The 72,089-nt window shown below is 32.3% G+C and overlaps 7 protein-coding genes across 7 annotated transcripts in view; 6 read left to right on the top strand and 1 right to left on the bottom strand.

Annotated features, from left to right (window-relative positions):
- The first annotated feature begins 2,577 nt into the window (after nucleotides 1-2,577).
- LOC134281853 (heat shock 70 kDa protein 12A-like) lies at nucleotides 2,578-16,824 on the top strand. The gene is made up of 5 exons (XM_062764291.1): nucleotides 2,578-3,458; nucleotides 3,638-3,961; nucleotides 4,862-5,083; nucleotides 13,273-13,432; nucleotides 16,135-16,824. The coding sequence occupies exons 1-5, from the start codon at nucleotides 2,595-2,597 to the stop codon at nucleotides 16,785-16,787; spliced, it is 2,223 nt and encodes a 740-aa protein (XP_062620275.1). The 5' UTR covers nucleotides 2,578-2,594; the 3' UTR covers nucleotides 16,788-16,824.
- Nucleotides 16,825-28,141: 11,317 nt separating this feature from the next.
- On the top strand, nucleotides 28,142-34,494 carry LOC134281842 (heat shock 70 kDa protein 12B-like). Its single transcript, XM_062764281.1, has 6 exons — nucleotides 28,142-28,208; nucleotides 28,431-29,301; nucleotides 29,465-29,788; nucleotides 30,834-31,055; nucleotides 32,042-32,198; nucleotides 33,848-34,494. The coding sequence occupies exons 2-6, from the start codon at nucleotides 28,438-28,440 to the stop codon at nucleotides 34,492-34,494; spliced, it is 2,214 nt and encodes a 737-aa protein (XP_062620265.1). The 5' UTR covers nucleotides 28,142-28,208; nucleotides 28,431-28,437.
- Nucleotides 34,495-44,003: 9,509 nt separating this feature from the next.
- Nucleotides 44,004-45,294, top strand: LOC134281843 (heat shock 70 kDa protein 12B-like). The gene is made up of 2 exons (XM_062764282.1): nucleotides 44,004-44,775; nucleotides 44,947-45,294. The coding sequence occupies exons 1-2, from the start codon at nucleotides 44,569-44,571 to the stop codon at nucleotides 45,292-45,294; spliced, it is 555 nt and encodes a 184-aa protein (XP_062620266.1). The 5' UTR covers nucleotides 44,004-44,568.
- Nucleotides 45,295-45,686: 392 nt separating this feature from the next.
- On the top strand, nucleotides 45,687-47,104 carry LOC134281852 (heat shock 70 kDa protein 12B-like). The gene is made up of 2 exons (XM_062764290.1): nucleotides 45,687-45,913; nucleotides 46,904-47,104. Exons 1-2 carry the CDS (start codon nucleotides 45,740-45,742, stop codon nucleotides 47,087-47,089), a joined length of 360 nt encoding a protein of 119 aa, XP_062620274.1. The 5' UTR covers nucleotides 45,687-45,739; the 3' UTR covers nucleotides 47,090-47,104.
- Nucleotides 47,105-54,701: 7,597 nt separating this feature from the next.
- LOC134281844 (uncharacterized) lies at nucleotides 54,702-55,897 on the top strand. The gene is made up of 3 exons (XM_062764283.1): nucleotides 54,702-54,726; nucleotides 55,188-55,416; nucleotides 55,609-55,897. The coding sequence occupies exons 1-3, from the start codon at nucleotides 54,702-54,704 to the stop codon at nucleotides 55,895-55,897; spliced, it is 543 nt and encodes a 180-aa protein (XP_062620267.1).
- A 2,928-nt stretch (nucleotides 55,898-58,825) lies between these two features.
- LOC134281837 (metalloproteinase inhibitor 3-like) overlaps nucleotides 58,826-72,089 on the top strand; it is a 15,124-nt gene continuing 1,860 nt past the window's right edge. The window contains exons 1-5 of the mRNA XM_062764275.1: nucleotides 58,826-59,309; nucleotides 61,073-61,198; nucleotides 62,877-62,980; nucleotides 63,497-63,593; nucleotides 72,088-72,089. The exon at nucleotides 72,088-72,089 is cut by the window's right edge and continues 120 nt beyond it. Coding sequence (XP_062620259.1) covers nucleotides 61,075-61,198; nucleotides 62,877-62,980; nucleotides 63,497-63,593; nucleotides 72,088-72,089 — 327 coding nt within the window. The 5' untranslated portion in view covers nucleotides 58,826-59,309; nucleotides 61,073-61,074. The remainder of the gene's footprint in view (nucleotides 59,310-61,072; nucleotides 61,199-62,876; nucleotides 62,981-63,496; nucleotides 63,594-72,087) is intronic.
- LOC134281854 (uncharacterized) lies at nucleotides 64,633-69,136 on the bottom strand. Its single transcript, XM_062764292.1, has 2 exons — nucleotides 68,627-69,136; nucleotides 64,633-68,092 (listed from the first exon to the last, which is right to left on the bottom strand). The coding sequence occupies exon 2, from the start codon at nucleotides 68,077-68,079 to the stop codon at nucleotides 66,856-66,858; it is 1,224 nt and encodes a 407-aa protein (XP_062620276.1). The 5' UTR covers nucleotides 68,080-68,092; nucleotides 68,627-69,136; the 3' UTR covers nucleotides 64,633-66,855.

Genomic DNA, 72,089 nt, shown 5'->3' on the forward strand with positions numbered 1-72,089 from the left:
TCAACAACATCAACTATCTCATTCTTGTTCTCTGGATACTTTGAGGTTGATGAACTGTGCAAAACACTTGCAACCAATGTCATCCAGAGAATGAAGTATCACTTTGCTCGATACGGACTACCTGAGATTGTCGTCTCGGACAACGGTCCCCAATTCTCATGTCTCGAGTTTCTGAACTTTGCAGAAAAATATGACTTCAGACATCAGCCCAGTAGTCCTGGAAACTCTCAAGCCAATGGAAAAGCTGAGGCTGCAGTAAAACAGCAAAGACTATCATCAAAAAAGCTCTGGCGTCAGGAAGGGTTGTGTATCTGGCACTGCTTGATCTCAGGAACACACCGATGCAAGGATAGAGCACAAGCCCTGTACAGCGCTCTCTTTGCCGTACACGTACGCTCTTACCAATGACAACCACCCTACTCCTACCAAAAGACATACAGACTGACGATATTCACCGTAAGATCCTGCAGCGACAGGAGACACAGAAAAGCTTTTTCGATAGAAAATCGAAGGCCCTCAAGCCTCTTTAGGAAGGTGATGTGGTTCGTCTTCAACCATTCGTCAACCGTAAAGCCCCTTGGGCTAAAGGTGACTGCATCTCTCTGGGTCCATCGCTCACCAAAGACTCCTAATCTAACAGTATTGTCTATGCATGATAAATACAAAAGTTTCAAAAAACACAGTATGCTGTCAACTCGAACATAGCATAAATATGTAATTAACCTTATGTAAGGCCTAAGGGGTCTTCAGAAGCATGCAGACGACAGCAATCGTTTTATCTTTTTTATTGCAACTTTAGCTCGTAGTATATGATAAATTTCCTTTAATATTGTAAATGCAGAATATCTATCCCAAATTTATAGACATATCATACGAAAATAATAATCTAGCATCTATAATTTTTAGCTGTTTACATTCGATAAGAAACTAGGTCGCTCCATTCTATGGCGGCCTATACGGGATAAAAAATGGAATATTTCTGAAATATTTTAGAACATGAAGAAATCATTTAAGGAATGAATCTAATAGCTACCCATTTTATACGGTATAAACTGGGTTGGGGCAGTTTACGCTTTATAAACCGCGAAGCGGCTTATAAAAAGGGGTAAACTGTAAAGCGTTACGACCAGAATTAAATAAAAACTACAGGCTTAGGTTCATAAAAACAAAGTCAGATAGGAAAAATAATGATTTACATTTTTGAACAATGATATGACCAGTAATTATAATCTATTTTTTTTTAAATATTCATTTTTTTTCAGGTAAGTCATGTTTTCACAAGAATCACAAATGAAGAACTTTAGAAGAGAGCAGGGTTTTATAACCACTAAAATCAGATGGAAAATACCATGCAAATCTGATTGAGAAAGTGGGACTGGATTTGACTAATCCCAGGAAATCCATCATCCAAAACCACACACCAGTACCCAATCCGTGACGCGCAGGGCAAGAGAAGGAGAGAACATCCAACACTATTATGAAGTTTTATGTGTTGATTGATTACGTTTTGTTCATAGAAAGCTTTTCTTAACAAAATTGCAATAATTACCTGAAATTATCACACTTATTTTAAATATTTGATGAATAAAAACACATACTTTGAAGCCTAATTGTCTTGATTTGTTTTCATTAAATGCTGAAAACGAAATAGAGGGTGGGGATATAAAAAAATTCTTATACGTACACTAACCCCTACTTTTCATTCTATGAAAAGGAGCCATAATACCTGAAGAAACTGTACAACAATTTTCTTAAAAAGTTTTATTCTGAAAATATGTTTTTCTTTGGTATTCCTTGGATATTGCACTTTCAGAAAAATATAAGCATGTGGAAAGTTAAACGTTTTTTTTCCGGGGTATCAGCAGAATACATAATTAGATCCTGATTTATTTGAACTATTCACAATATAACGATTGTTCATAAAAATGAAATTAGTTTTAGTGACGCATGCATGCCTACAACGTTTTCAATCTAAAAACGAAAGTAAATCTTTTACTCAATTTTACGATAAAAAAATCTAGTTATCTTTAAAGAACATCAAGTTATATACAACAATGAATGATTCTTGGATGCCAAACATTTTTGCCTCATTCTGTAAGACAAATCTTTGGTGAGTTTTTTACAATAATAATCATACAACATAAGAAAGATAACTCTCTTGATAACAGCTATACTGGAAGATTGCTTTGTGATACGAAGGGGGCGTTCATTGATGGACGGATATAATTTACTCTATAGGAAGGTATTGCTTTACACGCATATTTTCTTAACTAGATGTTTATAATCTACATAGCTTATATTACCATATATATATATATATATATATGGATATTTTTGATTTTTAAAAAGTTTATAGCAGAAAAAAGGGGATTCACATTAACATTACAATGAAATAAAAGCTTTTGACGACAGTCTGTATATCTCCAATAAAATTTTTCTACAATTTTGTGTTTATGCTTTAATGAATCAGTATAAAGGAATTATGAGGTAAATAAATATATGAAGGAATTTTTAATAATTTTTACTTTTCGTTTTAATCATTAAGATAAACAAAGTATTAAGCACATATGTACTTCTAACTTTTTAGATTTAATATGGATCCCATCAGGAGTGCGCAAGATGTCATCCGATGTGACGTTTGTGAGACAGCTATAGTACAGAAGTACTGTGATTTCTGTCATGTCAATCTGTGCATTCCTTGCATAGGAAAACATATTTCTGATGACTATGACAAACATAAAGTAGTCCCATACCGAGAAAAAAAGTCAACTTTAATCTATCCTAAGTGCTCGGTACATCAAACAAGAAACAGCGAGTTTCACTGTGAAACGTGCACAACCTCAGTGTGTTCTTTGTGTGCTATATCTGATACACATAGGGGACATATAGTTTCATCTCTTTCTGATCTCTTTTATTCCAAGAGGAAAGTTATTGGAAAAGATGCTTTAGAATTAGAAAACTCAATTTCTCCAACGTATGCAGAAATTGCAAATGAAATAGAAACCCAGATAGCTAACTTAGATGGGAAATATGGAAATCTTACAACAACGTTGATTAAATGTGGAGAAGAATGGCACAGAGAAGTCGATGTAATTGTCGAGAAATTAAGAATTGAAATAGAAAATGGAAAAACAAAACATGAGAGTATTTTAAAGGAGCATTTGAATAAAATCAAACAGATACAAAGTCTTATTGAACAAACACTTCTAAATCTTCGACAAATTGAAGATTCCAATGATGTATCTTTGACCATGGAATACATCTCACGAACCAAAAAGTTAAGCAAGTTACCTGCAAAGATTCAAATATCGCTACCAACTTTCAGTTTAAAGACAATAGACAAAGAACAGTTTTACAAGCTATTCGGATATTTAACCCCAGTATCCGTCACAACGGCGGAAAATGGCTACGAAGTGAAGAAACCAAAGATATCAACAAAAGGGATGCTGGAGTCACCAGTAAGTGATATTATTTTAACACAAAGATCAAATTATTTGTACCCACACTCATAAATAATTAGTTAGATTGGGGCATCTTTCTTCTCTTTATTCTTATTTACTGTATTCTCTGGACATACTAGTATATGTGCTTGCATGGTTAAAAAATACACATCAATAGATATATTTTATGCTTTCAGACTTGGGACACAGAGAACATGCCCTCTACCGATAAACTGGTGGTGGCAGCCATTGACGTAGGTTCCATCTACAGCGGCATTGCATTTTCCTATAAACATGACTACGAGAACGACCCTTTGAAGATAAGGTCCAACAACTGGGCATCGGATTTCGGGGGTCTAGTCACCCTAAAGACCCCCACCTGTGTTCTGTTTAACAAAGACAAAGGGTTCCACTCGTTCGGTTACGAAGCGGAGGATAAATATTCAGAACTCAGAGTGGATGGGGAACAATATGAGTGGTATTACTTCAGGAGGTTCTCTGTGCCACTCATTAACAGATGGGCAAGTTCATTTTTTAACCCGTAAAAAAGAAAAATTATTTAAAGTCAGAATGGATCTGAAGGGACCGGAAATTACTCAGTTTCTAATGAATAAATCGCCCGGGGATTGTTTTCTTTTCTATCAACACTCTGTTAGGGGAGGAACCCTTAAATCACTTTTACTTGATAATGTCCCCTATTATTTCAATTCTGAGGTACAATCCTGTTTTAAGTAGAGGCAGAAAGTTAATTAAGGTCAAGATCTAGTAAATAACTTGAGACTACATTTTTGGTGGTAGATCCATTATGACGTCATAATCAATTTCAACTTTCTTTTTCCCGTACTTTACGGCTTGAGTAGAATTATGTAGAAAATAGGGTAATTTCACGACATTCAATTTGAAATCATATGAAAAGTAAACCGGATACCTATATTAAATTTGATATTGATTTAAAGAAGAGGCCATGAACATACTAATTACCGTTTTCTGAGAGACTGTAGGCAATCTTGATACATTTCCTTTGTCGAATATGAGAAAAACTCCCATATTCATGACTGGTTTTCTTAATTTTCATTGAAAATGAAAGTTTAAAAAACAGTTTTTCATCTTGTTTACCTACAAATTATGCCCCGAAACACCTTATTTGACCAAGCTAAAGTTGTAAAGCATCAATAAAGGAATTTATTTCTCAAGTTTGATAAATCTGTAGGCACCTTTCATTTACTAGATCTTGACCTTAAAATAAATATATTTGAGGAAAAATTGTATAATTTTATTGGTTGAAAATTAAAAGGTAGAATTGATAAAAATATTTATCAACTCTTTTGTGTATAGAAGCTCCAATTCAGTATTGAAGCTTTTTTAATTAGCAGACTTTATATATTTAAAATGCATAAGATGTTGTACAATTTTTCTCACAGGCACCATTTTTAAACACCTTGATAATGAAATCTATGGACGGGAAGGAGATGATGGCTTTGGATGTGTTTTCAGCGGTCATTAAATTCTTCAGGGGTCACCTACTACATTCTCTGGAACAAGAAGGCACAAGGATCCATGAAACTGACATAGGCTGGGTCTTAACAGTATCTGCTATCTGTGATAATTCTGCCAGACAGTTTATGAGAGAGGCGGCAGTTAGGGTACAAGCTTTTAATTAGGCTAGAGAAATGTCATCAACCTCAGTTAGAGTTAAGAGTTTTTATGTACGTAAGCCCATTTAGGACCTATCAAAAATTTGTCCTAATGAATGAAATGATTATAAATTTCTTTGAATTTGTAATGACACATTAAAGCTGTTTAAATGAATTTGAAGAATTCGTTACATGTATAACAATTTCGAAAGTTTGTTATAACGAACTCAATTCGTTTAAACAAATTCTATTTTTTTTATAACAAATTAAATTCGCTAAAAAGCTCTAAAATGTGTTTGCTTAAACAAATTCAGCAACCATGACCTTTGTTATAATATTGTAAGCTTTCCCAGGGGTGTTTGATATTTCTGAATCCTCAGCATCTATAGGTCATAGTTTATCGTAATTCACCTTTTGTCAGGATGTACCAGTAATTAAATTTGTTCCTATATAAATTAAACAAGACTCTATTCTGTGTGGATACTTTACTGAATGATAGTCAAGATGATTGATCAGACATACTCATCATTTATTGTACGTGCAACATCTCATTATCATAACAATATAGGCAATATACAAATAACAACATAGGAAAACATGGCTGATTCTTCAGAAACACAAGTTTAGGTCGTCCAGTGTGGTATGAGATTTCTGACTAGGCTAAATATATGTAAATTACATTATAAGTATCTCATCGTCTTTGTTTTATTTCTTTTAGTATTCGAATGTTGCCGCCATACAACTAGCTGAAATCTGCTGTAGCGTAGTAGCCCTACCACATGACTAATATAAACCAATGTAATTATGCCGTACGAACTATTAACCAATCAACAGCTTGTAAGGAAGCTGAGTTCCTACATAAGTTCCCACACAGAAATACTTTTGCTGCAAAAGCTACCGTACAACGTCGTAACAAGTTAAACAATGTAAAATTAACAAATAGAAATAGAATTCAAAAAAAGCTTGACTAGACGAAGTAATAAATACCTTCAATGTTATCAAAACATCCCTAGACTATACAATATATGCTGAACCGACACTAGCATTAACAAATGTAGTTCCGATTTAGCTGACTGATTTAAGGAATCACTGTCTAGTTAGTATAGTATGCGAGCGCATCAACAATAGTGGAAAACATGGGATAATTTGCATAACGGGCGAAGCCCGTTATGCATAAATTATTCCATGTTTCCCACTATTGTTGATGTCCCTGGCATACTATACTAACTAGACAGTGATTCCTTAGATTTCCATTTCATTGTGAAATAAAATTGTAGATTTAGACTTTAAAAGTGCAGACGTAGATTTACATTACACGAGGACTCCCATCCCAATTTCAATAGTCCTCGCCCACTGACGTCAAACATAACGGTAGCCGCACGAGATTTTCGTGCATATTTGGCCTCCTTAGCGTCAGACTCGGAGACAGATGCGCACGAGATTTGCATGCATATTAGGCCTTCTTAGCTCCTGACCTATTGACCTGCCTAATTTACATTCCGGCAGAATTATCAAGATTTCTGAAATTAACTCCGCTTACTTTCAAAGGGTTATCACAGAGAAAAAAAAATTAGAAATGGAAATATAATAAAGTTAATGCTTGCAATAAATAACAACTTACAGCCTTAAATTACAAAACAACTCAAACCAAAAATGCAGAATACGATCCAATATTCTAAACTTGAACAGTTTGGAGAGAATACTCGAAATCAGGAATTATCCTTGAAATCGGATATAATACTCGAAATAGGGGTAACGTTGAATCCGCGAAATCGGATATTTCGTGCAAATTTCACTGAGAAGATGAAAATACAGAAACGGCATATGATGTCAGTTAGCGTGGTATGTACCTCAGTCTATCGAAAGTTTATTTTTATAAACTTTACTTACAGGAATGTCAAGATAATTTAAAAAACACGACTTATATGGTTGGGGTGCATAAGTGACACAAAAGCTTCATTATTTTTCGGTGCAGCTACTACAAACAAATTTCTTCACTTTATTTTTGGTAGTTTCCCACTAGTCTAGCCACTCAGCTAAATTTCTAAACGTGTTCATTGATCAAACAATGTGAAACGTTTAAGAAAACAAACAACTAATAATATGTTATTTATTTCGTGTCAAAAATGTTTGGCGTCTCTTTAATGTTAAAAATCAATGAAAGACCCACAGTTGGTTAGTATATATGATATACTCTCAAAACAAAATTGTAAGATCTTAGGTAGTAAAAAAGATATGCATCCGTTTTTTCAATAAGCACACACACATGTATATATTTTGTATCATGCCTTTGATATCATCTTTAATATTTCAAATCATGCATGTCAAATATTATTTTCTAATTGATTATTTAAATCGTTCCATTTATGCAACAATAAAATTTACTGTGAACTTTTCTTTTTTTTAACAATTTTTTTTAAAATTGATTGCAGACAAAAAAAAACACTAAAAAGGCGCAAAAATATCATCGATCTAGGTGGAAATGAACTAAAGAATGAAGCCACAGGCGCAGGTTCCCAGCATGGCTCTGAACAAAGCCTTTTATCAAAGAAAGAACACCCTTTTAAAAAAAGGTAAATATTAACATCTTCCCTTCCGTTATAAATCCATGAGATTTGAAAAACAAATTGATTATTTTATCAGTACAACGGATTATTTACTTCACACGGATGTGCAATTCATTAATCTTTTTTAAATAATTACCACAGATGTCTTCACTCTTGTCAAAAATGTCCAACAGCTCTTTGTAGAACTCTGTAATGTCAGATTTTTTTCTTGATTTTATAGGTTTCAATTTCTTTATTTGTATAAAAAAATCGTCTGTCTGTTGTACAATTCCTTGACCATTGATTTTAGTTCCTTTTTGGTTGATTTTCCAAGGAGAAGAAATTTGCCCTGTCATTGGGTTTAACAAATATAAAGGGTGTTAAGAAAGTTCGTTCCACATTTTTCTTTCATTTTCGAAAATAAATACGATGAGAAGATATTTGCAATTTGTAATATTTCATGTCTACATAGTCCATTCTTGCTATTGATAAGGTTTTAACTGTCCTTTGTTGCATCAATAAGGGGAGGGCAGTAGGCACGCATTGAAACAGATAGATGTCTGCTAAGAAAAAAATTTGGAATGACGCATATTTGTGACATATATTAAGCAATCAGGTCAAAACATCCTTTCAAATACTATGAAATAATTATCAAATCTGTGGAAAATTTTAAAATGAGAAACCTTTTCTTTCGGAAAATGATCTATCGTTCTTAATCCTACGCTCATTAGCTTGTCTGATGCAAGATAAGCTACGAAGAAACAAAAGTAAATTATCCTTTATTTTCACTCAAAATTAATGACCAGCATCTCTTTTATTCGGGTGCTTTAAAGATGTTACATATATATATGTATTTCATATGGAAGAAAAAGTCCTATAATTTCCTACTAGAAATGAATTGCTATAAATCCAGCACACTCTAGCGATTTTGTCATTCTTGAAAATTAATTCTCTAGTTACGCACTACTTTGAAAAATTTGAAAATATTTCATCCTGGGACGAACTTTCTTAACACCCCTTAGGTTTCAGTTTAATTTTGTCTTTAAAGTCATTTTCAACCCAAAACTCTAGATTCTTGCAAAAGTTAAATTGTGATAACTTGAGGAAATGTATAAGTTCATTGTTAAGTGGCTTTCCAGACATTGATACGTGTGGTTTAGGGTTGTCTATGTCACTTAATATATAGAAGGAAGAGCGTATTTGTTTACGCAATTCGACTATTTCTGTAGATTTATCATAGGCAAATTGATAGTCGACATCATTTTCAGTTATGCCAAGTTTACAAACCAAATTATCTCTCACCTGAAATGGAAGTGATGTTTCAATGTAAGTATTTTATTATCATTTTATTAAAACAGGCTGTAGATCTGCATCTTGTTACCAAATGTGAAGTACATTTGAGACTGAAACACACATCTGGATATATCTATGAATACGATTTAAGTTCACAAGAAGGATCTGTGGAGGTAGTAAAAAATCTTTTAAATAACTTTCAAAATTATATTTAATGCAGGACGTATATCATATTTTGTTGCTTTATTTCTATTGAAAGAAACATCATGAAGCCAAAGAGGCCAGAGAAATACATGTAAACAATGAAGACCGTCCAGGACCAAGTACAGGTCCTTTATCACCAACACCATCAAAATGTGAAAACCAGATGACTCAGACTCAAGAAAGCTATCTTCTCAGGTTAACAACAAGGGATCCAGAAATGTGTAGAGTTTGCGGGGAAGGATAGAAAGACAAAAAAGATTATGGATTTGACGTGGTCACATTGACAAAAGAAATCTCTGTAATTATTGGATCCATGCAGTATGCTTTGGTATTGTGCCAAAACTGGATGCAAAAAAAGAATCTCTAATGAAAGTCTCGATATAAAAAGGAATGGAGAATCCAAAAACATTTGGGCGAATTCAAAAAGTGCTGTTCTAATAGCAGAGGAGTTGTTCCTCCTCACACCATCCCTGAACACATGAAGTGAAAGACATAAAGTGAACACGGCATCAACATAAATTTATTATTGGTATTCTTTACATGTTTTGCTATTTATAAAATCCTTCTGCCGGTTGTCTTTCATTTCTTTTCAACATCTACCTGGCAAACAGCAGGAGGAGCTCTTCAGTCATGGCATAAAAAATATTTGAAAATTTTACCAACTTTTGTGGTGGTCTGATAAAAAACATGAATATAAAATCTTTGCAAAAAAATATGAAATGAAATGGATGTTCAAACAAAAATGTCTAAGGGAAGAAACCACTATTTGAATTTGACAATAAGGAAATACATGTACATGTACCGGTTGCAGCCATAAGGAAGCTAATCCTTCGGGCTTTGAAAGCCCAATATCATTGCCAATTCAATTAAAATGACGTCCCAAATAAATCTAAAAACTGCTTACAGCATATTCATCTCAAAATGTCTTAATCCTAAAAATGAATACATGTACATAGTAATCATTTTTGTAATGTAAAAAAAAATACCTATATTTTCCTAATTTGAAATTTACAGATCTTGTTGAGATACGTTAACAAATGTGTATGCTCACTGAGTACCATATTTATATCCAGATACTTCAGGCAATCGTTGATCTGAGAGCTCTTTTCATGATCATATAAAATTTTGTGTTTATCAAATTCTTCCACCCTTGTAAACTCCATTCTCTACAACGGCACACACTGTCAATTGTTCTACTTCCAAGAGTGTAGGTAAGACTATCGCATCCTACTGTTACCAAGACCTTTCTTCACCCACTTCTTTTTTAATTAGAATATGATAAAACACCTGAAAAAAATGGCCTTACTGTTTTTTAATTGAGACAAACTAATTTTTCCAAGATAAAGACTTTCAGCGACAATTAAATTCTATACCAATGCCTTCTTAAGAGCTTAATAAGAACACGGGGTTTCGAACAGGGATCACTTAAAATAATTTCTGGTTTGTAAGCATGCTCAGATGGTATGAACGTGTATCTTGAAAGAAAGAAAAATGAAACAATAAAATAACTGTACGAGCAATAAATCAAAGCAACTAAGATGCCAATCGGAAAAAGGACAAACCTTTCAGTGGAAGTGTTAGTAGTCAAAATAGTTTTCTTCTGGTCGATATAGTCTTCAAATGTGTTATTCGCAATTGTTTTCCGCATTTGACTCTCCACAATATGATTTTCAACTTTTTTCCCCTATAAAATCATTCCTGAATGATCATTAGAGTTAGCATACAGATGTTCCCATTAAAAGTTATTGGAAATTTCTATAAAATACAGTGTTAATCAAAACATTTATAAATACATGTATTCACATAAATATATTTATAAAAATGGAGTAGGCCTATCTATATTTCCTGAAATTTTGATTTGCATCATCGACTTGTTATTTTAATTTAGGTACAAGTCCCTGTTTTGCCTCTGTAGACAGATCATACCATTTTGGTTATAAATCTGGATTTGTTTGAAGAATCTCTACTGAATTTTTATTTGGGATTATATGTATAAAATTCGTTACTACGCTGCTTATAGACTTAAAATCAAACTCAACCCTCCATCTCTTTTGTAAAACCAATGCAAGTACAGAATGATGAGACTAAAATATCTATGACATAATTATATCTGTAATGGGATGGTAAATTATATTGATCGAGAATAGTAACAATATCTGGTTGTTGTCAAAAAAATGTGAAAACATCGGCATCACCAGGACATGTAAGTGAGTGTTTGCTATAATCTACAATCCATTCTTAAAGTTCATAGTTGCACAACAACCTGAAGGTGATCCCTTACTACTCAAATCTTTTGCAAACCGACTTACTGTGATATAATAAGTCAACAAATTTTGAAGAAAAAGCTAGAGAGGACATATATGTAGGATTGTTTAAGTTGTAAATGTGATCCACAGTTTTCACCAACAGTGGCAGATCCGAATATTCCTTGCCAGCAATAGCTTGAAGGAAAGAAATTACAACCTTGTCTTTTTTGACAACAAATCTGAAACCAAAGACATATATATAACCTTGTCTTTCTTTGATACATGTAACCAATCTGAAACCATATACATAATTCAGGGACAGTTCATACAGCTAACCCAGCAAATTTAGGTTCTGGAGATCAGTATCATTTTTATAAACATTCTGGATTGTGAACGAATCCTTCTCTATATCCTTTGCCCGTTTTTTTCTTCCAAAATGAAAGACCAATTCGCAGCTTTTTCCATACGGTTACTCCCATTCCTTCTATACTCGAGGAATGTTTCAAATACTAAAGATTCACACTCTTCATTACTGATTGTGCGCTTTTTATTAGTTAAATGTTCTTGCATGAACGTGGTTTCTGCAAATTGTACACACAAGGAACAAACATATTTGAAATGCTCTGTCAAGGACCCATTTTTTTTTTTAAAAAGCTGCCACAATGTATTTTTTTTACTTTTTTCCCCAGCATATAAAATACGTCATTTTTACCAAAATGACATCATGACGACAAGTTTGCTGCGATCAGTGATTTGTTTATATACTGTTATCTGGTATTTAACCAGCAACTATTTTAATGCATTGATAACTTTAGATGTTCTTGATATTAATACAGATTAAAATTGCTGAGTATTTGATTTTCTGGTATAATGAGGAATACAAAATGTATCTACTTTTGTATGACGTCACAGTGAACATTTCCTGTAAAAATGAGGCCCTGCCCCCTTTTTCAAGCCTTAACAATGCTGCAGAGGGGTTCCGTTTAATAATGCAGCTGGGTTTGAAAAATAATATGAAACAATAATAGATACTCGGCAGGAAAAAGGAAATGGAAAGACAAAAAAAAACTGTGAACAAATCTTCGGAGAAACCAAGCAAATGCGAAATAAATACGACCAATATATTGAACGTAACACACAATTCTAAAAATCCCACACTCAAATCTTTCTTTGATAGGGATAAGAGGGTGAGTAAAAGTTTCAGCACAAACTGATGACGAATAAGTGCCGTGACGTCAGAATTCCTTCGCTAGACCAGAACACAAATATTTATTTCACTTTAGTTAATAGATTTAACCTTTAGTGGTTAAATCCCAATTTTGAATTGAACAATGTTTAGAATCAGTTTGAATAAGATTAATTCGTTCTTGAAATTTTTTGAATGCTTTATAACGAATTTAAGATACATGTATCTGTTTTAACAGATTTACTTCGTTATAAAGAGTTCCTAAAAATTCTTTTGATGAAGTAAATTTGTAGTAATAATTTCGACAATTTGTTATATAAAATTCAAAATTATCTTTTGATAAATGGATCTCCCTACTTCTAGCACTAAGCTAACATCCTGAAATTTGTATTCATCTGTAGATTTTCACTGAGTGTGATTTGTCAATCTTTGTAATTTTATTGAAGTATTATGAGTAATATTTCATTTGCAAACTCTTAAGGCAAAAACAAAATTAAAGAAGTATCCACTTTTTAAACTTGTCACATGATATCGTGTCTTCTCCAAAGAAACAAATTATTTGTATCATTTTTCCTTAAATAGGGCTTACAGTTTTTAAAGCTTTATCGATCTGTGTATTTAAAGTTTTAATTGAGACTGCTGTTTGAAAAAAAAGTCTTTTAGAATATATTTGTTTTGTTAAGGCTTGCTTACAACAATGATGAGATTTTGATTTTTCTTTAGGCTGGAATAGCCGGGGACCAGTTACTGATAGCACTGGAGCCTGAGGTGGCCTCATTATATTGTAAACATCTCCCCGTAGATAAACTGCAGCATGAAGTAGGCGTCCAGGGATTCGAGGCATTCTCCAAGGGAAGCAAATACCTAGTTTTAGATTGTGGGGGTATGCTTCAGTTTTAAATGCCCTTATGTATAGCACATCTGTTATATTGTTATAACTATTACCTATCATCATCAGTAAACATCTCTCTGATAAGTCAAGTGTTTCAAAAAACAACTTTACTCATTGTATCCCATTAGACTATGATACTATCAAAGTTAAATACCTTTTTCTTCAATTAGCTATTTTTGACATAATTGCTGAAAAGCTTAATTCTATCGAGTATCTTGATATGCTCTCTGAAATAAAGAAGTATTAAAAAGTTCTTTATTTCAAATACGCAGTACAGTTAATGTTACAATTGAAAATATCGGCGATTTTTCAAGATAAAAATTACATAATTTATTAGGATGGGCGATATTTTTTTACGACTTAACTGATATAAAAGAAATGTAATGTGGTTCAAATCTACATGTTGAGGACATTTAGATTTTTTTAGGCTTGTCACGTGTTGCCGGAGTTGCATGGTTTTAGCAAATATTCTTGCAGTTAAGAGATCATCAATAAATTTCAATATTACAAGGGCATAACAAAGTTAAAACTCATAGTTTAAATTATAGTTCTTTTCAACACTATATGTAGTTTGAGAAAAGTGCTTCGAACCTATAGAGAATCCACTATTTGATTGCTAAAATTATTTTTTTTAGAAAGCAGGTTGAATATTTTGCTAGTCAACTATATTGAATATAGCTATAATTATTTTATTTGCAAGATTTCGTGAGGTTCGCAGCACTTTTCAAATATCTAAATGCTTCTTGATTTTATGTGTAAAAACATGGCAAGATACATTGTGGGTATGTCCTTGAAATAATTTATCATGGCCCTTGTATTACTTTTTAATAAATCTGCATAGAAACACACGACAATATCACTTGTCTGGAGCATATATAGACAGACTATAAATAAAATAGTAAAATAGACATTCATACAAATTAACAACCTTTACACACCACAAATTATATTCTATTTGAGAATAAAAGATATTTTTTCATTGTATAAAATATGACTCCATCAGTCTCTCACTGTGTACAAACTGCGTCATATTTGCGAGATGATGTCATGTTGACAAGTTCATTGCGATCAATGAATCGTTTATATTCTGTTGTGTGGGATTTAAAAAACGAAAATTCTGTATGCAATAACAAGTTTTTATTTAGTTTAGAGCTATCCAGCAGTTTAAAACAGCAAATAATTTAATTTTGCGGAATTTTGAAGACCTTATAGTTATGTGACGTCATAGTAAACATTTCCCGTATAAATTAGGCCCGCCTCCTTACTGTAACCTATACTGTGCTGCGTATATCTGTTTACCTACATAATTAAACAATAATTTGATAAGGATAAGCATACATGTACAGTTTAACCTTTTATCCAAAACTCGATAGGACCAAAATTAATGAACTTGGATTACCACAGATTTAAGATATCATAGGTAGAATATTTCAATAAAAGTGATCTGAACATCAGCTTTCTTCAATCTACCTGAGGGGGGGGGTATCCATGTTCGAGATACTTAAGTTTTAATCAATTGTTTATTGAATGATAAAAAATAATTAAACATTTTCAGTTTTTCATCTGTTCGTAAAACAAAGTTGCAGTGGGACTATTCTATTGAATTATGAATATGTAATTGAGCAGCAAAACATATTATTTTTCATCATTATGTATCTATTTTAAGAGAAAATAAGGCACCAACCCACAATAACAAAGTATATAATGTCAAAATGACAGAATACTGATACATTGTATAAAATATATGAAAATGCGAGTAAACATTTAAGGAAAAAATAATAATTCTGTGAAAAAAATGTGTACAAGTAGTGTAAAGAATTCAAATTGAAAACTTAAAAAACAATTATTATTTAAGTAACATCTTTGACTGCAGAAATACATGTACAATAAGGGAAAACGTTCTCATTTAAAGTAATAAAGTAAATCAAATATTTCATTGGCAGTAACACATAATCAAATATTAAGTTAAAAATGTATTATTTGATTAATAAATCAGAAAAATCCAATTAAATTAAGGACCTAATGAAATGATAGAATAAAACTTTATTTGGACAAGTAATTCCGAACCAACTTTAAACAAAAATAATTTTAAGATTAAAATATATTTTAAAAAACGACAAAACAAATTAAATCAAAACGAATAAATACATATCAAATTAAATTTTATAATATCAAAAACAGGCAAGCGTAAATCTTAGATTGCATGATATAAATAAGCCAAACTTCTGTATAGCTCGTAAGACCAAGGGTTCAGCTAGACAGTGTGCTCACAAAAAAAATCATTACCGTGTTTATTAGTAAAACTTTAGATTATATAAAGTAGTAACCACAATTCGTGATTTTTGCAAGTTAATAAAGAGTTAATGTCTACCTCGCGAATAAAAGGTGTCCTGAAAATTAATAACCAGTAATCTATTGTATTCACCCTTTTTATGCATGACCACATAATGTATTTACTTTTATATTGATTTTATGTACGAGTATTAGATAAAAAATAATTCATTAATGATTTCATAATTCAAATGAATTTTAACTTTATTTTCAATATAAATTATTTTTAAAACCCTTCTCATTTTGAAATACATTCGTAAAAAATTATTTAAAGTGAAAATGGTCAATCATTAGACGCCTCTTCTTATTCAAATATAAATGAGATATGTTTGGCAGTTTTAAAACACTTCTGTATTTTAAAGGATTAAACGTAGATATCACCGTCTATAAAGTACAACCTGATCTCAGCCTAAAGGAGCTTTACAGAGCTAGTAGAGGAGCGTTGGGAGGGAAACAGGTAGATGAGGCCTTCAAACAGATGCTGATCAAAATATTAGGAGCCCCTGTCATCGATCTGTTTGCCGACTCATTTACAACTGATTATGTGGACATTTTTAGAGAATTCGAAACCAAGAAGCGTGTCATTACTAGTGAAACAAAGGTCGAGGTCACCTTAAAAATTCCTATTTCTCTGGTTTTCACTTTTCAAGAGAACACAGGGGAAAATATTACAAAGACAATAGAGAATTCCACGTATTCAGGAAAAATTAAATGGGTGGGGAACAGATGCAGTATAACAGCAGATGTGATGAAGAGTTTTTTTAAAGTGGCAGTGGATCCGATCGTGAATCATGTTAGAGACATATTAAAAAAGCCAGATATCTCAGATACCAACAATATCATAATGGTCGGCGGATTTTCTGAGTCACCAATTCTACAGGACATGATCAAGCAATCTTTTCCAGATGTGAGAGTTATTATTCCACCCGAACCAGGGCTTGCAGTCCTCAAGGGGGCAGTGCTGTTTGGACATAATCCTGTCACCATTTCTTCTCGCATTACCAAATATAGCTAATATAATCCACTTTAATCCAAGCATTGGAACAAAGAAATAGAAATTCTTTGAAATTTCAAAGAAGACATTTTTCATAAAAATAAACGAGTATAACAGACATAGGTTTTCGCATTTTTAGCCGGCTAAGCAAAGTCCTGGCTGTAGGCTTTATGATCGCCTTTCTTACTTTAAATAGTTCCACAATTATTTTAGCACTCCAGTCTTTGTAAATGTTAATCAATATTTTTTTTTAATATTTTATGAGAATTAAATTGAAAGACAAATAAGATACATATCTTATTAAGGTATAATCGCGATAGAGGAATTTATGAATATAAGCTAATTAATGCATTTCATCGAGAACTATTTTCAAAAGCGCGGGCTTTTCGAAGGATACTATTGGCCTTATGAATTGTTAAAGAATTTCATTATTTTTTCCGTCACTGCTATGTAAGTGGTTGTATTCTCTGCTGTATTTTAGAAAAAAGCAAAAAATAAGCAAATAAACTGGAGTTTGAAATTAATATGAGGTATGCATGAAGTCTTCTAACAATGTACATATATATAGTGTTCATATGTACCGGTAGTTTTGCACTTTTGACAAGTTTTTGTATTGTATTTATATTTTGATGTACCCCATGTTTTGATTTGGGCGAATAAATTGAACTGAACATCTAGTTTGCAATAAAAGTACAGCACTGTTAAGCAGCGAAAATAAATTTACTTGTATTTAACCAGTTCGTAATATATTTGAAGCAATCTTAAAACTGTTTATCTTTGCATTTAAATCTTTGTGGAGAGACCTGAACACCGAATTTCCTTCAGAATTTGATCGTTTTTCAATATTGAAATTTAAAACTATTTTCCTATTCAGAATTATTATGATGTACATGTATGTATATGTAAATATTCCTAAGAATTGTTAGAATCATAATGATTACTATGTACATGTATGTAAACATTCTTAAGGTTATTCTTTCGATTGTTAAACAAGTAATGTTGAAAAGTTTTCAATATATTAATTACTCTAAAAAATAGTTAAATTTGAATGCGTTCAAAGAAAAGGGTTTGAAAATACAGTTTACATGTACTTCGATAAACCTTAATGTTATTGAAATAACTTTCTCTTTTCAAATACATTGTAGATAGTTTCAAACAAAATTTTTTATGGTTATATCTTTTTGTGCATATAAAGTTCAAAACTTATTGTTGTCTCTGATAATATGAAATAAACATTTTCATTCCATTTGCTTAATATTTTTATTAGAACCTTTTAATAAAGATGACTGGCCTAAATAACCACAGGGGTGAAAGAAATAAAATATTAAGATAGAATTTTTATGTGAATATGTATATGTTTAATAATGTGAGTTATTTTGACGAATTCATTGAAAATCTTTATGCTTACAAATTCCGGTCAAATTGCTAACGAAAGGTCAATGGTACATTGTATATTTTGTGAAGATATCTCGTATGTGCTCCCACACAGCTTTTCAGTGTACACACATTCCCCTCGGAGAAAGTCTGCTTATATACTGAGGTTTGTTCCGCCTGACTGACAACTGCACATTGCATTGTTACGATTTGATCTCTCTTTAGTGTTTCTTATATCAAGAATGGACATGCATAAAGGATAGTAAATTGAAGGAAAATGCACAAGTCTATATAAAAAGTCCTTAGAAAAGGCGAAATTTAAAACTTTAAAAGTGTGGTGTACCAGGTGGATTCAAATCCCCACTTTCAAAAATAATTTTCAACGGTGTAAAATTATATTCAGCTCAATATATCAACCGAGCTAGTCTGACTATAAGAATGAAAGGTATAGATTTAAAACAGATAATCAAAATCAGGTTTCCTTATTTTTTGTAGGTTTTTGTGAATTTCGATCCTAGGATAAGGGTGCCCCTAAAAAAATCTTATCTTAAATTATTCCTAACATCATAACCTATCAAAATATCAATTTTATTAAGAGACGGGCCTGTCCTCAAGGACTTCTATGCCAAATGTCATGCGATTATCAACTCTTCAAAGGACAAACTGATGTTTCGACCAACTTTGGAGATTCATTGTAAAGTTGTTAATAGTAAATTTTAGGTATAAATTATAAATTTAAAAAAAATTCAAGATCTATACGGTAGAACACAACAAATAAAGATTAATTTTTAAATGTCACTTTTTCCAGGAAATTTTTCTTTTCTATGGGTTATTTCTGTCGTCATATTGAATACATCATTTTCAATGAAAAATAACTTTACAGAATCCAGCTGGTTTCCACTGGAAGTATTAAGAAAATTCTATATATGAAGTAATAGAAAAAAAGCCGGAGTTATTTTATGCATACTTTGGCCTAGAGGAGCTGATTTACTGGACACATATACATGAAGCCATGAACAGCAGATAGAATTTAAAAAATCCGGTTGACGGCACTTGTACCGTTTCATTCACTGCTAAGAGGGGAATCATTACTTTTTTTTTTTTAACAAGTATGATGTCCAATGACGTGATTACACCATTGTTTTTAAAACGTTTTGGTCAGAATATATTATTGTAGTTGTTCGCCTGACCAATGATGAGGATGGGTTTGACTCTTCAAAGCAATATGAGCTGGAATCTGATGTCTGATTATTTTTTTTTTTTTGCAAAATTGTAATTAACTATTTCATTGACAGAAAAAAACAAACATTTATAAGTTCTGTTGTTCATATTTGCGATGGAAGAACCATTCATAAAAGTTTGATTATCTCTTCTTCTCCTTTGTAAATTGAATAATATTCTTTAACCACAGTTGAAAGTTGTTTATAATAGTTTTACCAAACCTAAAAGTATATATATCAGATAAACCATGTTTTGCATTCGTTGATTATAGATTTCGGTCGTTAACTATAGTTAAATGTCATTATTATACATCGTAAACTTTAGATTTTAGTAGGGATGGCAACTTGTAACCGGTTAAGCGATTAATTTGTCGAAACGATGGCAATCAAAAATCTGAAAATGGTTAGTTAGAAAAATTAAAACTAAACATGATTTTCTTAAAATTTATTTAAAAAAAAAAGGAAATCGTTGCTCATGTGGTTGAAAATGTTTAGCAAAGCTATAGATAATTATTGCACTCCCGATTAAGAGCCTGGGGGTAATATTGGTCAGTTTAGTCTGCGTAGCATTAATTATTGTGAAAACACCACGCCACTATTTCTTTACTGATGATAATTAAGATATTGAGAGCACTGTGAAATGGTATAGTTGTCATAATGAGTTTTCTACCGATTTATCTCATTAGACAAACACTGTAAATTAAGAGCTTTAGTTCAGACTCACTGGAGATGAAAAGTCTAGTTTCCGCAAAACTGAAACTATGCGGAAACCTTGCTGAAACTTGGCGTTGAAGTTTCCTGTATGGTTTCCGCAATGCGGAAACTATATAATAGTTTTAGCAAGTTTCAGTAGGGTTTCCGTATACTGAAACCATTAGGTTTGTTTCCTAATAGTTTCCGCAAAACGGAAACCAATGTAAAATTTAATGAAACGCCAATTTAACGATACGTTTTAGTTTCAGTAGGTTTCCGTTTCCGGAAACTATTAATTTCGATTCCATATGGTTTTCGCATGCTGAAACTGTACTGAAACTTTTTCTATTTCTTTTTTTCAAAAGGGTAGAAAAATCAACTGGTATGCATATGATCTTTTTACTATTGATTTCGATTCCATATGGTTTCCGCATGCTGAAACCGAACTGAAACTTTTTCTCTTTAATTTTTTTTCAAAAGGGTAGAAAAATCAACTCATATCATCCTTATATTTATTTATACATTAAAAAAATGGTTTTATTTTTAAATATCTAATAGTTCATATTTAGATTTTGAGATGTGCCTGCTCTGTGTAAACTTACACATACCGATATTTATATCAATGATAAGCATATTATACAAGATCCTTGCTTCATATTAAATGTATAAAAATTGTTTATTTCATATTGTGTCGGAATTCAAAAATATTATTTTTAAACAAAATCGATTCCTCTCACAAGGATTTTCTACATTACCCAACTCAATACTCCCCCTCGGGAATTGATTATTTTGAAAACATACATCATTTTCACAAAACTACGATTACGTTTCATGTAACGTTGTTTAAAAAGAAAATTAGTGTGTCTTCATGGTGCATGAAATACAGATAATTACGAGAGTGAACATAATCTGAGATAGAAAGGTTTGCATTTATATTCTTTATACATGTTTCTATATATATTTTCCTTTATGAATATCATTTCAATAATTTCAATTTGTTAACAATACATATTGACTAGGAAGCCCTTTTTACTATCCATATATATATATATATATATATATATATATATATATATATATATATATATATATATATATATATATATATATATATATATATATATATATATATATATATATATATATATATATATATATATATATATAGTTCAATAGTTACATGTACTAGTTATTTTTATAATAACATTGATTTAATATCTACATATGTGTATTTTTATTTCCGTCTTCGTAAAAACATTTTATTCGTAAGCCGCGGTTTTACAGCATTAAAGCGGCACAGTGACGCACAAAGGGGAAAATTGACAAATGTAGAATTTTCGCATGACCTCTGTAAATTTTGTTCAATTCCTAAAAGTATTCAGTTTCAGAAAATTACAGATTTCAGAACCTAAAAATTATATTTTTATGGGGAAAAATAAAAGTAAAAATAATTTTTGTCTGCCCCAGAACGAAAATATTGCAAAATACCCTGGTACTTCTTCCTCCCTATTTTACGCGTGCGCAGAAAAGTGTTGAATAAGTTTCCATAGTTACCATGGTCTCAGGTATCCTAGAATGAATGTAAGAAGACCAAAAAATTTGATTTAATCTTTTAAAAAAGTTGTTAGAACATATTTCTCACCTTTGCATGCTCCAGTTGAATTTTGTTTACAAGTTTAAGCTAAAAATAAGAGTTGCGTGACCTTGACATATACGAAACAACGAAACGGTAGATACAACCTTTGTTTTTCCGGCACTTATATTGTGCAGTCAATTCTTGCAGTTGAATTGTCATATCTTCGCTATATACTCATAATTTTCCTAAGTCTTTCTTTGTATGCTACAGATATCTTAAAATTAAGATATGATTTTGACTCACTGTGCCGCTTTAAAAATATTACAAGAAAACATGTCCTGAAAATTTGATGTCATGGTTCCCAGGATTTGCAGCATTTTATGTCAATCTAATTAAAATTAAATCTTCCATTTGTTTCCCAAATGTTTATTTACACGAGGAACTCTTATATGTTAAAAGTAAAAAAAAAAGTTAAAAGCGGGCCTGAGGGGTGGGGTCAAAACCACTAAAATTCATGCAATCTTTGAAAATCCCTTCTTTTCCCCTCCTGAACATCAAGCAGTCAAACTGTTGGTATGATTGTAATCAGCATTGAGTCCCCTACCATAATTATGAAATTCATGACCCCAGGGTCAGGGATTCTAGTATTAGGGTGGGTCTTATAGCTCTTTGGAATTAATCAAACCATTTAAGATGAAATAAAACCTATGAAAACATTTAGTAAATTTTGAAATGTGTGGCCCCAGGGTTAGTGGTCTGTGCAGGGTGGGGTACACAACTTGTGGTTATAAAATGGAATTGCATTGTATCTTTATTACTCTGATCTACCTTTGGGTATTTAGTAACCAAAGTAAGCATGTTAACTAAGTGTATAATTATGATAAACAAAGGTGCGTCTTTCAAAATTGTGAATTTCATGGCTTTTTGTTTAAATTATGAACCAAATTCAATTGAGTGGAAGTTAGGCCTAGAAAAAAATATATTTGTTTCCCCTTTCAGGCTGAAAAAATATAGGTAGATAGGTAGGTAATTATTTTTTTTTAAAACATTTTTTTTTTGCTTCTTGAATCAAAAAGTGTATAGAAGTAACATTAATGACGAAAGAAATGGTGTTTTCAAGCATTTCTGTGACTTAAAAGAAAGGTAACTCAAACTTCTTTCTGTCTTGAACATGTTGAAAAGCTTGCAAAGTTGGAAACTATAATTCCCTGGGTGAAATCTTGCACTCCATGGGACAAAAGCAGAAAAAAAATTTAGGGTCGGCACTATATATTAGGGTCGGTCGGGAAGAAACATATTTTTTTTTCTATGCTTTACATGATACTCAGGTGCCCTTTAAGGTCTGTGGGCCTCTAGTTGTTATTCAAATATCATGAATCATGGTCTAAGGGTCTAGGTTAGGGGTACAAAAAATATTTTGATGAACAAGTAAAATGAAGAAAAAAATCCTTAATTTACTCTGAAAATCTTATCAGAAACAAATCCATACATACATATTCAGTACATTTAAATACATTCAAGTTTGTTTATTTCATTATCCCTTGTCAAGTGTTTAAAAGAGGCAACTTTAATAAACTAATGAGATTTTACACTTGATAAATTTTTAGATTTTATTTTAAATCATTCTGATCAAAAATGCTGAAAATCTGAAATTAATCAAACAAAGGCTTGTGCTAGAACAGTTTTAGGAACTTTCAGTTTGTCAATCTTATTAAAATTAAATGTTAGATCTGCGCACATATTGGCTAAAATCTAATGGCATCCTGTAGAGTGTCACGTCAGACATTAAATTCTATTAACCAATCAAATACTCGAATGCAAAAATTATTGTATTTAATTTATTGGAATGAATAAGTCTAGAGTCTGAGTTGTTCCGTATTTGACATTTGACTTGACCTTCTATGAATGCTGTTAGATGTTGTGTAGCGAGTATGCAAGAGGATCTAACATGTTGTTTTATTTAGATTGGGATTTTGTTAAACTATATTTTTATATATTTTCAATAGGTTGAAGTAACTGACGAGCAGGTCAATCCATCTTGAACTTGAAGTGCAAGTGGGTCTTCAAAAATGTGGATCACTCAAGGACTTTTCTGTTGGTTGATGATAGACTACAAACTGAATATTTAACAAAGAAATCCACTTTGGTGCTTATTGGCTACTAATGATGTGAACTTGTGCATTTATTATACCAAGTACTTTTACATTTCCTTGATGATACTAGACTTGCATATACTGAATTCAGGTTTAGTTGATTGATTGCAGTTCTAAGTTCCTCTCGCAAGATTATATCTCTCATGTATGAGACATCATTAAATGCAGACATTTTCTCTGTCCTCCTGTTGTGACATGAGAGCTCGGATTTAGTTGTAAAAATATTTATGATGCAAGAGAAAATAAATGGCCAAGCCAATGTATGTAAATGTTGATAGCAACATTAAATATTCTTTGATAACTAGTGTGAGTGTGTTTTGTTTTTTCCAATATGAAAATTCAGGGGGAAAATGAGTTTTGGTTGAAGAGCTGGGCTAAATTGTATAATTTAATTTATAGTACAGTTTCTGTTGCGAAAACCTATGGTACACCATATGTATTTCAACCGTATACCCATACTGAAACCTTGCGTAAACCTCAAGTTTCAGTTGCGGAAACCTATGGTACACCATATGTATTCCAACCGTATACGCATACTGAAACCTTGCGTAAACCTCAAGTTTCAGCAAGTTTCAGTTGTGGAAACCTATGGTACACCATATGTATTTCAACCATATATGCATACTGAAACCTTGTGTATACCTCAAGTTTCAGTTGCGGAAACTATTTGGATTCGTGGACACCTTTGGTTTCCGCACTGCGGAAACTTGATGAAACTTGAAGTTTCCGCACTGAAACTTTGCGGAAACTATTAGTAACCTTAAGTTTCCGCAGAGTTTCAGTAGAGTTTCAGCCATGCGGAAACTGTATTTTTCATCCAGTGACTCAGTTTTGATTATTATTACAATTTTACCTTGCATTACATCTGCTCTAAAAATTAGCTTGAGGTTTTTCTAAGTTGTATTTTTTCTAAATTATTTTTTAAACTAAAATAAAAAATGTAATGTAGTTTTCTAAAACTAATTAAAGATTAATGAAACATTACGTTTTTAACTTCTATCATCGTTTAAAGTTTTTTTTCTGTGTACATACGGAGATTTCTGAAAATGTGTATTTTAATACGATTTACCGCTTAATCGGTCAGAACATATTGCGGTTCACCGATAAGCAATACTGCATTCGATTGCCATCCCTAGTTTTTAAATATCAACTCTGATTCACACTTGCCAATTATAGTTCAGCTTCATAAACAATGATTCACACTAATAAACTATAGTTAATTAAGAATTGTTAAATATAGTTTATGAATCTAAACACCTAATAACTGTTGTTTTCAAATATAATTTTTGCGACACAAATCGCCTAATTGCAGTAATTTTTATATGAAAAGGAATACATTTCTCTCTATTTTTTTTCATTAATTGTTCTGTAATTTTCTTTTTAATTCCCACTATTTTGGCTAAAACTTAATCTTAATAAAACACATTTACTTTTCATGTCAGCAACAATACACATGTATATATTAACAACTTAAAATAATCATTGCTTTGAATAGCAAAATATGTTATAGTGCTATGTCCAGGATAAACTGCTCTAATTTGTCATCACAGCCGTCGTGCTCTGTTCAGTCAGATATAACAAGATTTTTTTTTCTCTATTTACAATTATTTATCTGTAAATGAAATCAATATAAACAATATTTACAACATATTTTTACAACTATTATTTACAATATATAGAACTTAAAGTCTCTTTTAATCCTCAATATCATCCTAGTGTTGGCTCAGAATCACGTCCACACAGACACGCCCCGTTTCACGACGGACTCCCACCAAGTGGCTCCCAGTGGGTATCCCTGTCTGGTCGCCAACAAACACATGGCTAGATTATAATTGGATTACATCAGAAACCTTTAAATTAAATAAAATTTTTGAGTCACAGGTTACGTATACAAAAAGAAAAAAAACTCAAGTCAACATTGACTACAACTGCACTAACGGCACACCACATATTCAGTATCGGTATTTCTAACCAAACACTGTCAAATTTAAAAGCAACATTAAGAATAGAAAATTTTTTGACAAAATTGGTTTTAACAATTAAACCCACAACACCGTTCTTTATATGTACATTGCACAAAAATAGAACAATAAACGCATGAGTAACTCTACCCAGCAAACCCTGTATACGTAAATGGTTACAAAAACATTATACTTAACTCAAATTCTGAAATAGTAAGTTCTACGTTTTAAATGTAATACTCAAAAACTTACATATATAAAAAATAACAAACTTACCCCTTATGGAGGAATGGTTACCGTTGAAATAGTATTTATCAACTCATCTTGGACTGTACGTCAAGCATGTAAAATCTATGAAAACGTGGTCCCCGGCTACTTGGTCAGCTATGCAGCGATTTAAATACCTTCTATACAATAGGCCGTAACTGACCAATGCCAACAATTCTAAATTTGAGGTTCAATAAGGTAACAATATAAAGAGGTCCAGTAAAGGGTAAATAAAATAAAACATAAACATAATCATAATGTCAAAACAATTAAGATAAATTATTGATTGTGACAATGTATAATTTGAAAAATTTTGTTAACCATAGGTTCCATCGTAAACTATGGTTTCTATGGTTTCAAAGAAAATTGTGCATCTCAAATACAAGATAATTGAATTTGTGTTCCTAAGCTGATTTTCTGAAACGTAAAATTATGTTTATCGCATTTTTGTGCATTTGGCGCTTTGAATGCCCATAAACTATACTTTACAAACCCTGAAATATAGCTAGGAGTTGTAAACAATAGCAGGAGTGATCAAAAGTTAGCGAACTAAATAAATTACTTCCATAAAAGAAAAGGAAATAGGTTTCATTGTTTATTATTTTATAAGTATTCCTATCCAATGTAAATGTACATCTGTCACAATTCTGTCCATGGACGATTAAGGTGTCCGGCCAGGCGGTTACTTGACATGCTGTAAAGCGTTCTGTTAACAGAAACTAAAATAATTTTCTGAACTTATACTTCATACCATGCTAGATACATGTACTTTTTATAACAAAAACGGTCCATATGTTAGAAAAGGCCATATCTTGGCAAGAGTATGGGAAGATAAGGATATATTTTTCAAAAGATGAGCATGGTGACCATTACAGCACTAGTCCTCAGTCTTGGGAGCTTCGGTTATCCTAGGTGGATAAAGTTTGAGCGCTTTTTTTTGGTCATTTCTTATATGTTTTAAGTCTGAGGTAAACAATATTTTGGAGATTTAATAATTATATCATTGTTAAAATATCCAGCTGTTTTTTCCAACTACGATTGGGCGATTTTTCATGTTATATTGCTCAATTAAGGACATTTATCTCTGCTCCCTAGTTTGCTTTCACTGGGCTACGGAACAAATAGCATTTTCAAGCATTTCCCATCTTTCACTAAAACAAATAATCCAATGAATGACTAAATTTCTGGTAATTCTTTTATCTTAATAAATCTTGATCAAATTATCATATTCCACTGCAAATGAACTTCCAAAAGAAACGTTGAACTTTACAGCCACCGACCGTTGCATGAGTACGACAGAGGCAAACATGTTTTGTAATAAGTAACCTACATATTGAGTCATTGGGACGCTTTAAACATGGAGCAAAACGTTACATACCATTTTTTATTTACAGAACATATGTTTGACTATATGTGTCAAATTTCGGTCTGATCTGAACAGTAGTTTTTCAAATACAGAGATAGTTCGTGAACCTTTTCATCATCCCTCGTAATTTACAAATCGTGAAACTATATTGATCATTAAACCAATATTTTGCAGTAGCAAATGATTATTTTCAATATTACTTATAGTTTACGCTTGTGAAACATAGATTTTGGCGTAAACTATAGTTTACAGATGTGAAATAAAGATTATAATTGTTAACTGTAAACTATAAACAGTCGATAAACCTGATTTAAATATAACTAAGATTAGCTCCTTTCTGTAAATATCCTTATCTTTTATACACTGTATGACATTGTACATTTGAATTTTTAAGAGATTAAGATCAGTGACCGTTTAAACGCTTAAGCAGATTATGATTTTACTCAAAAAATAAAATTTATTTCCTCTTCATGCCTTAAATTCTGGTTTATTTGAACAATTCACCAATAGAAACTGTTCAAATATATGTGATATTAATTAGTGACCCATGATAACAACCTCATAATCTAAAACGAAGGTGTAACGTTTAATAAATTTTACAATAAAAATCTAGCTATCTATTAAAAGCAACTCTTTATTTGAACACAACATTTAATGATTCTTTAATGCCCCACATTTTCGCCTCATTCTATAAGACCAAACTTCGGTGAATGCAAGAGTTTAACACAAGAATAATAATACAACAAAAGAAAGATAACTCTCTTAAGATTGCTTTGTAACAAGATATAAGGACGGCCATTGGTGGACAGAAAAGAAAGTACTCTATTGCAAGGTATTCTTTTACAGTCTCATTTTCTTTACTAGATGTATATAATTTATATAGCCTATTAGATGCTTAAATAAATCAATATGAAATTATTTATGAGATTGGTAAATATATATTAACCTCTTTTAAATTACTTTCGTTTTCGCAGACATTAAAAAAATCGATAAACAATATAAATCGACAAACAAAGTAAGGAATAAATGTTCATGTGTACTTCTAACTTTTTAGGTTTATTATGGATTCTCGCACGAGTGTACAAGATGTAATCCGATGTGACCTTTGTGGAACAGTTGAAGTACAGAAGTACTGTGATTTCTGTCATGTCAATCTATGTATTCCTTGCATAGGAAAACATATCTCTGATGACTATGACAAACATAAAGTTGTCACATTCCGACAAAAAAAGTCAACTTTAATTTTTCGTAAGTGTACAGCACATCAAACAAGAGACTGTGAGTTTCTCTGTAAAACGTGCAAAACCTCTGTGTGCTCTCTGTGTAATATATCTGATACACATAGGGGGCATGTAGTTTCATCTCTTTCTGATCTCTTTTATTCAAAACGGAAAGAAATTAAGAAAGATACTGATGAATTAGAAAACTCAATTTCTCCAAGGTATGCAGAAATTGCAAATGAAATAGAAAACCAGATAGCTAACTTAGATGGGGAATATGGAAATCTTACAACAACGTTGATCAAATGTGGAGAAGAATGGCACAGAGCAGTTGACTTAATTGTCGAAAAATTAAGAATTGAAATAGAAAAGGTAAAAACGAAACATGAGAGTATTCTGAAGGAGCATTTGAGTGAAATTGAACAGATACAGACTCTTATTGAACAAACACTTCTAAATCTTACTCAAATTGAAGATTCAAATGAAGTGTCTTTGACCATGGAATACAACTCACGAACCAAGGAATTCAGCAAACTACCTCCAAAACTTCAAATATCACTACCAACCTTTAGTTCAAGGACAATAGACACAGAACAGTTTTACAAGCTGTTTGGATATCTAACAAAATTATCCGTCACAACAGAGGAAAATGGCTACGAAGTGAAGAAACCAAAGATATCAACAAAAGAGATGATGGAGGCACAGGTAAGTGATATTCCTTTAACACATCGATCACATTATTTGTACCCACAAACATTGATATTTTGTTAGATTGGGGTCTCTTTCCTCTTATTTACTGTATTAATTCTCTGGACAAATCGGTTTTTGGTTAAGAAACTTAATCAATAGATGTATTTTATGCTTTCAGACTTGGGACACAGAGAACAAGCCCTTTACCAATAAGCTGCTGGTGGCCGCCATTGACTTAGGTACCACCTACAGCGGCCTTGCATTGTCCTTTACACATGAATACGAAAAGGACCCTTTGAAGGTCAGAAATAACATCTGGTTAGCAGGCTGCACGAGTCTGGTGTCCCTAAAGACCCCCACCTGTGTTCTGTTCAATAAAGACAAAGTGTTCGACGCGTTTGGTTATGAAGCGGAGGATAAATATGCAGAACTGGCAGAGGAAGAGGAACATGAAGAGTGGTATTACTTCAAGAGGTTCAATATGTCTCTCTATAACAAAGAGGCAAGTTCATCTCTTAAAAAATGTTTACTCTGAAAAATCAAATAATTATTTGTAAAGTCAGGATTATTGATTGGTAATTGCTCCGTTTACAATAACGTAATTTATCGGGTATTCTAGCATTTTCTATCAGCACTCTATTAGATGAGAAAGCCTGAACTAACTTCTACTTGGTTTTGTCCCATGCTGATTTTTCAATTCTGAGATACAACCCAGGTTTAAGTAAACATGGGAAAGGCAGTTAAAGATAATTAGAATAGATATGTTTGAGGAAAGAATGGAGGCGTACAAGCCGAGGACAATTCCCCGCCCTGAGAAAAGATATTTATCAATTTTATTAGTTCATGAAAGCATTATTATTTTAAATTTATATGGTTTTTATCATCCTTTACACATTTAATTATATATTTCATGGTTTTGATATTTTATTATTAGATAATCTATGTTTCACTGATGTTTTTAAGATATTTGAAAACAAAAAAGTAAATTCTTCCGGTATGATTCGAACTCTCTCCAAAGGACAGAGTTTGGCGCAAGACCAACTGTGTTTATCACTACGTTACGTTGAAGGGTATATTTTTCAAAAAAGTTATTTTTTTTTTATATAATTGGATTTATAATCCTTTTTTTTGACAAACGAAATAGAATGTACATTTATGTTTCCATCATTTATGCGTTAACGAAGAATGGAGACTTGAACCATTCATGTTCAAAAGTCATTTTTTATGGCTCTATCAAACTCATGTTCTACTAAATATGCTTAACTGTCAACTTTGAAATAAAATTTCTCAAATTATAAATCGTTCAGTGAAATAAAATAATATAATGTTTTGAAGATGACAATACTGAGAACATGATTTTAGAAAAAATCTTACTTTTCCATGAATGTTGAAAATTTAGAAACATATTTTCTCAGCGCGGGGCATTGTATACGCCTTATATGTCCTCTTTCTTTGTATAATGTAATAAGCTTCGATTTAACATTGAACCTTTTAAATTAGGAGACTGTATGTTTTCAAAATTCTAACGATGTACGTATTTCTCACAGGAACCACTTTCAAAAGCAGTAGAAATAAAATCTATAGACGGGAAGGAGATGATGGCTTTAGCTGTGTTTTCTGCGGCCATTAAATTCTTCAAGGGTCACCTACTGTATTCTCTAAAAAAAGAAGAAGCAGGGATCAGGGAAACTGATATAGGATGGGTCTTAACAGTTCCCGCTATCTTGGACGATCCTGCCAGACAGTTTATGAGAGAGGCGGCAGTTAGGGTACATGTATAAGCTATGAATTAGTCTAGAGATATCAGCAACTTCAATTAGAGTTTTTATGTACATAAAGCCTATTTAGGACCCTTTTAAAATATATATTTGAATGTCATATAATGAGTTGTCGAATTTGTTCCAACAGATGAAATTTGGAATTTCAAATTTCTTTGAACTCTTTAAAATGAATTTGACGAATTCGTTAAAACAAATTCGAGAATTTATTATAGCCAATTCAATTCGTTTAAGCTATTTGTAATAACAAATTAAATACACTAAAAACAAATTCTAATATTTGTTATAACAAATCATATTCGCTAATAGAGAAGTTTGTTACAAATTTCTTAACTCGTTATTTATAAATAAATTAAATCAAATTACAACAATATCGACAATTTATGATATCGTATTCAGATTTTTTTGATAGCTCCTCAAAAGGCTTCCGTAGTATGGATAGATGATACAAACAATTTCTTTTAGGATGAAACTTATAATCCGTAACAGCTTTAGACAGCTTTAACAGCTTTGTAAAAATCAATCTACTTGATTTTTTCTGATTTTTTAAAAAAAATCATTTTGTTTTTCCATATCGAATTCACCTGGCTTTTTTGAAAAAAAGTTTATATTACACTTCAAGCACCACGCTAACATATTCTGAAATTTGTTTTCATCTGAAAACCTTTACTGTGTATGTTTGTCTATGTTTGTAATGTTAATGCAGTATTATGAGTAATTTTTCATTTTCCAAATCTAAGGAGATAAAAAAATTCAAAGAATTATTTTCTTTCTTAAACAGTGACATGATATTTTGACTTCTCTAAAGAAAAAAACATGTGTTTGTATTATTTGTCCTTGAATGGGGCTTACAGTTTTTCAAACTTAACCTGTATATTTAAAGTTTTAATTGAGACTGCAGTATAAAAAAATCTTTTGAAATATATAAATTTTGTTTAAGGCTTGTTTACAAATATAAGATTTTAATTTGTTTTTAGGCTGGAATATCCAGGGACCAGTTACTGATAGCACCGGAGCCTGGGGTGGCCTTGCTATACTGTAAACATCTCCCCGTAGAGAAACTACATTCTAAGGGTGGCGTCCAGGGATCAGAGATCTTCGAGGGAAGCAAATACCTAGTTCTGGATTGTGGAGGTAAGCTTTAGTTTTGAATGCCCTTAGGTATAGCTCACCTCTCATATTATTATTTAACATGTCCTTATCAGAAAACACTCTCTCTAACAAGTCAGGTGTTTCTAAAAATACTTACCATTATCCTAGCGTTTGTTAATATCAAAGTAAAGGATTTCTTTTTTTTCTTTTTTAAATTAATATTGCTTTGCAAAATTGCTGAAATAACTTTATTCTATCCAGTCAGCTGCTATGTTCTCTGAAAGAAAAAAATAAAACAATAATTTGATAAGGCTAAGCATGCATTTACAGTAAAAACTCTTTATCTCAAACTCAATAATAAGTCAAAATTACACAATATTGTATGAAAAAATTTAAAGATACGAGTAAGTAAAATAAGTAAAAAAAAATACTATCGGTAAACATGTAAGGAAGAAATTAAACTCTATGAAAAAAATATGTATTTGTACTGTAAATAAATCAAATTGAAATCTAACAGAATCATTACATGCATTTTTTCGTTCGCATTAAAAAATACGAAAATAAAACTTTTAAATGTCAATGAAAGACATAATCAAATATTAAAATGAAAATGTATAAAAATATACAATCAAGTTATGGTACCAATGAAAAATATGAAATTAAAACTTTATTGAGGCCACTAATAATGCAAACACACTTTCAGCTAATCAAATATTAAGATTATATTTTTGAAATGATATGGCAAATAAATAAATACAAATAAAATTAAATATCATTAAATCAAATACAGGTACGAATAAAGCTTAGATTGCATGATATACATGTAAACAGGCCATTTTATAGTCCGTTAGACCAAGTATTACACGGGACAGTGTGCTCGCAATAAAAGCATTCTCGTGAATATACCGGGTATGTAAAACTTAAGGAAGTTCTAAACACTGATAATGCTTCTTGGATGTAGAGAAAAATATATCTTATAAAGGTGCGCATATTGGAACTATTTAGTTAATTTCAGCATAGGATACCGTCCTTTTTTTCGCAGGAAAAATGTTCAAAGACAATAGATTTTTCGTGAATAGAAATCACTGTTGTTTATCTAAATAGGGGAAAAATGGGGGAAAATAACCCATTTACTAAATCCTGGTCTAATATGATTCTAAGATTCTTTTAACGCATTAAAATTATGTAATTAACTGTAAATAACCATTTTTTTCTATTTCACTTTGAAGGGGATATCACACTAAACCCATCTACCCTATAAATATAACTTTTTAATGAGCAGTGTTTAGAGCTTCTTTAAAATTATATATAAAGTAGTTAACAAAAATCGTGCTTTTTTCTTTCAAATTCTGCTAGTAAATAGATGCTGTCTACCTCGCGAATAAAAAGTGTCGGGAAAATTGATCAACAGTAAGCTACAGTATTCACATTTTCCAAACATGCAAAAATGTTTTTACCATTATATTGATTTTGTTTATCAGTATTAGATAAAAATTAATTCATTAATAATTTCATAACATGTTTACTCAAATGAATTTTAACTTGATGCTTATTATACATTATTTTAAAAGCCCCTTGCATTTTTAAATACCTTCATAAAAATTTTTTAAGTGCAAATGGACAATCAATAAACGTATTGAAATTTTGAGAGATATATTTGGGAGTTTTCGAAACACTTCTGTATTTTAAAGGAGGAACAGTAGATATCACCGTTTATGAATTACAACCTGATCTCAGCCTAATGGAACTGTACAGAGCTGGTGGAAGGACATGTGGAGGGACTCAGGTAGATGAGGCCTTCAAACAAATGCTGATCAAAATAGTAACAGCCCCCATCCTCGTTGAGTTTTCCCGCTCACATACAGCTGATTATGTGAATATGTATCGAGAATTCGAAATTAAGAAGCGTTCCTTTAAAGGTGACGCACAGGGCAAGGTCACCCTAAAAATTCCAATATCCCTGTTGGAAACTTTCGAAGAGAATACAGGGGAATATATAAAAGAGGCAATAGAGAAAAGCAAGTATTCAGGAAAAATCACATTGGTAGGGGACAGATGCAGAATAACAGCAGAAGTGATGAAGAGCTTGTTTGAAGTGGCAGGAGATCAAATTGTGGATCATGTTAGAGACCTATTAAAGAAATCGGAGATCTTAGGAATCAACAACATTATAATGGTCGGAGGATTTTCCGAGTCACCAATTCTACAGGACATGATCAAGCAATCTTTTCCAGATATGAGAGTTATTATTCCCCCCGAGCCAGGGCTTGCAGTTCTCAAAGGGGCGGTGCTGTTTGGACACAAACCTGTCACAATTTCTTCTCGCATTTCCAAATAAAGCTAAAACTACAGTCTACCTTTATCCAAGCATACGAATAGCTGAATAGAAAAAAAAACTATTCTGAAATATGAATGAAGATATATGTCATCAAATTAAGTCAGTTTTAAAGACACAAGTTTTCGCATTTTCACAAAGGGACAGTGCTGTTTGGACAAAAATTTGTCACCAATTGTTCTGGCATCGCGAATTTAAGATTCTACAGTCAACTTTAATCCAAGTTTTCGAACAACTGAAAAGGAAAAGACATACTGAAATCTCACTGAAATGTCATAGAAATAAACCTGTATTATAGTCATACGTTTTAGCATTTTTTGTACTTTTTTTTTTACGAATTTCGAACCTTGAACAGGAGGAACCCTAAAAGTAGGGTTTTTAAAACAGTTGTTTAAAAAATATGATTTAACAAATATTGTCTATAAATTTTATTTCTAAGTTTGCTTAATGACATAAAGAAATTTTATCACGTCATTAGTCATTTTACGTTTTAACAAGAGGCCCACGGTCCTTATAGGTCACCTGAGTATATGTAACAACTTTCCAACAATTGAATTTGGTTTGTGTTTTAAACCAGAGGCCATGAAATTCTGAAAGTTTGGAAAGAAGCATCATTGCTTATCATAATAATAAACTAAGCATGCTTGCTTACTCTATTTACTTAAGACCCAGAGGTAGATAAGAATAACAAAGAGAAAATGCACTTCCACTTTATAACCAGTTGTGCACCCCAAAGTAACCACTGACCCTGGGGCCAAATATTTAAAAAATTTGAAAATTTTATCATAAATTTCATTTCATCATAAATGATTGATTAATACCAAAGAGCCGATGTCAAAGCATTCATTCACTATGTACCCACCCCCTCCTCAATTTAGGAAATTAACCATTTTGCTATATGCACCTTCCTTCATCCTAAATATATAAACTTGGATCATAAGCATAATACCCAAAGTAAAGAAAACGATTTTCAAAGAATAAATGTATTTTCAATATATAATCAAAAGAACCCCCCCCCCTTACACCAAATGGCAAAAACCCTGAAACAAGGGTCAAGAAATTCACAAATTTGAATGAGGCATTATAACTATATATTAAGTTAGTTTATTTCATACCCAGGAATAGAGAAAACAACGTTGAAAGAATTAATGCATTTTCACAATATGATCAATAGTGCCCCGCCCTAACACCAGAACCCCTGACCCTGGGGCCATAAAATTCACAATTTTGGAAGAGGCACTCCTGCTCATAATAACTATAATTACTTAGTTTATTTCATACCCAGGAGCAGAGAAGAAGATTTTCAAAGATTTAACGCATTTTCACTATGTAATCAATAGAGCCCCGTCCTAGCACCAGAACCCCTGACCCTGGGGTCATAAAATTCACAATTTTGAAAGATGCACTCTTGCTCATAATAACTATATATTTAATTAGTTTATTTTATACCCAGGAGCAGAGAAGAAGATTTTTAAAGATTTAATGCATTGTCAGTATACAATCAATAGAGCCCCACCCTAGCACTAGAACCCTGACCCTGGGGTCATGAATTTCACAATTTTAGCAGAGGACTCAATGTTCATTACATTCACACCAACAGTTTGCCTGATGTCCAGGAGTAAAGAAGAAGATTTTTAAACATTTCATTAATTTTAGTGATTTTGGCCCCACCCCTCAGGCCCCCCCGGGGGGGGCACCATCAAAATCACAATTTTTGTTCCCCTTCAACCATAGATGCTGTATACTAAATTTGTTTGAAATTGGTTCTGTGGTATCAAAGAAGAAGCTGAAAATGTTCAAATGTTAACACACGACGGACGACGGACGTCGCACGACGCATGATGACGGACGAAAACGGATAGCAATAGGTCACCTGAGCGACTCAGGTGACCTACAAATTAATGATCCCTCTCTCGGTAGTAAACGAAACGAAACAAGTGCCGTTAACATAAAAGTAAAGAGTAAAATTTCCAAGTATGAAACAGATGTTTCAGACTGTGATATCTTTCAACTCAAGCTCACCAGGATATATCGTATCGGCATAGGAATGGAAATTAACATTGCTAAATGACAATACGTCGTCGATATATCTAAATGTCGAGTTGAAAGCCACAGCAGGTGTTCTCTTCTTTTCACGCATAAGATTTTGCACTTAAATTCTGCTTCATATGAATACAAAAATAGGTCTGCTAATAATGGAGCGCAATTGGTACCCATGGGAATACAATAGATTGTTGGAAGACCTGGTCTCCAAAACCCACATAAATTTTGTCAATCAGAAACTGAAGCATTTTCTTATGTAAACTTCAGAGTACCTGTGTGTGCAATCAAGAATGTGTTTTTAACAAAATAATTTTGAAAATGGCCAATGATCAGGTTAGTAGATCCGTGATTTTCATTTCAATTGAAAAGGCAGCTTACAATGACATCAAAGAGGCTGGACTTTAATTAATCGTGGGGAATGGTTGTACTTTTTTAAGCTGTTGATTTTGGTAAAATCTTGTGATTTCAAATTTTCCAAAAGTTCTTTTGAATTTTTTAGTATTCACATCTGATTCACATAAATTCTCGAATTTAGTATCCCTACGAGAAAGATAAATGCACTGATGAACGCCAGGTACAGGAGAATCAATATTGTAACATATACGTATGGGAGACAATGGGAATCTTTATATTCGCTTTTGAGGGTATCGTTATTTAAGGAATCATTGTCTAGTTAGTATAGTATGCCAGGGCATCAACGCTAGTGGGAAACATGGGATAATTTGCATAACGGTCGAAGGATTCCTTATATTTTCATTTCATTAGACTTTAAAAATGTAGACATAGTATTAAATGACACAAGGACTTCCGTGGCAATTTCAATAGTCCTCGCCCACTGACGTCAAACATATAGGCAGCCGAACGAGATTTACATGCATATTTGGCCTCCTTAGCGTCAGACACAGAGACAGATGCGCACGAGATTTGCATTCATATTAGGCCACCTTAGCTCCTGACATGTTGACCTGCCTAATTTACATTCCGGCAGATTTATCAAGAAATAAACCCGACAACTTTCAAAGAGTTATCACAAACAAAAAAAATTAGAAATGAAAATATATGGATATCAATAACTCATGAATTATGCAGTCAAAATGACATAATAAAATTTAAATAACGTTACAATACTGGAAAATTCCTAAAAAATATTATAGTTTTAAGGATGTAACCGGAATTCCAAAGGATGTGATACTGGCAATATTTTGAAATCAATGTTCTTTAGTTGTTCTTTAGTTGTTCAAAAACAATGATTTAACAAATAATGCATGTATACTTTGGCCTAGAGGAGCTGATTTACTTGACACTTACAACATTTTTGTGACGTCATCTTTTGTTAAACCTGGTGCAATAAATTTGTTATTGACCTGCATCCCGTCCAATAAGTTACCTGTATGTGTCCAATAAGATTCAACTTATTGGACAAGTACAGGTAACATTCAAATGAGAACAAAGGGCGAGGCGAATAAGTAAACAGCACTTAAAAGAAATTGACACATCAAACAATTTAATATGAACAATGTAGGAAATTAGTAGCGTTAAATGTTAATATTACATAAAATATCCTATTAAAAATGGCACAAATAATCCAGTGAATTGAATGTTTCAATGTTCCGCATTTAGCACAACATTAAGCTCACAAAGTTCGAAGTTCGAAACCTGCACACAAAAGAGAAAGTGTTGCATTTCAAAAAAAAAAAAAAAAAAAAAAAAAAAAAAACAAAAAAAACATCAGAAATAATCTCCCAAATTTCATAGAAAATGCTTTAAAAACAGTTGTTTGAGTAAAATCTTTCAAATCCTATTGCTTTACAAAAATTACCTGTTAACGGGAATCTGTTTCTTGTAAATTCCGAAACATCAGAATATATATCCGGATTTCACAGTAAAAACTTGAACTGAGGCATCTTGGTGCAAACGATAAATGGCATCGTCACAACACCCGATTCTGAAGGTCTTTTTTCAAAATTGAAATGTACGTCGTCATCCGTGGTCGTTGCGTTGTAAAATGAATAAATTGTATAGAATTTAAAAGAACTGACTTTTACGCATGCGTAGTATATATAAAAATGTCGCAATGCGGATAAATAAGACTAAACAAAGTTAATGTTCAAATCAATCGATATAAAACACCTCTCGATGATTCCTACTATGTAAAGGTTATAAGCCAAAAACTGTCCATTCTGTGAGAAGAAAGAACTGTTGGAGGGCCGTTAGGCCCGACAATAGTTCTGTTCTTTTTTCTCACAGAATGGACAGTTTGAGGCCTATAACCTACTTAAAACATTTACCCTATTGTGTTCATAATGTACTCTCTTAGAACTTTTTCTCATCCATTGTATTAAGTAACCATTGTCTACTTATTGGACTGTCTCAGGTGAAGGTTATTTACAATCAAAAGAATCTTGTATTCATTGTAATTGTTAACTTAGTGGACAGTTAAAGGTAAGTGCAATTTTTAAACAACCGACTAAAGAAAATCGGGTTATTTAATCACAAGGCATGAGACTCAATCACCATTTTGTTGTGATTGTGAATGTTGAAAGCATGTCTTCTTCCAAGGAAGCATATTTTGATGCAAAACAACTTCAGATATGAAGGGCAATGCAAATGTTATTCTCGTGATATTTTGAGCCTAGGATTGTCAAGAAAATGAACTTTGAGCTCAAGGTGAACGCTTTATATTCAAATATTTCTCAACTTTTGGGCAAGGGCTTTCGAGGCTGCAGAAAAGCAAAGGAATTGTCGAAAGATTTCCGAAATTTAATCAACAATATTCAGACGACTTAGAAGAGGATAATCAGAGCAGAAAGTAAACGGGTAGTTATTGTTGTCAGGAGCAGTGATATCCCCTCGTGTGCTGTTGGTGCAAACTAATTTCCAATAGAATTCGGGAGATATTTCCTTCCAATTTAAGGTTTGATAATCAATGTGAGTTGGAATATACATTTCATCATTTATTGGAATGAAACTCATTTCAGTTTTTGATTCTGTCACATGGAATGGATTATTTGATTACACAGTGAAACATGTTGGATTAATTGCCTGAAATATATTTACATGTATTTGTATTTATTTGTCTTGTGTTTTCTTAATCCAGTGAGTTACCTGTAGCCATCCAATAAGTTATTGAAAACTGTCCATTATCTTTAATTATTTTTTATAATGGACAGATTTTCAAACTTATTGGACAGCTTCAGGTAACTTATTGGACTGTTTTGAGTCTTGCAAGAAATAGAAAGCATTAAAAGAACAAAAGATGATGTCATACTAATGTTTTAAAAATAAAGACAGAAGAAAAACCAAAACTGGTTTTCTTTGGCCTAACTTGATGAACGGTGCCAGGTAGTCATCCAAGCAGAACGAGACCTTACCTGTGACTGTCCAATAAGTTAACAATGGAAGTGTTCGACAGTGGTGAAATGTTTTAAGTAAGTTATAAGCCTCAAACTGACCATTATGTTAGATATAAGACTCACCTCGGCGCTAACGCGCCTCGGGTCGTCTAATATCTGACATAATGGACAGTTTTCGGCTTATAACCATTACATATATCTGAAGCAATTGATTTATAGATTGATTTAAAAATCCAGTTAACGGCCCTTGATCATTACTTTTTAACAAGTATTATGACCAATGACGCCATAAAATTTTTTAAATGCCTTTCAGTAAATGTCAGAAATATCAGTTTACTGTTCTACACAGTAATTTTTACACCATTGTTTTTAAACTGCTTTTGTCGGGAATATATATGTAGTTGTTTGCCTGACCAATCAATGATGAGAATTGTTGTTATTTTTGAAAGCAATATGAGCTGCAAATTTTAAGTATGATTTTTGTTGTTGCAAAATTGTAATTAACTATTTCATTGACAAAAAACCAAACATTTATAAGTCCTGTTGTTCATATTTGCGATGGAAAACCCATTTATAAGCTTTGATTATACCCCTTTCTCATTTGTAAACTAAACACTTTTCGTTAGCCATAATTAAGAGTTGATAATCCTAGTTTATCGTCGTTAACTAAAATTCACACTCGTAAACTATAGTTAAGAGTTGTTAAATATAGTTTATAAATATAAATACCTCTTAACTGTTAATGATACATGTAGTTTCAATTCAAAATTTCGACGCATCAATAGCGAGAAGCAATAATAAATGTGTGTCATTGCCGTAAGAATTCTATGTGAAAAGGAACAACAAATCCTGTTCCATGTAAACATAATTACGTCATAGTAATTTCTATTCTTTAAAATATTTAACAATAAGTTAATTTTTCAGCAACTTGTCTGATTATTCTGTTTTCTTTGAACATCGCAGAAGGTTTTTTCGAATTGCTTAAAAATTATAAACATTTACTTTTAATGTCAATAGGAATATGCATGCATATATTTGACAGCCACTGAAAATAATCGTTGCGTTGCATGGCAAAGTAATGTGTTGATAGCGATGTGACTAGGATCTTTTGATCCATAATAAAAAAAAACTACTGTTAACCATAGTTTCTATGATGGTTACCTATGGTTTTTAGTTCCACCGAAAATTGCGCATCTCTGATACAAAATAAGAATTTCTGTTCCATAACTGTTTTCAATTTACATTTGTTAAGTATAGTTTAGAGATGTAAATCACACAAAGGATGATGAGAAAATTAGCGAACTAAATCAATTACTTCAATACAAAAATAAAATAATTTCTAAGATTTCATTATTTCTCAAAGTTGTCCTACATATATCAAATTTTAATGCACACCGTTTGCACATGCACGAAACAAGTCTAATCGCTTTTTTTTGTCATACATTATATGTTTAAAGTCTAAAGAAACAATATTTTGTGAATTAAATAATTCTATTATAATTGAAATATTCAACTATTTTTCCATAACAAATTGCTTAACTAAGAACATCTCTTCCCCAGCTTGCTTCCACTGGGCTACAGAATAAATATCGTTTTCAAGCATCTCCCTTCCTTCTCTAAAACAATCAATCCGATTAATGATTGACTTCTGACAAGTCTCTTGTCTTCATATTGTACAAATTATTATATTTTACTGCTTAGGAATTTCCAAGATATACGTCAAACTCTAAAGCCGACCTTTGCTCGAGAACGACAGAGTCAACCGTTTTATGTAACAAGTCACCTACATATTGAATCATTTTCAAATTGTGACGTCATAAACATGGAGCAAAACGTTATAAAATATTTTATATTTATAGAGAATGTGTATGACTACTAGAGTATATGTGTGCAAAATTTTATTCTGATATAGAGTTTGAGTTTTTGAATATAGAGATAGGCACACGAACCTTTCGATCACCACTCGTAGTTTACAAATCGTAAAACTATATTTATCAGAGAAACGATATTTGCAGTTGCAAATGATTGTTTTCAATGTTAATTATAGTTTAAGGTTATAAAACATAGTTTATAGTATGGACTATAGCTTACAGACGTAAAATGTATAGTTCACATTGTTAACTGCAGTCCGTAAACATAGTTAACAGTCGATAAACCTAGTTTAAATTATCAACTTGAAAACAATAATTAGCTCATTTCTGTAAATTAATCGTGTGATATCATCATCTATTACATGTACATTTGAGTTTTTATAGATAAAAATCGATGACCGATTCCATTCTTAAGCATATTTGTTTTGTTTTTTTTTTATCGAGAAACAAATTATTTCCTCTTTATGTCTTAAATCCTGGTTTATTCGAAGAATTAACAAAATAACGATTTTTCCTCTATATGAAAGATTAGTGACCCATGCCCACGACCTTATAATCTAAAATAAAGTAAGAATTTTAATCAATTTTACGATGAAAAAGTAGTAATCTATTAAGAACATTAATTATATAGCCAATACCACATTGATTATTTGATGCGCCATATTTTCGCCTCATTCTAGTAGACTAAAATTTGGTGAATGCAAGCTAAAATTTTATTCAATATTAATTTTACAACACAAAAAGGATAACTCTCTTTGCAATAGGTAATGTATATTTAATAGAGATTTCTTTGTGATAAGAACGGGGTCCATTGGTGGACGGAAAAGAAATTGCACTATTTGAAGGTATTGCTTTACATACTCATTTTCTTTACTAGATATAAATAATCTATATACCTGATATTAGATTTGGATTTTTGAGTTTTTGAAATATTTATAGTGAAAAAAGGGGAGTCATATTTGTCCATCTACAATGAAATTAATGTTTTAACGACAGTCTGCATATCTCCAATAAAAGTGTCCTACAATTTTTGTGCTGATGATTCAATGATTCAGTATCAAGTGATTTATGAGGACATTAAAAAAATCAATAAGATAAACAAATAAAGTACATTTGTACCTTTAACCTTTTAGATTTATTATGGTTCCCATTAGGAGTGCGCAAGATGTAATCCGATGTGACATTTGTGAGACAGTTATAGTACAGAAGTACTGTGATTTCTGTCACGCGGGTATGTTGAGGAAGCATATAAGTCATTTCTCGGAAAATTTAGACTTTTTAAAGAAAATTAAGTTTGATAATTTACCAAAACCTCTGAAAAATGTAAACTGTTATTAACTATTGCGTACAGGTAAAAGAGTGTCTAATGCAAAGACGTGCACCACCGCCACGGGATCACGTGACTTCTATTAATAGCAAAATTTTCCTAAATAAAAAAGCTAACAGAACAACAATATCCCGGAGTTTAATAATTTCTTTTACTAAATAATATAGTTGAAAAACATCACTTTTTCCTAAAAAGAGCTGCTAGAATCCCACAGTCTTGTCAGTAAAATAATTATTCCACACATTCACATGAAACCTTACCCAATGTTTTGAATTTTTTGCATATGAACCGAGATTTCTCGTAAAACAATGCTTAACTCGGGATTCTAGCAGCACTTTCCAAGTTTGTCATAAGGCAAACTTTCCATTGATACAAATCTTTTGTTTTGAAATATCCAGCTTATTGTTGTTTTGTTGCATTATTTTTGTCACGAACGACAGAGGAAACGCCGACCGGTATACGTATACAGCTGACTTTTTTCGAAAGAGAATATAATCGATGAAAATAAATTATCATACCTGTTTATTTAACTGAACTCCATATGAATTTTACATAATGTCCACGATATTTCCTTTAAATCTCAATTTTACGTATCTTTGTACATGTCGTCTTAGCCAAATTCTCTTTACACGACATGATCTATTCCCAAGTTACTTGATGTACACATATGACGTCATCGGTGGTAGAATTTAATCGAAATGACAGATACATCATAAAGAAATAAAAACATTTTATTTTTGTTAATGTTTACACTATTCTATTCATTTTCTAGAGTTAAATTACATCTCTAAATACCAATACAACGAAAAGTTTTGTTATACAATTGACGTCATCTCACCGACTATAACGTCATAATGTAGCACTGCTTTAGTCAAGGTAGAATATTTTGTATGCTTCCTTATCACCCCTGCGCACGTCAATCTGCGCATTCCTTGTGTAGGAAAACATATTTCTGATGACTATGACAAACATAAAGTGGTCCCATTCCGACAAAAAAAGTCAACTTTAATTTTTCGTAAGTGCACAGCACATCAAACAAGAGACAGTGAGTTTCACTGTGAAACATGCGAAACCTCTGTGTGTTCGTTGTGCACTATATCTGATAATATAAGGGACATGTCATTTTAACTCTTTCTGATCTCTTTTATCCAAAGAGGAAAGTTATTAGAAAAGATGCTGAAGAATTAGAAAACTTACTTTCTCCAACGTATGCAGAAATTGCAAATGAAATAGAAACCCAGATAGCTAACTTAGATGGGGAATATGGTAATCTTACAACAACGTTGATCAAATGTGGAGATGAATGGCACAGAGAAGTCGACTTAATTGTCAAGAAATTAAGAATTGAAATAGAGAAAGAAAAATCGAAGCATTATAGTATTCTAAAGGATCATTTGAAAGAAATTAAACAGATACAGACTATTATTGAACAAACACTTCTAAATCTTGAACAATTGAAAATTCAAATGATGTATCGTTGACCATGGAATACATCTCACGAACCAAGGAATTAAGCAAACTGCCTCCAAAAATTCAAGTATCACTACCAACTTTTAGTTCAAGGACAATAGACACAGAGCAGTTTTACAAGTTATTTGGATGTTTAACACCATTATCCACCACAACAGAGGAAAATGGCTACAAAGTGAAGAAACCAAAGATAACGACAAAAGACATGCTGGAGGCACGGGTAAGTGGTGTCATTTTAACACAGTGAACACATTATTTGATCCCCCAGACATTGATACATACATTCTGATCTTTTGGGATTTCTTTCTTCTCTTCATTCTTGTTTACTGTATTCTCTGGACAAATCAATTCTCGGATAAGAAATCCTTATGATGTTTTTTTATCCTTTCAGACTTGGGACAAAGAGAACATGCCCTCTACCAGAAAACCGCTGGTGGCAGCCATTGATTTAGGTACCACCTACAGCGGCTATGCATTTTCCTATAAACATGAATACGAAAACGACCCTTTGAAGGTCAGCTTCTGCAACTGGGCAGCAGGCTCCCGGAGTCTATCGACCCTAAATACCCCCACCTGTGTTCTGTTCAATAAAGACAGGGTGTTCGACTCGTTTGTTTACGAAGCAGAGAATAAATATTCAGAACTGGCAGAGGAAGAGGAACATGAGGAGTGGTATTATTTCAAGAGGTTCAAGATGTCTATCTTTAACAGACAGGCAAGTTCATCTCTTAATCTGTGAAAATTGATAATTATTTAGAGTTAAGATTTTTCTTAAGGGGCCGGGAATTACTCCGTTTATAATGACGTAATCCTCTGGGTATTCTTGTATTTCTTATCAATATTCTGTTAGGAGAGGAACCCTTAACTAATTTCTACTTGCTAATGTCCCCTGCTATTTCAATTCTAAGATACAGCCCTATTTTAAGTAAAGGTAGAAAGATAATTAAAATAGATACATTTGAGAAAAATATGTATAATGGTATTGGTAGAAATTTAAGGGTTAGAATTTGAAAAAAAATATATTAATCATGTTTGTAGTTTTTTGTGCATTGAAGATTCGATTTCGTATTGATCCTTTTTAATTAGCAGACTGAATGTCTTAAAAATGGTGAAGATGTTGTACATATTTCTCACAGGAACCACTTTCAAAAGCCATAAAAATAAAATCTATAGATGGGAAGGAGATGGTGGCTTTGGATGTGTTTTCAGCGGCCATTAAATTCCTGAGGCGTCACCTATTACATACTCTAGAACAACGAGCCGCAGGGATAAGAGAAACTGATATAGGTTGGGTCTTAACAGTACCTGCTATCTGGGACGATCTTGCCAGACAGTTTATGAGAGAGGCGGCAGTTAGGGTATAATTGAGCTATACACTAGTTAAGGGTAATGTTAGCAACCTCAAATTAGATTTATTTTTGTTACAGATATTTTCATGAAATATATCTTAAGATTTCAGGGGGCCGACTGGGGTTTCCATTGCACAATAGTTCGCGCATCAAAGTCAAATAAGGCGTATCTATTCTTTTAAAGCACCCTTTCTTTCACAAAATAAGTAACATCTAACAAAATTAAGAAATTACGCGTTAAAAAGCTTTATTACAATTTTATTAACTGATTCTAACAGCGATTTTTTAAATTATAGATTGAGGTCGTCATAGTGTGTTTGTGCTTTTAGGATAAACTGAAGTTTTTAAGAGGGGGTCATTAAGATGCCATAAAAGCATTTACTAAATTTATTTTTAGAATATCATTGACAATTATCTTCCTATTTTTGGCATAAAACTATTCTGTATCATATTTTGTAGTACTTCATAAAAACAGGAAAATATCACTTATTTTGACATTTTGAGATGCCTCCTCTGGAAAGCAGACGATAGCATTTTGTGTTTCTTCTGTTTAATGTATATCATAATATTATTCATCACGTTTTATAACTTGAGCAAAAAGTATATTGTTGGATTTGTATAATTCGCTCTGAAGACCGAAAATTGTCATATAACCCTGTACCTGTGGTCTGAGACGGTTCCCTAAAAATATCCAGACGGTAAATTTTCCCTAAATTTTGCACATATACTGGAGTCGATTTAAGTTACATATGGTAAAGAATTAAAGATTTCTATATTGTTGTTTTCACACAATGAAACCTCAGTTTGCTCTTTTTAAATTTTTTGTAACTTTAGAAATGTAAAGAACCCCGAAAACTAAAAATAACTAATTTGCAATGAAAAACCACAAACCTGAGTTTAAAAAAGTACACTGTAGAGTTTTAATTGAGGATGCAGTTTGAAAACATCTTTTAAGAATATATTTGTTTAAGGCTTGCTGAGATGTTGATTTTTGTTTAGTCTGGAATAGCCGGGGACCAGTTACTGATAGCACTTGAGCCTGGAATGGCCTTGTTATACTGTAACCATCTTCCCATAGAGAAACTGAAGTCTGAGGCGGGCGTCCAGGGATTTGGTGCCTTTTCCAAGGGAAGCAAATACCTAATTCGGGATTGTAGAAGTAAGTTTTTGTTTAAATACCCTTAGGCCAGGCAAAGTGAATTCCTTTGGTTCTCAGACCTTTTCTTCAAGAAATATGATGACTGAGGGAGGCATATTTTTTTTTTCTTTTCGTTGCCCCAAAACATAATGAGGCAGCTTTTTATATAGTACAAAACCTCAAAAAATGATGGGGGGTGTGATTTGTTGTTTTTATTTTATTGATTTACCAATAAAAAGGGTCAATGAGGCACCCTTGGAAGAGATTAGGGAGGGCCTGAGAATCAAGAAATTATTTTTTTTTGCCTTATGTATAGCACACCTGTTATATTATTATTACAGCATTCATCAAAAACATCTGTCTTACAAGTCAAGTGTTTCTAAAAAATATTTACTTATTGTATACCATTAGACTTCCGGAATTTTTCTATCAAGATTAAGGATTTTTTTCCTTTAATTAACTAATGTTTAGCAAAGTGGTTGAAATAGATTAAATCCATCCAGTCTCTTGATATACTGTCAGAATTAAACAAAGTTTATAGAAATATATCTGTTTACCCTAATCATGACACAATGATTTAATAAGGATAAGCATATATGTACAGTACAATCTCTTTATCCCAAACTCGATAGGACCAAAAATAAACTTAAACTATCCTAGAAATTAAGATATCAAATGTAAAATATTTAAATAAAAGTGATTGTGACATCAAAATTGCTTCGACCTATCCATGTTCGAAATACAAAAGTTTAAATTAATTGTATATAAAATATACACTTTCAGTTTTCTATCCTTTCATTCCCTTTTGGCAATCTCTGCCTTATACTTTTCGCATGTATTTTTTCAAATACTTTTTTTGTTTGCTATGATACAATGTATGGGCACTGCCTTTAAAGTTGGGTAGAGTTTCAGCACGACTATTTTTTTTATTATGTACTTGTAACCGAGCAGGAAGACAGAATGGGTTTTCGTCATCTATTTATCTGTTTTAAGACAAAATAAGGCATTTACCTATAATAACAAAGTATAAGCCAAAATGACAGAATACTGATACAAAAAATATGAAAATACATGTACGAGAAAAGGGTGAAAAAAATCACTAACCGTAAATGTTTAAGGAAAAAAATAACTATATAAAACCACATGTACTAGCACTGTATCAATTTAAATGAAAATCTTGCAGAATCAATATTATTTCCGTAAAGATACACCCTTGACTGCAAAAATACAAAAGAAGTAAAACGTTCGGAATCTTGTGACATCTAATTCCAGATGAGCAAACAAACTTTCGGCTAATAAAGTTTTCATTTTATTTTTCTAAAAATGATATGAAAAAAAAATAAATGAGAAAAACGAATAAAAATGTTTAAAATTAAATGTCATAATATCAAATATAGGCACGAGTAAAGCTTAAATCAATTGCATAAAATAAACAAGGTAAACTTATGTATAGCTCTAAAGACCATGTGTTAGGCAAAACAGTGTGCTGGCGACTAATCATTTTCTTGTTTATTAGCAAAACTTAAGATTCTATAGACTAGTGTTTTCTTGCTAAGAAAGAGTTCATCTCTGCCTTGCAAATAAGAGGTGTCGCGAAAATTGATAAAAAACTAAAAAAAGTGATCTACAGTATTCAATTTTTCCATGCATGACCAAAAATGTTTTTACTTTTGTATTGATTTTGTGTATCAGTATGAGATAAAAATTAATTCAGCAATTGTTTCATAATTCAAATGAATTTTACCTTTATCTTCATTTTGAATTATTTTAAAAGCCCCTACAAAGTGTTCTCATTAAACTAGAAATGGGAAGATCTGGAGATCTTCTCTTATTTATGATTTCAACAACTGCTGCATTGTCACAGTGAAATAAAATTCTTTTCTTGGACCACATATCCCCCATAATATGGCCGCAGTCACAATAGGATAAAGTTCTCTGAATGCTATCGAGATGGGTTGTTTCAATGTTATGGTTAATTCCTGTGGCCAGGACTCCGAAAACCATCTGCCTTGAAAATAACCTCCAAATCATAGCATCGAAGAAGCGTCAGTATACAGTTCCATATCTGCATTACTTGTTAGATTTCTTTCGTAGAATACTGATACACCATTCCATTTCTCTAAGAAGACTAACCACATGTGCAGATCTTCTCTGCTTTGTTTTGAGAACTTTACATAATGATGTAGTTTGTTTTCTGTTGTGGATAAAGCTATGAGGTAGGATGTAAAGGCTCTGCCCGGTTGTATCACTTTGACGGCAAAGTTGAAATGGCCCAGTAACTGTAATAATTGTCTTTTTGTTACTGAGGACTTTTTCAAGAAGTCGGTTATAAAAGATCTAATCCTATCAATCTTTTCCAAGGGCAGTCTGGCCTTTATCTTTTCTGTGTCTAATATGATTCCCAAATATTCCAAGCAATTTGTTGGACCTTCTGTCTTCTTCAATGAAAGGGGGATATTAAGCCTCTTAATATCGTGCAAATGATAGCCATCGTTCTTTCACTAATATATCCTGGATTGTCAATTGTCAAAAAGTCCTCTAATAAGTGAAATATATTGGAAATTCCATAGTTATTGTAGGCAATCCATACTATTGCTTGTGACAAATGGTCAAAAATTTTTGGTGAACTTCTGCTGCCGAAAGGTAAGCGGACAAAATAATAATATTTATTTCTCTATTTAACGCACAACAAATGCCACAGTTCTGGTGTCACTGGAATAAGTTTGAAAGCATCACTAATATCGGTTTTACATAGAATTGCATTTCTTCCAAGTTCTTTGATCTTGTTAATGGCGTCGTCAATTTTCACATATTTTAACGAGCACTTTACTTTGTCTATCAAGTCATTGATACTATCCACATCTTCCTTTTGTTGAGGAGAAGACAAGTCCAAAATTAAGCGTTTTTTCCCCGAGTATTTGCCTGTTGCAAGACCCAATGGACTTACTCTGTAAGTAGGGAATTCTAAACTGTCAAAAGGACATTTAACAAACCCTTTCTGTACTTCTTTCTCCAGGAGTTCATCTACTGTACTTGGATCCTCCATTGCAGATTTTAAATTTTTACACTCAAACGATGTGTCCATATGAAACTCATCACCGAAAAAAATATCAAAACAAGATTAAAGACCATGAATTATGTAATTACGAATTCTTTGTCTGGGTGATTTTGTAATTCATGTTTTAATTGTTCAATGTTGATAGGAGTAGTGGCTTTAGGCTGGTTCTCTGAAGGTAGTCACAAGCTTTGATTTTGCTTTTTTGTCTTGGTCGTCTCCGAAGTTGCAGTTTTGCCTGTCTCTTGCTTGGGACATTTGTTATTTTCCATGTCCAAATGAAAAACAGATTGCACACACATGGGCTCTCCTACAGTATGGCAGTGCACATCTGTTGTAATTGAAATTGTTACATACCGGTTGACCCTCTACGTAAACAATCTGTCTGTCATAGCGATCTTTGTGACTTGAAGATCTTGTCTGTTTTGCCTTGTCTTTCTCTTCAGATTTTGTTTCAACACTGCACATAGCTGTTAAATGAGTTGTTGATCTGCATGTTTCACATTTCCTGACTTCGGCACCAGCTACAACTCGCTTGAGTAGTTCCTCATCCCCTTTGCTCCAGTTGATGAGCACATGGTTCTGTTTCAGTGCATGCTATGGCACACTTTGCGGATAAAAATTTATGATATTCGTAAAACTTTGAAGGCCATACATTATGAACCTCAATAATGTGTGCCAGGTATGTGTCTAATTCTTCCTATCTCCAAGGATATGCGTTTGGTGCGCACATAATGCGCTTAAAACGCCCAAATGCAGTCACAAATTCGCTTATGCTGAGATTTCGCGAGAGGCGCTTGTCTGGCTTGTCTATTTTGTCTGATGTTGGTGGTAGCTGAGTCTCGTACGCAGGTATTAATAATGCACACAAACTTATGTCGTCCCCCTTTAAGATTTTCTTCCTGATGTCAGGATTTACTAGGTCTATGTGCCCTACTTCTTTCGATGGAACCCCTATATTAACAGTGTTAAGCGTACCTGTGTTTTGAATTTGCAATGAATGGAAGGTGTCGCTCCTGATGTTCCTCTTTCTGCGTTTGTCATTACTTTCTGGAGAGGATTCTCTTCAGTCTTTTTATCCTTTTCCAGAAGTATATTTACTGTCTGTTGAAGCGCTGAGCATGATTGCGCCATCAATTGCAAAGTCGAAAGTAACTCTCGATTGTCGCTGGCATTATTTACACTTGTACTTCCGCTTTGAGAGGGTTCCCCAGAACTAATAATGGTTTCTGTGACGTCACATCCGCCCAACTCTACTTCTTCCCGCGAAATCAAATTTGTCTCCTGGCGGTTGTCTTTTTCGAAATTTTCGTAGTATAGTTATCTCAATGCGGTTGCATTAAAACTTTTAGGAACGGAAATTCCCATGGAATTGAGTTTTTGTCGTAGTTCTGAAACCGTCCAATTTCGTGGATTGGTCATATCTAGGCCTAATCCCAAAACGTTTTGTTCCGAACTCGGGCGAGAATCTTCACTTCTCTTTGCGTTTCTATGCGGCATATTGAACAATGTTATTTTCTTCACATCAAATACTTCACTTAGGTAAATGTCACCAAACTACTATCCTAAGTACCCAGGAATCAAAATTTATGTAGCACAGACATCGTATCATATTTCAAGCTGTTGAGTTTTCAGTTTCTTCACTAGGGTAACGCACTTAAATCATTAAGTCTCCCACTTCACATCTCGAAAGTTAAATCCAATTTATAGAAATATCTGTCCAAAAACGGAACGTTAAAGAATGTATTGAAAGTATGAAGTATGATCAAATCTTTTCTGTGTATGTAAACACAACTGCTGAAACTTCGAAGATTGTAACCTGCTCTGATTGGTTAGATAAATGACGTGATTCTAGTATGTGGGCTCTTTGAGGGAAATTATTTATAGAAAGCCTGTAAATTCTAGATAGAGTTGTTTTGGGTAATAAACTCTGATTATTAACATAATCAATATTTAATGTTTTAATGAATCAGTATAAAATGTTATATGAGGCTAATAATATATATGAAGTACTTCTAAATTACTTTTGTTTTCACAGACATTAAAAAAATCAATAAGATAAACAAAGTAGGTAAGGAAAAGATTCTTCCAAGATAAATGTACATTTGTACCTTTAACTTTTTAGATTTAATATGGATCCCAGCAGGAGTGCACAACATATCATCCAATGTGACCTTTGTGAGGATGCTTTAGTACAGATGTACTCTGATTTCTGTCATGTCAATCTGTGCATTCCTTGTAAAGGAAAACATATTTCTGATGACTATGAAAAACATAAAGTTGTCCCTTTCCAAAAAAGGAAATCAACATTAATCTATCCTAAGTGCTCAGCACATCAAACAAGAGACTGTGAATTTCACTGTGAAAGGTGCAACATTTCTGTGTGTTCTTTGTGTACTTTGTCAGATGCACACCAGTGGCATATTATTTCAACTCTTTCTGACCTCTTTTATTCAAAAAGAAAAGAAATTGAAAAAGACACTACAGAATTAAAAATACAATTTCGCCAACTTATATAGGGGTTTCAACTGAAATAGAAACTCAGTTAGCTGACTTAGATGGAGAATATGAGAATCTTACAACAACCTTGATAAAATATGGAAAGGAATGGCACAGAAAAATAGATTTAATTGTAGAGAAATTGAAATAGGAAAAATGAAAACGAAGCATGAAAATATTCTAAAAGAGCACTTAATTGAAATATAAGAAGATACAGTTTTCAATTGATCAAACAATATTAAACTTGGAAAAAATTTATGATTCAAATGAAGAAATACTTGCTATCCAAATTAGAAACAATGAAAATATACATGGCCTATCATTTAATGAGAAAGCTTCAAAAAATATCAAGATAGTCCAACATGCTGATGACTGCACAAATGCATTAAAAGACACCAACTCATTGGCAACTACTCTTAATATTATTCACCATTTTAGTAAAGTTGCTGGTCCGAAACTTAATTTATCTAAAACTGAATGTATCTTAACTGGCTCTTTAATTGATGAGTATTGCAACAATAATGACCTATTCGGTGTAAAAATCGCAACTGAAAGTGTTAAATCTCTTGGCATATACTTGGATCATAATAAAGATGTGTGCTATGAAAAAAACTGGCTAAGTAAACTTGAAAAACTTGAAAAAATCTTAAGTGTTTGGCGAAAACGCAACTTAACAATATTTGGAAAATGTACAATAATAAATACTTTAGCGATATCAAAACTTGTCTATAATGCGTTTATTTTACCTAATCCAGATAAAAAATTCTTTAAAAGGGCTTCAAAAATCATTTATAACTTTCTATGGAAGAAAAGAGAGAGAATTAAACGAAATACATTGATAGGGTAAAATTGAACAAGGAGGAATAGGAATAGTTGACATTGAAAGTAAATTTTCTGCTGCAAAAGCTTCGTGGGTAAGAAAAATACTCGATAAAGATACACTCACACACTTTACTTTAAATAGTCTATTACAAAAAAGTAATTTATCTATAAATGATATCATTAAAACAACGAGTTGCAATTTGAATGATACAAAATTCTGGGGATTGACTAATTTCCCACAGTTTTATGTTGAAGTATTTTCAATGTTTAATAAGTGCAAAAAAATCAAACAAACCAACAAAATTTTGAAGGAAGAATTTTTATCCCAATTTATCTGGCACAATAATTTATTCCGGTATGATTCAAAAACATTATGTTTTGAACAATGGATCAAGAGTGGTATATTATATGTAAAAGATCTTTTTGATGAAAACGGTGAAATGCATGCGATAGATTACTTTTGGGATAAATTAAAAAGTAAAAACAATATATACTGTGAATATATTATGCTAAAAAAGACACTAAGACCTTTTAAATCAAGGCTTGATTGCTCCTATGCCAATTATATTAACATTCATAACAATGACTCGTTTTTGTTTGGAAACAATTGTTTTAAGTCGATCAAATCTTTAAAAAGTGATTTTTATTATTCTGTTTTAATTCAATCCAAATTTCAGAATTCAATATATGAGAATAAGTGGAATAAATATTTTAACATAGATGATAAATCATTATGGAAGAATATATACATTTCAAAAATTTGTAATATGTATGACAAAAAGATTGCAGAATTCAATTACAAGCTGCTTAACTGTCTTTTAAATACTAATATAAGTGTTAGTAAATGGAATAAAGATGTATCACCAATGTGTGAGTTATGTAATGTATCCGAAAATAGTGAACATCTTTTATTTTCTTGTATAATTACATCTTACTTGTGGAAAAAAAAATTGGTATATTTTTAAAATTTAACGTTTCATGGAAACGCATTGTGCTGGTATTTTATAGTGATTTTTCAGAGAAAACTTGTATTTTGAATAATCTTATATCATTTATTTGTTTTACAATCTATAAATATAAAATGAAGAGTCGATTCAATAATGAAAGAATGTCAGAAGAAAATTTGAAATCATATGCTAAAAATTGGCTTGTTTTATATAATTCTATTGTGAAAAAAACTGGTAAAATAAGAACCAACTTGTACAATGATTTAGCAAACTGTTAATAAAAAAAATATATATAATGTAAAAAAAAATATGTGTAGACAATTGCCTATCCAACACATGAAGAAACCAGTCTTCATGTGTGGTAGCTAGGGGTCCTCATTATGGACAGTGCTGGTGTTGAATAGGACTCCCTTTGCTACCTGGATTAGTTTGAACTTTTTTTATTGTATAAATACTATACAAAACCTGCATTCAATATATATTTATTTATCTTCCCTTATGTAGTATACAATTTTTGTCTATTGCATCAGTTTATATGTGCTCTTAAAATAATTGCATTAGATTGAACAGATAAATTCGTGAATATAGAAATTGTTATAGAAAAAAAAAGCAAAATGCTTGTTATATATCTATGATACGTATAATACATTTATATATTTTTTTTTATTTCCTTCTCTATAGAAGCAATATTACTACTCTGATATGAACATAAAAACATTAATTGTGATGTATGTTACAATTTATATTCAATATGTTGTATATTGCATATGCTTTTAATAAAGAGAAAAAAAAATGATTCAAATGAAGTGTTGTTGACTATAGAATACAGTTCAGACACCAAGGACTTCAGCAGACTACCACCAAAAGTTAGAGTATCATTACCAGAATTCAGTTCTAAGACGATCCATTCGGCAAAGTTTTGCAAGTTGTTTGGATATTTATCACCATTATCCACCACAACAGAAGAAAATGGCTACGAGATGAGGAAACCGAAAAAAGCAACAAGAGTATTGCTAGAAAAACCAAAACTAATCACTACTATTAATACTGGGTACGAAAATCTCCGTATTGCTATTTGTATCAATAACAAAGAAATCTGGACGAGTGCAGAAGTCAACGAAATGAAATGTTTTAGCATTCAAGGCTTTAAAATAAGGAAAATAAAGTCGAGAACAGGGAAAATGCCAGGTGATATAGCAGTGACAGGTGATTGAGATTTAGTGTACTCTGATCCGATAACAAGGGTTGTAAATAAAGTGAAGAATGGACAGACAGAGGAGGTGATCAGACTACAGGACTGGACACCTCTCAATATGTATGTTACCAATTGTGGTGATCTCCTGATTACTATGTACAACGTTTGGAAATCACAAACCAAAGTTGTCCGTTACTCAGGCTCCACAGAGAAACAAATAATCCAGTTTGATGAAAAGGGTAAACCTCTGTACTCAGGAAATTACAACATTAAGTACATCACTGAGAATGGAAACCTAGATATCTGTGTGGCTGACTGGGAATGGGCTCTGTGGTAGTGGTCAACAAAAATGGGAAATTCAGATTTAGATACACTGGTTATCCTTCTTCCTCTTTACAGAAAGATAGATTTGAACCTTCTGGAATAACAACAGATAGTCAGAACCATATTCTGACAACAGATAATAACCATTGTATCCATATCCTAGACCAAGATGGACAATTTCTAAGTTATATAAATAACTGTGATCTGAAAGATCTATGGGGATTATCTACTGACAAAAACGACAACTTGTTTGTTGCTGAGTATGACAGTGGAAATATTAAAAAAATCCAATATATTGAGTAAAAAAATATATGCAGGGAAGGCCTTTAGTATGTGATTTCCTACAGACATATATCTGTTGCAATGAACTGACGATGGATTTTTTTTAAATTTAATTTCTTTCCTGGTGGATTTCAAGGTCATGAGTAAAATTCCTTCACAGTTAAAAGAGAAATCATTCCTTTAACAAACATAATTTTGAAGAGTTGTATTATGCCGTTAACTCACCAAACGCTTCTTTTGGAAAAATATGTCGACTCCTTATCACATCAAGACAATCGTTGTTGCATTTTCCAACCTTTTTAATCAGTTGCAAGAAAAATAATAATAAAAAAAAACCAAATAATGTCCCAGTTGAAATCACTTCTTTGGCAATGCTGACATTGGGAACGCCAAACTTTCCAGGCATTTACTGTTTCGAGATTCGCGGTTATTTTTGTCTGGCAAGCAGTGACTATTTTGAGGATAATCCTTTTTATGTCAGTCAACATATAAAAAAAATGTTATTAGAATTTTTATTTTTATGCCCCCGTAATCGAAGATTTGGGTGTATATAGTTTTTGTCGTGTCCGTTCGTCTGCCTGTCTCTCTGTATATCGGTCTGTTTGTCCGTTTTTCTGCAAAACTCAAACCTTGTCCATATTTTTTAACTGGGTGGAGTTATAACTTTCATATTTCACATGTATATTCCATGTGACAACACCTTTTTTGAGTACCAGCAAATTTGACCTTTTGACCACTTTTATACAAGATTTTAAACATTGGCAATAACTTTTGAACAGTAAATAATAAACTTTTACTCTGAGCGTTTGAACAGTCGATATTAGAAGTTTCATACTTCACATATATATTCCTTGTTGCAATTTAGGCCTTTCGTTGGATACCAACAACTTTGACACTTTAAACTTGACCTAGGAGATTTCCGTACTTATAAAAAAACTTTTACCTTGGCCCTAACTTTTGAACGGTAAGGGCTAGGGTTTTCTAACTTCACACATACGTAATCCTTGCTAGGGATTACATATACTTCACATATGTAACCCTTGTGACATTAGACCTTTCTTAAGAAACCAACAACTTTGACCTTGGACTTTGACTTACCTTTCAAACTTTTTCATTGGCCCTAAGTTTTGATCAGGTGGTGAGGGGGTTTCATACTTCACACCTGTTTTTCTTGTGATAAGACCCTACTTTGGGAACAATATATAATTTGCATTTATGAAAAGTTTAATCTTCGCAATGTTTGCATACGGGGGCACCTGTGTTTCAGAAACACATACTGTTTTAAAAGGCATTGAAGAGTAATGCCCCTGTAATCGAAAATGATTGCGTTAAACACAGAGTAAATTTAGCCCCCCCCCCCCAAAAAAAAGAAATTTTGCGAATTAATGCAAAATATTTTTGTGTTTAATTGCAAAATTGTTGCGTTTAATCGCAAAAGTCTTGCTATAATCGCAAAAGTTGACATTTTTTACGTAATGTTTTGTGTTTCAACGGAATGATTATTGCGATTAAATGGTATGTTTTGCGATTAAAACACAATTAATAATACGTCTTTCCTTGAACTGGGCCTTCAAGGTTTTTTTTTACTCCTCACTAAAATATAAAAAGCAGTGGAGGAGAACCTTCAGGATTATTCACAACCCTTACAGTAAACACCAATCTTATTTTCCTATTTCATGTAAAAGTTATTAAAACTTCAAATTTTTGGACGGGTTTGATTCTCACATCCTTGCACTATCACAAAGTTTGATTTTATTCTTAATATTTAAAATGACAATCTTGTGAGAATAAATGAAAAATATTAAAACAACAATCCACAAAATTCAGAGTAGAGATGTTCGAAAGCAAAACACATCACTCAGTATATTGTCATTCCATGCAGTTGTGGTGAGCAGACTTTAACAATTGAACACACCCGGTGAATCGTAAATATCAACAATAACAGAGCTCGTGCCCTGTTTACAAAAAACTGCGTACATTTCACAGGTGTGTTCAATTTGCTAAACTCTGTACACAACACTAATCACGAAATGTCGATACTTGTAAAAGGGTCTTTGCTTTCAAATATTTCTACTCTGAATATAATAATTTTTCTTGATTAAAGTTTTAATATTTTTTTCAACATACACAACAAGAGTCACACTTCTCCTAAATGAATAAAATAAAAATTTGTGAGAGTGCAACGAAGTGTAAATCAAACACCTCCAAAAATTTGAAGTTTCAAAAACTTTTAGATGAAATAAGATTTTTTAATGTATTTTCATGTGAAATGCTATTTAAATATATAAGTCGAGATATTATACAGAAAATATTAACTTCAAATCTATGCATCTTTAATATATCAGAATCAGGAAAGAAATACTATAAAAGTCCATGTCACCGTATTCATCACAATTAGCTGGACAAAAATAGCTTATACATTTCCATACAATCTTAAATGAATAATATACCTGCTCTCTAAAATCACTGAATAAGCGTCAAATACATGAACATAAACATTTAATGCCCAAAATACAGACCTAATGACATACACGGTGTTTACATGGTGATTAAGATTTTATCAAAGTTTAATGCGTTACACCTGTGAGGTTTCACATCTTGTCTCGTTTTGTTTGAAAAAAAAGCGAAAATAACATTCTCGGCACTTTAACAAAAAATTGAATTAGGTAAAAATATATAAACATTGAAACGTTACAAACTATTCTAGAAAAAAAAATAACGACGGTTTGACCTGACATCGTAAATCAAGATAGCTGATTTGGAGCTGTAATTCCGCTCAGGTTTTGTTTAGAAATCCCTGCGTTTGAAACTTGGCAAGAAAATGGTATACTTGGGGCTAAAATCTCACAAATAACTCGGTAATAGAATTAAATTTAATGTGTATGTTTCACCTGAAGGTCTCGGCAGTTTGATTTTTTACGATCTTTGACGAGCGTTTCAGCTATCCAAGGAATGCCGTGATGAGTCGGTTGGGTCTATTAACTAAAATGTAATTACAGATATTTAATACGTTATCCCGTAGATCGGAAAAGGGACGCACTAGGCTGAATGTCACTGAGAGCAAATCCCTGCTTCACAATTTGACCCTATTTCACGAATAAACAAAAACAAAATTTTCATTTAATGGATTTTACTCGTTAGAGGTAAGTCATTTTAATTTCATTGAATCCAATTTAAAAAGTAAAAAAATCTATATACAGGAAATAAATGAAAAGGACAAAAACATATTATACTTTTTTTTTTTTTTTAAATGTTGTATTTAGATTGTACATGTACGTATGTTTTGATTATCTTATAGAGTGAATGATATAAGTCCAGAGTAAGGGACTGGGGACTGCTTTTTCATTACTTTTTTTTTATTATTTTTATTTCAGATGAAAAAGTACAAGTTAAATGAAAATATAGTTATTGATTTATATTCTGTTAAATTAAAGAGAATTTTTTTTTACATGTAATAGACCCATGTAAATAGATTGAATGCGTGTTATTGAAGAAAAATATATTCTAACTAGAATCTTCATATATGAAAAAAAATGCCGATAGATTTTCCCCCTTGATAAATCAAAAATAAGCTAATTTCTGGACTATGAAAAAAAGATAAAATTCTCCTTTAAAAAAAATCATTTTAAATATATATTAAATTATTCATTAAAATCACAAATAACTATGTAAATACGCTTGCATTTCTTATTAGACTCAAATTAGGAAAAACGGAAGGAGGGTTTCGATTATACAATTGTCTTTTGTTTATTTATATTGTAAAGTATATAACTAATTAATTATAAAAGGTCTTGGATTCTGCTTTCCATCTGAATGAAACGAACGGAAAAAGTGTATTTTTAATTAGATTAGCAGTGCGGAGAAAAAAAAAACAAAGTTATTTTACACTCTTGCTTTTTTAATTCTCAGTAGTTAAATTATGCAATGCATTTTTTGCAAACTTTTCTAATTCGATTGAAAAGAAAACGAAATAAAGATGCAGGATGTCTTAGGCTTTTCTTTTTTTAACTTACAATAAAAATAAACACATTCTCCAAATATTAGTGAGCGATATCTCGTAAAGTTCATTCATTATTTTCATAATTACGGTTAATTAAACTATGAGCACTCTTAATTTTGCTACCCTCTGGGAAAACCTGGTGTCATGGAATTCAATGTTCTCAATGATAATACAACAGCATTTCAGTTAACAACCGGATTAACTAACAGGGCAAACATCCTAAGTTCTCATTAAGTCGGCAACATTTTTTCCTGTATTAAACAATGTGTAAACAATGTCCTTAAAATATCATAGCATTTTCTTGAGACATGAGAACAAAAAAGATACATGATAAATAAATTCTATTAACTGCGTCATTAACCTCAGATTTCAGAATTACTCGAAACTGTCGGAAAAACTTGTGTGTGGCGGAAATTTGATCCAAAGTTATTTCGTTTTTATTCGACCACCCCCACGCTTATCAGCGATGTGAAAGATACACTCACGTGTCAGTTTCATTAAAGGTTTCACTGAACTCATGTATTACAGGCAGCCATTCCTAGTTTGTGAGTGGACATAAATAGGAGATTTGAGGCTTCAAATATAATATTATTCCAATTGAATGATTTTTTATAAAAATGATAACAAAAAATTAAATAATTTCTTATCATTGTTTGAAGTTAATATATTAAAGGTATGTTTCAAATTAAAAAATAACTCAACAATTGATATTAAAAATATATTCCAATATAATTCACAATTACAAGTAAATGTATAAAAGGTTGACTAGCTATGATCCTTTTGATCATAGCTAGATTTTGGAAATCTAATTTAAGTTAATTCTAGATTCATTTTTTTTTCTATCTCTGCAAAGTGGGATAAAATAAATGATTTAATTTCTAAAAAAAATTATATGTTCTCTTATAGGTATGGATTGGAAAAAGTCAGTGATTCTGTTGGCTTTGTTTTGTGCTTTCCATCTGAGGACGGCGTCTTGTTGCAAATGTCCGGGGCCAGAACATCCCCAGTGGCTGTACTGCAAGTCTGATATAGGTAAAGGGAACAGGTGGAAAGAATCACCTGATTTAATTATCAAAAAAGTCGCAGTGCTGTTCGACTTACTTCTTTTACTTCTATCGATTGATTTAAGGATTCCATTTTTAACGTATTTAGATACTGAAATTAGTCATACCTTGTTTTTTGCAATCTAAACTTTTTATAAAAGTCAAGTAAATAAGGGATATGTCATTCAGCCATATTTCAACGAACAGCATTCATAATTTTAATCCTAAAAAATGCTCTTCTGACTAGAAAAACTGAACACAAAATGGAGCATTTTTATTACACAATATGTATTTGTGAAACACTGATGCCGCCCCGTATGACAGCATTTGGCGAAGGTCAAGGTTTCTCAAAGGGAAGTCAAACTCCAAAACCAAGGGATGAAAATGCTGTTACTCATAGAAAGGATTTGTTCCTAATGAATATATTCAATAAGACATATGAAGACATTCAAAATAAATACAAATGTGAAATATTAAGGCCCTAGCACCAAACAGTTAATTAAAAGTTATGGACAAGATTATTTTTTTTAAAGTAGGTCAAACTCCAAGGTCAAGGTCAAAAGTCAAAATTGTTGGTATTCAAAGGAAGGTCTTGTCAGAAAGATTGATTGATTGTATACTGTTTAACGTCCCTCTCCAGAATATTTCACTGATATGGAGACGTCACCAATGCCGGTAAAGGGCTGCAAATTTAGGCCTTTGCTCGGCACTAAGGCCTTTGAGCAGGGAGGGATCTTTATTGTGCCAGACCTGCTGTGACACGGGGCCTCGGTTTATACTGTCTCATCCGAAGGACCGCCCCATTTAGTCGCCTTTTACGACAAGCAAGGGGGTACTGAGGACCTATTCTTACCCGGATCTCCACGGGGCTTGTCAGAAAGAAAACACCTGTGAAATATAAAGGCCCTGGTACTAACTGTTCAAAAGTAAGGCCCAACGTAAAAGTTTTTTTGAAAGAAAGCCAATTCAAAAGTCTAGGTCAAAAATATCATACAGTATCCAGGAAAGGCGTTATTTTAATGAATACACATAGCTCCAACTGTTCTCGAAAATTATGGCCAAGGTTCAAGTTGTGTAAATTCTTGCAAAATTGGGACAAACTCCAAATGCAAGGTCAAAATCAAGAAATCAAATTATGTGATACTAGTTTAAAGGCGTAATCACAAAGAATACGAGAAAAATATGAGAACCATAGCCTCGATCAATCAAAATATATGGCCAACGTAAACGTTTTTATGGACAAGGAGACTAATAACAGAAAGACAAACAGACAGAAAGAGGGACGGACAGGACAAAAACTAAATAATCCTCGAATCAGCGATAACGTGGCATAAAAATTAGATCATTTTTGAATAATAACAAAACAGGAATATAGATATATGAAACAAACATTTGTATTTTAAAACAGAAAATTTACACATCAACCAGAAATCATCTATACAATACATAAGAAACATATAAGGTAATAATATAACAATGAAGAAACATAAATATTGAGTCCTCTACGATTTTAAGATACATGTAGATAATGGCTATCTAGTGTATCAATATGTCACCTAACTTCAGTTTTGCTACATGGAATTCCACCTCTAGATTAAAAGGCAAGGCATTAGAACACTAAGAACAAGCCGAAGATGCTTTCAATAAAGTAGATCTTACTTTTGCAGTGATCAAAGCCTACATAACCAACATCACCCGAGTATATTCAAAGCAGGTACCCGGACGACCGATCGGGAATCACATCCATGTCCACATTTACCAAAAGTTTAAGGTAAGCATTCATATTTATTGCGACAAGTGCGATTTATTACTGAATGGTGTTAATTATTTGACAATTTTTATGTAGTTTTACCTCTAAATCTTGTAAAATTACGCACAAAATGTTAGAAAGCAATTTGACGCCCGAGTCTGCAAACTAGAGAACACTTGTAGTACTGAGTAAATACTAGGTCATTTGCCATGAATTTGAAAATTCTTAGGGTAAATTTTTTATTTAATTTATGTTTATTTAACAGTTCACTTAATGTCCATAAACACAACAGTATTTAAAGTTGTAATGTATTTGCAATATATGTTCAACCTGGCCTTAATTTGGGATCTAAACACTGGGCCCCTGAAACCAAGTAAACAGTTTCACAGTTTTGATATTAAGACTTATGTATTCATTGCAAATCATATTAAGTAAGTTTATACTCTTTATGTCTATGATCATACTAATTATAATTTATGTTATCAAAATTATCCACTGTTCCATGTGTTCCATGGTTTTAAGTCTTTTTCTGTTTAGGGTGAAAGAAAGTTTAAAAATATCGACCACACCAAGATTTACACACCGCTTGGCTGCAACATAAGACCTCGTATTGGACGGAAGTATATCATGATGGGTAAGAGAGAGAGAGAGAGAGGATCATACATTTCTGGCTACAACTGGTTGGCATATTATGATTTAAACATCTAGCAAAAGAAAAAAATCTATTTAACATATTTGATGGTACATGTAAGTCAGGCAGAATGTCTGATTGTCTCTTTTTAAATTATTTCTCAATAATTGTCATGAAAATCTAGAGGCTATTCAATATAAGCGCCGCTAACAATTCGCAAAATTTGGAACGTAAGAATTAACAGCTTTTTGACCCAGATTCGCACCGAGGTCTCCTGTAGCTTGACAAAAGGTCTTCTCCAACTGGCACCAACATTACAAACAATGTGTATATTCGAGAGAGAAAAAGACTTGTCAAGTGTTTAACAATACGGAATTCGTGTCAAAAATACTGGAACTGTCAATACAAATCTTACGTACATGACATAAGAACAAATGTAATCGATTGTTCCGTATCAAATATTTTTCGCTGAAAAGGTTGTGAAAACCAACCAAGCATGCTCAGCATGACACATGAACACTTTGGTCGACTCGGAGGACACGTTACCTGTTGTACCTTTAAATTATATGTATTTGTCGGTTCATTGTTTTGAAGTTAATGCAATTAAGTAATGAACTCTCATTTATGGTGGCATATTTCTGCCCCTTGTGTGCAAGTTATTTTTCTATCAAATATGTCGACATGCAAGATAAATATGTTGACATGCAAGATAGTTATGTCAACATGCAATATAAATATGTTGACATGCAAGAAAATTGCAATAAAATAAAAATTATAAAAAATCTTCAAAAATCTCAAATATCGCCTACATGAGACATCCAACATGCTAGATGCTACTTATTTATGTTAACATGCAACTTATTTATGTTAACATGCAAGATAAATATGTTGACATGCAACTTATTTATGTCGACATGCAATTTAGTTATGTTGACATGCGAGATAAATATGTTGACATGCAACTTATTTATGTCGACATGCAACTTGGTTATGTTGACATGCAACTTAGTTATGTTGACATGCGAGATAAATATGTTGACATGCAACTTATTTATGTCGACATGCAACTTATTTATGTCGACATGCAACTTATTTATGTTGACATGCAACTTAGGTATGTTGACATGCGAGATAAATATGTTGACATGCAACTTATTTATGCTGACATGCAACTTATCTATGTTGACATGCAACTTATTTATGTTGACATGCAACTTATTTATGTTGACATGCAAGATTAACATGTTGACATGCAACTTATTTATATAAACATGCAACATATTTATGTCGACAAGCAACGTATTACTTTTTTCAATTTTATTGAAACTGAATACATGTATTATTAATAAATTCATTTTTCCCCATATATAATATCTTCATTGAAACCTGGTGAGTTCAATGTAAAAAGGGTATTAAAACACAACTTGCTTTATCAGAGAAAAATAACATGGTGTTTTAATGAACCAAATGACTCACTTGAAAAATATTATTATACACACAAGTTGAAAGGGTTTTTTTTTTGTTTTTTTATTTCAGTAAGTCTTTGATTTATGAAAGTTAAGCAACATTTAATTTTCTTTTAAGAAATCTTAACAACCCTCGTTTGATTTTTTTTTTTTTAGTTTTTCAATTTTGCTTCCAAACCATCAAAATGTTGTCCACCGCATTGAAGCAGTAATATCCAAAAATGAAATCATGCACAAAGCGATGTAAGTGCCTGAAGACCCAGGAATGGCGACAAAGTTTTCAGTGAATATGATCGATTTGTCATTTCATTTGGGATATATACTTTTTTAAATATGATCGATTTTCAAAATGATAAGATTTTGAATTAAATGATTAAATCTAAATGCAAAAGAAATTATGTGATACATAACTATGAACATTTGTGCATGCGTGCAGATTCGTTACTAGTACTACCCAAGACATGTGCAATGAGGCACGGTTCTGGGTTTTTTTTTCTGTCGGTAAAATTGCAGTTGATTTTAATGATCGAAAATTTATTCAAGCAGATATTGCAGTTTAAGTTATTTTCTATAATATGAGGTGGACAACAAAGCACAAATTGTATTTCGTTTAATAAAATGTCCTTGCGATTCAGAAACGTGACCGTAGACTATAAAACTTTTAAGGGCCCCTCCCTGCGGTGACCTATAGATTTAAGTGTGTCCGTCCGAAATCTCTTTTAAAGGATGTACAATGACCTTGAACTATGTTTCAAGGTCTAAGGTTAAGGTCATAGCAGAATTGTTTATTAAAATCTTTGTCTGCAGCACATCTTTTCTCCCCTTGGTCCAGTCTGGTTCATACTTCCACAGAGTGTCTGTTGTCATACGGTGTGCAGTGACCTTGAAAATTTTTCATTTGCTTAATTTTGTTCAGAACAAAAAATAAATGGCTTTAGGTAAGGGGTAATGAGACTGAAATAAAAGTTTTATGCCAAGTGGACAATTTATAAATTATAGGTCAAGGTCAAAGCAAAATTTTCTGAAATGCTTTTCATCCTATTTTCCATTACTTAATTTAATATTTTAAACAATAAAAATGGGAATTAAGATGTGTGAAAAATCGTAAGAATGAGCTATTTAATGTCAAGTAGGTATGCTCTGAATGAGGGAGAAGAGATCTAGAGCTTTTATTTACAGGTGCATTACCCATGTCAACTTCATTAAGGAGGCTGGGGAGTCAACAAATTAACCATCAGATATAACTTATTTTTTTAGATACGATATCTTTAGCTTTCAACTATCATTTGGCAATCAAAAATTTCATACATTTTAGTTTAAAAATTTAAACATTTTTGTATATCTTTATATTGAGCTCTTCTTCTAAAGGAGATCATAATAGTATGAAAATGACCACAACCACCCAGCCCTCTTAAAAAGGAACAATTCTTTTTTACCATGAATTAAAAGTTTGGCCTAGTTATCAAAAAACAAAAAACCTGCTGAACAAATGCATTCTTTATTCCATAGGAAAATAAACTTTTGTACTCTTACTTCAACACTCAACAGTAATCATAACAATTTTCTGAATTTATTATGATTTTTGACCTTGACAGTTAAAGCAGATAAAAAAACAATTACATATATTATGTACTATTTATATGTATACTTTACTAGTAATACACATTTGCAATTAAATACACAAAGCCTGGCAAACATATAATTTCTCATTCCTTTATCAAACAGTATTCGGAACATAGAGAAAAATGTACCTCCTTAAAACGATAAGAGTCAAATAAATGTATGTAGATACATGTAATTTATAAGCAATCTACATAGTCTGTTATTCGGATAAAGAGTTCTGTTGCTTCTTCTACTGTGTTTGGTGGGTAATTCAACCCGTTTTCCATTCTTATTTGAGTACCAATAACTTCAAATTCCATTGAAACACCATTTGCAGGAGGGTAGGCACAATATTCTTGTTCTATGCCATTCAGATTATCAGGTACAGGCATTTTGAAATCTCTTGTTTGGTAAATTTCGGGCTGAAAATACATTACATCTGGTTTTCCTGACGGACAATCTGCATTGCGGTTTCTTCTAATTGTGTGTTCATTCCAATGCTGTATAAATCTGTTCAGTTCTCCGGTGATAATTGGTAAGAAACAATACCTAGCACACTCCAGGTGGACTATGTCGGAGGTGTCAAAAACACCTAAATTATCCATAGCCTTAAAGTAATTTATCCAAAAATTGCCACACATTTCTCGTAAACACCGCCAAAATCGCTCTATTCTCGTATTTCTATATGGCGATCCATACCTAAAACTTGATAGTCCTTGCAAGGGATCCTGGTGATTCCATCGCAAAGCGTATTGCAAATCTCGAACTATGGCGTTCTCAGTACCCCTGTCTGCGTATACGACTACAGAAACCCCGTTTATTTCTTTGATATAATCTATATAAAATCTGGATATATACTCAGGGTTTTTGTTAGAATTGCAAGCTTTGAGCCAGAGAATACGTCTTGAAAAGCCATCTACACAGCAATGAATGGAAATTCCGAATGGTTTTAACTTGTCCCAGCCATCTAGATGAACACAAAAATTCGGCCCTTCGTTAATGTACCTTCTACGCTGAAGACGACGTTGTCTACGCCTTATTACACCTTCTGCGTCCAAAACACTTAATGCAACGCGCACCAATTCACAAGACACATTGAGGTTATGGTCGATTAGCAGACGCATCCTCATTCCTCTATAGCCTATGTCACCGCCCGAGCCTGAAAGTTCATGTAGAATAGCCGTTACAATGTCCTCCAAACGTGGCTGGTTGTTTCGTCTCGTCAGATTCATTTCCCTTAAAACTTGATGAATTCGTCTTGCACTAAGAGTAATGTTATGTCTGGTTGCAAGAAATCCAATGATTTCCTGAATAGTATAACCAGAGTGGTAATAAACAGCAATCATTTCATTCCTGCTGAGAGGTAGTCCGTCCACAACCAAACGTTGAGCCAGAGCAGGTGTATAGATATTTTCACCCATTGTATTTTTGTCGCTGAAAAAAATGGGAAAAAATGCTTTATACACAATGAATTTTTGTTTTGCTTTCTACGTTTGTAAATTTACATCAAACTTAATCATTCTTTAAATACACCACGATTTGGCTTGTAAGAGTTTATCATATAAAAAAAATTGCAGTTCAATTAAACTTATGTAAGATAGCACAGACGGGATTAGAGGGAGCAGGGGGCCCGGGCTCCCCCTTTTGTGTCCGAAATACACATAAGATTTAATAAATCAATTTTTTTTGGTGTGGTCGTGGACCCATACCCTGACCAAAACTGGTTGGGGCCCCCTTTTTACAAGATTCCTGGATTCACCACTGATGAAGATAGTGAAAAACTAAAAGTATTATGTTTGATCAAATAATAGCAACATAAAGTACACATATTATTTAAGAAATGGGCACTCTGACCAAAAGAGATATTGACATCAAGAATTACTATCAGTAAGGATTATACAAATTACCAGATTAATCAACCAAAAGATCTTCATTACATCCAATATCAGATCCAAAACAAAGTTTTACCTTGCCAGTTGTGAAGAGACCAGATGAACGTTCAGAGGTTAGCTTCTCATTCACTGCAACCACAGATTTCGATTAAACTGCACCCTCTTTCAAACAAACAGCATGCCATCATAAATAAGTTGCATGTCGACATAAATATGTTGCATGTTTACATGAATATGTTGCATGTTTACATAAATAAGTTGCATGTAAACATATTCATCTTGCATGTCAACATAAATAGGTTGCATGTTGAAATAAATAAGTTGCATGTCAACATACCTAAGTTGCATGTCAACATAAATAAGTTGCATGTCGACATAAATATGTTGCATGTCGACATAAATAAGTTGCATGTCAACATATTTATCTCGCATGTCAACATAACTAAGTTGCATGTCAACTTAACCAAGTTGCATGTCGACATAAATAAGTTGCATGTCAACATATTTATCTCGCATGTCAACATAAATAAGTTGCATGTCAACATATTTATCTCGCATGTCAACATAACCAAGTTGCATGTCGACATAAATAAGTTGCATGTCAACATATTTATCTTGCATGTTAACATAAATAAGTTGCATGTTAACATTAATAAGTATCATCTAGCATGTTGGATGTCTTATGTGGGCGATATTTGAGATTTTTGAAGATTTTTTATAATTTTTATTTGATTGCAATTTTCTTGCATGTCAACATATTTATATTGCATGTTGACATAACTATCTTGCATGTCAACATATTTATCTTGCATGTCGACATATTTGATAGAAAAATAACTTGCACACAAGGGGCAGAAATATGCCACCATACTCATTAATTAGAACATGGATTTTAAAATACTCAACATCACAATAAGTTGGTGAAAAAAAATGTAAACTCAGTGAAATTACTGTACATGTAGATTCTAATTATTATTGCACATGAAGATAAAATTGCGAGATATTGATTGTTAAACAAAACACAATATTTTAAAGTATTTTTGTAAATCTAAATAATTTCTTATACCTGGTTTTTTTTTCAGATATTGCATGCATTTAATGTATCTTCATTTTATATCGTTATCTTGTAAAGATATAATATATAAAATTGAAGGAAACAGAAAACAATAAATAAACAAGGGTAAGTAAATACAATTTTAAAACTTTTTTGGAAAAGGTTATTAGATCTCACTCAGCCCATGTCTTGCGCATTTTACTTTGCAAAAGGACTTTTTTCTGACGTAAGTGTTTGATATTCTAAACTGTTAAACACGGGATGCCTACTCCTCTTTGGCACCTGATCCCTTCTCTGGAATTCCAGGGATCCCCATGGTTGGCTTTTTTGCTTTGTATTGTTTATTGATTATTGGAGATCGATCACTGTTCGTTTTTTCATTTGAAAGTTTCAAAGTTTGTACATATCTTAAAAATATTGTTGAAATTACTTCAAAGTATATAGCTTTCCCCCTCTCTTGGATTGAATGTAAAGTTCTTATTAGTTCAAGAATTGCACTAAGTCACATTTTCTATTCAGTAATTTTCAAAAGGGAGAAAAAAATGCTAAGAATAAAAATACTGGACTCAAAATGAAAGTTTAATTCTTAAAAAAAATTAAATTAAGATGATTGCATAAAAAGTTTAACGACAGATGTTTAATGTAGTTTTGATTTTTCTGACTAAAACCATCAAATTGCAAAAATAATATAATGAGGAATGAACATTTTCCTTTACAGTAATGTATCAAATTATTTCATCAAAACACAGGTGTGAAAAGTATTACAATTTGTCCCCTACTTTTAAAAAAGTATTGAATATACGAGATTTTAAATAATTAAAAAAAAGATTAAATGCATATATGTATTTTCCAGTTTACACAGGTGCAGAGACAGGGTAATGTACTCCCTTAATGGTCGCTCACTATTTCATACATTATAAGGTTCTTTTCCTTTACAAACATTACATTAAAATAGCCTATTACATTTATGAATACGTTCATGGCACAAACATCAAGATTAAAAAAGAAAAAAACAATATTAGTCTTGAACCACAACATTTAGTGAAGAGAAAATACAAAAACATTGTTGAAAAGAATTATGGAGAAAACAAACAGTATTCAAGTTCAAAATTCCATTAAAAAAATACAATTTGGAGAAGAGTAGACCCGGACCTCTAAAACACCGGAGGTAGAATCAGGTGCAACGAAGGAGCAGGCATCTCCTGCCGACCGGTCAAACCCGCCGTGTAAAAGTATACCCACAATCAATAGAAACACAACACCCTAATTTTAGGGTGAAAATTATATACGGGATATAACTATGTACCAAAAAAGTTAGGACATCTTTTTACTTTGCCAAATCAGTTATTTAACGGTTGAATGATTTTCTTTCCATTACCGGAAGTTGCTTTTTAGCCCTCTTAACAGAAATCAAAATTTTGCATTTTTAATAAAATTTTTAACAATAATTTGTGTTTTCAAGGTTTTGTGGCTGTTAATCATAAGTATTGTACTAAAATCCCGGGAAAAAAATCTTCTTTCTTTTCCGGATGTGATGCCTATATTTCCTCACATTTATCATGTTTCAAATGCACTTCCAATGCTCACAGAAATAACAATTCCTCCGAATATTGCACCCTTTTAGAATGTTTTCGATCTCACATCACTTTTGGACACTTAAATACATTTTCACCTTGAATCTTAAACTACATCACTTCTTACTGCTGCATATTATTTCAGGGTCCGTTATCAGTAAATCTCTTCAGATTCATCTCTGTTTCATACTCTTCCGGTGTACTTCCCCAAACAACTTAATTAATTTACAGCCAAACTATTTTTCGACACCGTTTTTATTGCAGATCTTGATACGGAATGTTTTTAAAGCGGGTTCCGCATAACACCGTCAATCTCTTTATCTGTTTAAGCTCTACTACAAGTATTGTTTGAATGGACCTCCATAAGAATCCAACACTTTTCCCTCAACAAACCAACATCTTATAGTATATAATGACAGATTCCCATCCTTTTATCAAAATTCTGTAGTTTTCTTCAGCTTTCAGGTCAAAAGTATTCAAAACACTATCAAAACCTCTCTAATTTACTTTGGATTTTAAAATATTCTTCGTCTGATTTCATGACTGTTCATAACAACGAAAAGGGTTGAAATGACATCAGCACCATGAAGTTTCATGCTCACTAGTCCGTGAATAAAAGGGGTGTTCGATTAGGCTATTGTTTTGTGTCACGATTGGATATTTGAATGGGCTACATCCTGTTGTATTACAGCAAAGTTGGATATTTGAATGGGTGAATGTTTCTTTGGGGCCCAAAAAAGGGAATTTTTTTTAAGTAAGTTAAATAACTCGATAGTGTTGAATAGTTTAGAGAAAACATCCCCTCCTCGGGCCCTCGGCCCTCGGAGAGAATGTTTTCTCTAAACTATTCAACACCATCTCGTTATTTATCCCTTACTTATATCACATGTTTCTCTTTCGTTTATTTAGGT

This window comes from Saccostrea cucullata, unplaced genomic scaffold (genome assembly GCF_032062105.1).
Source record: "Saccostrea cucullata isolate Sc308-1 unplaced genomic scaffold, CSIRO_AGI_Scuc_v1 ctg897, whole genome shotgun sequence".
NCBI classification, from domain to species: Eukaryota; Metazoa; Mollusca; class Bivalvia; order Ostreida; family Ostreidae; genus Saccostrea; species Saccostrea cuccullata.

What these genes read in the sequence shown, in the direction of transcription:
- LOC134281853 (XM_062764291.1), top strand. Translation starts at nt 2,595, where the DNA reads ATGGATCCCATCAGGAGTGCGCAAGATGTCATCCGATGTGACGTTTGT. An exon ending in AAGGGATGCTGGAGTCACCA is followed by an intron (nt 3,459 to 3,637) that starts GTAAGTGATATT and finishes TTATGCTTTCAG; the next exon opens with ACTTGGGACACAGAGAACAT. An exon ending in TGCCACTCATTAACAGATGG is followed by an intron (nt 3,962 to 4,861) that starts GCAAGTTCATTT and finishes TTTTTCTCACAG; the next exon opens with GCACCATTTTTAAACACCTT.
- LOC134281842 (XM_062764281.1), top strand. Translation starts at nt 28,438, where the DNA reads ATGGATTCTCGCACGAGTGTACAAGATGTAATCCGATGTGACCTTTGT. An exon ending in AAGAGATGATGGAGGCACAG is followed by an intron (nt 29,302 to 29,464) that starts GTAAGTGATATT and finishes TTATGCTTTCAG; the next exon opens with ACTTGGGACACAGAGAACAA. An exon ending in TGAGAGAGGCGGCAGTTAGG is followed by an intron (nt 31,056 to 32,041) that starts GTACATGTATAA and finishes ATTTGTTTTTAG; the next exon opens with GCTGGAATATCCAGGGACCA.
- LOC134281843 (XM_062764282.1), top strand. Translation starts at nt 44,569, where the DNA reads ATGGAATACATCTCACGAACCAAGGAATTAAGCAAACTGCCTCCAAAA. An exon ending in AAGACATGCTGGAGGCACGG is followed by an intron (nt 44,776 to 44,946) that starts GTAAGTGGTGTC and finishes TTATCCTTTCAG; the next exon opens with ACTTGGGACAAAGAGAACAT.
- LOC134281852 (XM_062764290.1), top strand. Translation starts at nt 45,740, where the DNA reads ATGGTGGCTTTGGATGTGTTTTCAGCGGCCATTAAATTCCTGAGGCGT. An exon ending in TGAGAGAGGCGGCAGTTAGG is followed by an intron (nt 45,914 to 46,903) that starts GTATAATTGAGC and finishes ATTTTTGTTTAG; the next exon opens with TCTGGAATAGCCGGGGACCA.
- LOC134281844 (XM_062764283.1), top strand. Translation starts at nt 54,702, where the DNA reads ATGAAGAAACCAGTCTTCATGTGTG. An exon ending in GAAACCAGTCTTCATGTGTG is followed by an intron (nt 54,727 to 55,187) that starts GTAGCTAGGGGT and finishes TGTTGACTATAG; the next exon opens with AATACAGTTCAGACACCAAG. An exon ending in ATCACTACTATTAATACTGG is followed by an intron (nt 55,417 to 55,608) that starts GTACGAAAATCT and finishes TCCGATAACAAG; the next exon opens with GGTTGTAAATAAAGTGAAGA.
- LOC134281854 (XM_062764292.1), bottom strand. Translation starts at nt 68,079, where the DNA reads ATGGGTGAAAATATCTATACACCTGCTCTGGCTCAACGTTTGGTTGTG.